This window comes from Mustela nigripes, chromosome 1 (genome assembly GCF_022355385.1).
Source record: "Mustela nigripes isolate SB6536 chromosome 1, MUSNIG.SB6536, whole genome shotgun sequence".
In the NCBI taxonomy this organism is placed as follows: domain Eukaryota; kingdom Metazoa; phylum Chordata; class Mammalia; order Carnivora; family Mustelidae; genus Mustela; species Mustela nigripes.
Window position 1 is genome coordinate 202685775 of NC_081557.1, and position 57844 is coordinate 202743618.

Here is a 57844-nt window from a genome sequence, read left to right on the forward strand (position 1 = left end):
GGGGGGGGGGGCTTCAGAGATCAGCCAGAGTCCTTCAGGCGGGACACAGACAGGCCTGTGATAACACGGAGAACCCCACCCGCCCCTCCAATGATTGGGCCCCCAGGCTGCCCCTCTTTTGCCTCAGTCCCCACTGCACCCAGGGCTCCAGCTTACCTCTCGTCTTCCCAATGACCCCTCCCCACCCCGTGTGTGTGTCTCTCTCTCCCCTTGGGTCTACCCAGCACCATCTAGGAACCACCTATAGGGCCCTGGTGTCCATTCCCCCATCTGCTCTGCTGTGGTTGAGCCAACCGGCCAGAGCTCAGACCCTCCAGGTGTGCAGATATGCACCTCCTCAGACTGTGTGCACTGTTTGTCTCCCTTGGGAACTTGTTCCTCAGTCTACCCCGCCCAAAAGCGACCTCCTATCACCTCTGCCCTTCTGTCTTCACCGCCCCCCAACAGCCTCCCCACAACAGGCTCCAGCTCCCAAGAGCTCCACCTGCGTCTTCTCCAGGGGGAAGGTGGACTGTCCTGTATGCAGCCCCTGGATCCGATGCTGGACCCTGGACAGCCCTACTACTTGTTTCCTCAGGCATCTCCAAGAACACAATATGGAAGAATGCCCCCGAGCTGGCCAGACTCGGGGAATGGAGTCTGGGCTTCCTCTGAGATCAGGCAGGCGGGGACGGAGCACCTCTTGCGCTCCTCACGCGCCTCTCCCTGCGGCTCCGGGACCTGGTCTCCCATCACAACTGCTTTCTGGTTGCAGCTCCACCTGCCTAAAATGATGCCACGGGAAAGGGTCGGGCTTTTCGGCTACAGCGCCCGCCGGCTTCTCACAGGCTGTGCGGACAGAGGGGAGCAGGACCACGGGCAGGGCGACATCCGCTACACGTGCTGGCAACAGTGAGGAAGTCAGGGGCCTCGAGCAGGGAACCGAGAGGGCACCCGGAGGAAAGGACGTACCGTGGGGTGCGGGGCAGGGAGCCGACCCATTGGTTTGGGAACCCGGGAAAGGTCGGTACCCCCAAGGAGCAGGAGCTGCAGGCGTGTCGGCGAGGGCAGGTGGGAGGCCTATCCTGCGCCAGCGGCTGGTGGGGCGGTCCCTAAGCCGGGCAGCCAAGCAGCGCGGGTGGGGCTGCAATCAGCCGAGGGTTAGAGGGTGATGACTCAGAGAAAGGAAGCGACCTTCCCTCCCCACGCGCGGATTAGCTTCGTGTCCATCCGCCTGCTCGTCGCCTCCAGAGGCTTCCGTCCTGGAGCTGCACCTGCAGCAGAAGAGCATCGGGAAAGGGCTTCCCGATCCCTCCGGAGACCCAGGCGGCCCTTCTCAGGACACACAAGGACGACGAGCGCCCGCTGCGGAGCCTCTAGCTCCAGGGACCGATTTCCATCCGGGGCAGGTGCCCGTGCCCTCCAGACAGATTCCGGGCCCCAGGCTCACCTGCCAGGACGCAGGGCGGCCCCGGAGTCTCCGGGTCACCAGGCGCTGGCGGCCGGAGCCGGAGCCCGCGCGGCCTAGTGCCGCCCCACGTGGCGGGACCCTGAACTCGGACCGCCAGCAGTTCTCCGGGCGACACCGCGTGTCCGCGCGAAGACTGGGGCGGGCGGCACAGGACAAACCGGCACTGACGCACTGCGGAGGCGAGAGAACCCAACCGAGGACGCGCTTGGGTGACACCGCTTCCACACAACCCGCTGGACAGACTGAGAGCCGGAAGGGCAGTGGCTTCTTACCGACAGGGCTGTTCCAGCATCTCACAGGCTGGGCTGGGACTGTCTCTCATTGGCTGGGCTATGACTGTCTGTCATTAGCGGGGCTGGGACTGTCATTGGCTGTGCTGAGACTGTCACTCGTTGGCTAGGCTGGGACTCTCACTGACTGGGCTACGGCAATTTCTCATAAGCTAGGTTGTGCCAGTGTCTCATTGGCTGGATTGTGACTCTCTCTCATTGGCTGGGCTGTGACAGTCTCTCATTGACTGGGCTGTTGCTGGGGGAGGAGGAAACCTTCCTTCCTCCTGCTGGGATAGTAAAGTGGTAGCTAAGGTAATAGCAGGTGTAAGGTGTATGTCTTCCTGTTGGGTGTGCGGTTGACCGGGAGTGTAGAGCGGGAGCTTCCCCGCCCACCTCCAGACTCCTTTCTAAACGCATCTTCTTACTAATGTTCACGTGGTGGCATCCCTACAGCACCCCCATCGCTGGCCTGTGGAACGAAGTCTCCGCGGGGGAGGTGAGCAAGGGGCTAGGGGAAGGGTCCGCATGGGCACTGGTCGGGCTGGGGGGGCCTCCAGGAAGGGGTCCCGGTAATGAGGTCCAGAGGTCCGTGGCTGGGGAGGGGAGCAGGGGTGACATCCGGAGGAGGCTGGTGATGGCCCAGCTGTCGTGGACGCGGATCCCGGCGAGGCACCCCCGTACAGGGAGACACGCTTCCGCTGCAGCCCCGCACCTCCTCCGCACTGTGTGGCCTGTCCCAGCGGAAGGCAGACCCCCACCCACGGCCCCTGCGGCCCTCCAAGTCCCGCCACCCTACCTGCAGACTGGCACCACCTTCATGCCGCGCCGTCCCGCACGCCAACACCTGGCACCGGGCGCTTGACAGACCCGCACCCCCAGGGCCGGCCTGACCGTCCAGGGCATGTTCCCATCCAGCAGGCAGGGGAGGGGTCCTCACCTGCCAGGAGAGCCCCTCCCGGACCTGCAGGGCTGCAGCCGGGTCAGCACAGGGAGGTGACCCCCAGCACCCTGCCCCCTGGGTGCGGGTACCCCCTACGCGGACGCACACAGGGAGCCTCCCAGACCTCCAACCAGTCAGGGGGTGTCTTCCCTCCAGCCCGAGGCAGACGGGTCTGCCGGCCGGAGCCCACTGACCAGCTCAGCTCAAACCAGTGCTGCGGCCACGGGGCTGGCCGGGCCTCCCACCAAGTGGCTTGGGGGGGACAGGTGCCCACAAGCCCAGCAAACGAGCTGGTAACAGGCGCCCAGAGACCACCCGCCGGCCGGAGCCCCTGACCCAGCTTCTAGAGAACCCATCAAGCCGTCTTCCCAGAAGGCCGTGCCGGCGACAGTCCCACCAGCGACCTGGGACAGAGCCCCGTCCTCCCAGCGTCGGGGTGTCCCTTAGCTTACCCAGGTGCTGCAGGGGGCGGGGATGTACATTCGGATCCTTGTTTGGATTTCCCTAATGCCTAAGGACACTGAATACCTTCCATTCGCTTATTTGCCATCTGTCCATTCTCTTTGCTGAAATGTCTATGTCTTTTGCCCATTTTCTGTTTGGCTAGTTTGGGTTTTTTTTCCTGTTGACTTTTGAGCATACTATATACATTCTAGATACAAGTCCTTTGTCAACTATGCAGTTTGCAAACAATGTTCTCCCAGGGGGTACGTTGTCCTTCATCCTCCTGACAGGGTCTTTACTAGAGCAAGTTTAAGGCCAGTTTTTCAAGTGTTTTCTTGTATGGATGGTGCTTCTGGTGCCATGTTTAGAACCCAGCAATACCGAGGTGCTGAGGATTGTCTCCCGTGCCTCCTTCTGAAAGGGTGGCCCTTTCACAGTTTTCGTTGAATACATGCTGTGGTCAGTTTGAGCTCAAATTTGTATAAGGAGTGAAGTTTAGGACAAGGTCTTTCTATTTGTTTTGTTTTTGTTTCTCATCCAATGGACGTCCAATGGCTCTAGTACCTTTTGTGGAGAAGTCTGTGCTTCTGATGAAGTGGATTCTTCACTTCTGTCAAAAATCAAGGAGTCGGGACGCCTGGGTGGCTCAGTTGGTTGGACGACTGCCTTCAGCTCAGGTCATGATCCCAGAGTCCCGGGATCAAGTACCGCATCAGACTCCCAGCTCTATGGGGAGTCTGCTTCTCTCTCTGACCTTCTCCTCGTTCATGCTCTCTCTCGCTGTCTCTCTCTCAAGTAAATAAATAAAAATCTTTAAAAAAAAAATCAAGGAGTCAAGGGCACCTGGGTGGCTCAGTTAGTTGAACATCAAACTCTTGGTTTCAGCTCAGGTCCTGATCTCAGGGCTGTGAGATAGAGCTCCTCGCTGGGCTCTGTGCTGGGCATAGAGTCTGCTTAAGATTCTCTCTCTCCCTCTGTCCCCCACAGCCCCTGCTCACTCTCAGGCTCTTTCTCTCTCTCAAAACAAACAAACAAACTCAGTGACTCATACTGGCATAGGTCTGCTCCAGAGTCCTCTCCTCAACTGAACCCATGTCTTTCCCTCCACCAACACTTGACGGTCTTGAGACTGAGCACAGATTCCCCCATTTTATTCCTTTTCAGAAGTGTTTTCAGAAGCTCTCCTAGTTCCTTTGGATTTCTGTACATACTTTGGAATAATCTCATCTATATGTACAAAATAAATGCTGCTGCAATGTCTTTAGGGAATATGTGAGGCCAGTACATCAATCTGGGGAGACTTGACATTGCTATGACCACGTGTCTGCCATTCATTTGGAGGTTTGAGTTCTTTCCTCACTGCTGTGTAAATTTCAGCAAACAGGTCTTGTACATGTTTTTTTAGATTTGTATCTAGCTGTTTAATGATTATAAAATTTCAAAAATTGTGCTTATGTATTTTTTAAGTTTTTGTTTCCATGTGTTCACTGCTAACATATAGAAATAAAGTTGATGTTTATCTTATATCCAGAAACTGTGCCGAACTCACATATTCATTCTAAAGCGATTTTTGGTTTGAGATCCAACAGGTAGAGGATTTGTTTGTTTTTTTTGTTAGATTTTTGTTTGTTTGTTAGATTCATTGGAATTTTCTGCATAGACAGTCGTGCTGTCTACAAATGGAGACAGTTTAATTTTCCCTTTTCAAACCATATGCCTCCCCAATTCCTTGCCTTGCCTTCCTGCACTGGCTGGAACTTGGAGCACTAGGGTTGAATAAGAGTGGTGAGGGAAGACTTCCTTGCCTTGTTCTGATCGTAGGAGAGAAGCAATAGTTTTTCACTATTCTATATTCTGTAGCTAGAGGTTTTTATTGAGGTTCTTCATCAAGATAGAGAATTCCTTCTATTTCGATGTTTTCTGAGTTTTTTACCATAAATGGGTGTTGAATTATGAATCAAAAGAAATGTTCTTTCTGCACCACCTGATGTGCTCATGTGACTTCTCTTTTTCAGCCTGTTGATAGGATGGATTAGTATTGATTGATTTGCAAGTATCGGACTGTCTCAGATGTCTGGGGAATATGCCCCATATGGTTGTGGTGTGCAATTGTTTTTATACAGGGATGAGTTCTCTTTGGTAATGTTCTGATGTGGATTTTGGCGCCTCAGTTAATGAGGGATATTAGTCTGCAGTTTTCTTTTTCTATACTATCTTTCTCAAGTTGAGTATCAGGGTAATACTGGTTTCATCAAATAAATCAGGAGGTGCTCCCTTGTTTTCTCTCAATTTCCTGGGAAATATTATGTAAAATTGATGTTAATTCTTCTTTAAATGTTTGGAAGAATTCTCCAGTGAAACAACCTAGGCCTGGAGATACCTTTTTTTGGTGCTCTCTTGAGAACTTGGTCCATTTCACCTAAGGTGTCAAATTTGTGTAGGGGGAGTATTTCCTCCTCATTCTTCCCTGTGTGCAGTGTCTGAGCTGAGGCCCCTGGTTCATTCCCGATATTGATTCTCTGTGTCTTCTCTTTTTCTTTATCAATTTTACTAGAGGTCTATCAATTTTATGGCCCACTATTTAATTGATTTTCTGTTTCTTTTTCCAATTTCATTGATTTCTGCACATTTTTATTGTTTCCTTCTGTATGTCTTGGGTTTATTTTGTTCTTTTTTCCTAGTTTCTTAAGGTATAAGTTTAGATGATTGGTTTAAGAGTTTTCCTTTTTTTTAAGATAAGCATTTAATGCTGTAAACTTTCCCCATGGTACCTCTTTAGTTATGTACCACAAATCTTAATATCTTGTATTTTATTATAACTTAATTCATCAATTTTAAATTCCCTGGAGACTTGCTTTTTGACCTGTGGATTGTCAGAAGTGTGTTGTTCTATTTCCAAGTGCTTGAAGATTTTCTTATAATCTATCATTTCTTAGTATGATTCCATTGTGGTTGGAGAACATAGTCTACATGATTTCAATTGTTTTACATTTGTTGAGATTTGTTTTGTGACCCAAGATACAGGCCATCTTGTTACATGTTCCATGGGGACGTAAAAACAACTTGAACTTTGCAGCTGTTGTGTGGAGTGTTCTATAAATGTCTATGTCAGGAACCTAAATGTGTACTTTCCCGTAATCTACTTTCTGTCTCTATGGATTTGCCTGTTTGGGGCATTTCATATAAATGGAGCCATACTGTATGTGACCTTCTGTGTCCAGCCCCTTCCACTCCACGTGTTTTCAGGGTTCATCCATGCTGTATGTCGGTCCTTAGTTCCTTCTCATGGCTGAAAAATTTCCCGTTGTAGGGATGGACCATATTTTGTTTACCCATCAGCTGATATTTGGATTGTTTCCACTTTTTGGCTATTGTCAGTAGTACTGTTTTGAACAGATGGGTAAATTTTTTTTTTTTTGTATGAACGTCTCTTTCCATTCTCTTGGGTTTATACTTAAGTGTGGAGCTGCGGGATCATACAGTAATTCTATGTTCGAAACTTTGAGGGACTTCCAGACTCTTTTCCATGACAGCTGCACCATTTTTCATTCCCACCAGCAAAGTAGGAGAGTCCCACTTTCCACTCCATCCCTAACTAACTTGTTGTTTTCTGGTTTTGAATTATTTTGTTATTTGCCCGTTGGGATTGTGGCTGTCCGAGTGGGTGTGTGAAGCGGTATCTTTTTTTTAAGATTTTTAAAAATTTATTCATTTGAGAGAGATGCAGAGACAGAGACAGAGAAAGAACAAGCAGGGGGAGAGGTGGAGGAAGAGGAAGAAGTAGGCTCCCTGCTGAGCAGGCAGCCCCCTGAGGTGATTGATCTCAGGACCTGGAGAATATGACCTGAGCGGAAGGCAGACACTTCACCATCTGAGCCCCCCACGCACTCTGTGAAGTGGTATCTTACTGTGGTTTTGATTTGCATTTCCCCCATGATAAGGTATGGGAGCTAAAACTTACCTTGACCCTCTTAGGGTTTCTGGCTAGGACTGGCATTGTGAGTCCTTGTGGAAAAAAACACCCGAAGGAGTGATGAGATCTGTTGTTCCTAGAGCAGGTGAACAAGGAAAGGTAACCAGGAAACATGACTAAAACACCCAGGGAGGGCGAAGGCAGAGGAAAGCTATTTTAACAAGCTCTGTCTGCACAAAATCACCTAGGCCTGACTCCTTGTCTCCGGTGACAAGAGCGTTACTTTCCTTTTGGTGCTGGGGGTTGGGGGGGGACTGTCTTCCACGTGGGAGGTCTAGCTTCTGTGTTCAGGAAGAAATGCTAGTGCTGGGAAGTCAGGGCCTTTCTTGCACCTGCTGTCTTTCAAGCAAGGAACAGGACAGCCTGATGGACTCCGGAGCAGCGAGTCTAGCCTGACAGACTCGAGCTACACGTCCCCAACCTCTTCGCTGGTCGTCGAGAGTCTTCCTGTGGACTTACCGGCCATTTGTGGACCTTCTTTGGGGAAATGTCTGTGCAAGTGCTTTGTCCTCATCTGAAAGGGGTTGTCTCTCCTTTTGTCATTCAGTTGTCAGAATTCTTTCTGTACCCATGTCGGATAGATGGTTTGCAAATATTCTTTCCCCTTCTGTAGGTTGTCTTTTCACTTTCTCAGTTATGTCCTTTGATGCACAAAAGTTTTTAAATTTTGATGAAGTATGATCCTTCTATTTTTTTTTCTTTTTCTTCTGTTACCCATGACTTCAGTGTCACATCTGGGAATCTGTTACCAAACTGAGGCTTGGCTCCCTGGAGTGTGGTTTGCTCTGGCCTCCCTATCCTCAGCTGTCACTGGTCTGACGCTGCACCTTGGTCTCTACGTGTTCTGCCCACATGGTGCTGTCCACACTGACGTCCAGGTCCTGTGTGTCCTGTCCCTCAGTCCTGCTTACCTTGGCCACCCCTGCACTTCTACAAACCCTGACCCTTGGCCACCTCTTGAACTCGAGTATGCACACTCACTGTGCTGTCCAACCCCAGGGAGCTGGTCGGGGTCTGCCTATGGCGGCCCAGGAGCAGGCTCCAGACTGGTCGGTGGGATTCTGAGGCTGCAAGCATAGGCAGATTCTAGAAGGGGTGAGGGTGTGTGGATGCACATGGCCCCCTTGGCCCAAAAGACCCATCTATGGGGACGAGCGTGACCAGAGACAGATCCCCAGGAAGGTCCTGCCTCCGGTACCTCCTTTTGGTGCTGCAGATGGTTGGATGCTGCACTGGAAAGCAGCACCACGCAGTTTTAATCCCCCATAAGGAAAAGGGCTCCATAAACAAAAATGTTAACCATAGATGTGTAAGTGTTCATACCACCACAGGGAGGATCCTGGGAGGCTGTCTTGTAAACCTGACTCCTTTCTTTGTTTCAGTGTATTTTCTACAAAAGACACCTGGGTGGCTCAGTTGGTTAAGCCACTGCCTTTGGCTCAGGTCACGATCCCATTGTCCTGGGATCCAGTCCCGCATCGGGCTCTCTGCTCAGCAGAAGCCTGCTTCTCTCTCTCTGCCTCTGCCTGCTTGTGCCCTTGTGTTCGCGCTCTCTCTCTCTCTCTCTCTGACAAATAAATAAATAAAAATATTTTTTAAAAATTACTACTAGTGCTCTAAATGGGTTACCTAATTAAAATTCTGCCTGTGAGCTTAAATGAATAACATACACCTGTCAAGGTGCATCACCCAATTCATATGAAAATAAAGTCAGAATTCAAGAGTGGGGACGCCTGGGCGGCTCAGTCAGTTAAGTATCCGACTCTTGATTTTGGCTTAGGTCATGGTCTCAGGGTCGTGGGATCGAGCCCCGCTTTTGGTTCTGCTTTGGTCATGTAATCAGCTCAAGATTTTCTCTCTCCCTCTCCCAGTACCCCTCCCCCTTCTCTAAAATGAAAAGAAAAAAAGAATTCAGAGAGCAGCCATGTAGAATGTGGAACATCTAGAATGAGTCATTACACTTAGAAAGCAAAGGGGCTCTCAGCTGGTGATGATGACAAGTCCACTTTTATTCTAGTAAAAGTTAGCAAATCCCAACGAGCTGGAGAATTGGCAGAATATTCTTCTTACTAAATGTGTTGGACAGGGCCAGATATGCCCTCACAGCACCCGGAAGATGAGATCGCAGTTTGGGCCACATTAGCCCATCTCTCCTGGGCACTGAAACAAACCTTCAGAGAAGACGTCTGTCTCCACATAAGGTAGACATAGTCACCCCCATCATTCTCCGCTTGCCTTTACAGGTTCCCTGTTCATTTTGAACTTCACAAGAAAGCTAAGGATGTCTGGATAAGGCAGATTCCAGAGTTGTACACCTATCCTGGGAGGGGAGAGAGCCACCTCTGCGTTCCCCTCTGTGAGTGGTGAGGAGAATTCCATGCATGGTCAGGGCAGGAATACACTGGCCAAACCTCCAGCGGACAGGCCAGGACAGCATGTGGCCGGTGTGGTGACTAGCATGGAGGGAGCATGCCCCCCCCCACAAGTGGGGTCTCACCCCTGCCTGCTCGCCCTCAGAGCTCGCTGAGTGGGTGGGCAGAGTGGAGGCCCTGGGGGCACCCTCCCAGACGTGGACCCTTGCTATGTGCCGGCAGCAGCCTGTGAAGTTGGGGACAGCACACAGGACAGAGAAGGACATCCTGACATGGAAGGCAACAGTAGACAGCTGGGCTCTCAGGCAGAGAAAGAGGTCTCCCAGGTCAGGGTCCCAGGGCCCTGCAAAGTCTCACCAGAGCTCAGATCCCAGGAAGCCAGAGCCTCCCTTTTCATCCCTCATTTATTTAAAATAGAAGCATAGTTGACACACAATGGGGCGTTAGTTTCAGGTGTACAGCATAGTGGTTGAACCACTCTCTGTTCCACTCTGCTTATGAGGGTAGCGACTGTCATTTTACAACATTGTATTCTGTGTGTTGTACCTTTCATCCCCTTGACTTATTCATTCCATAGCTGGAAGTCTGGACCTCCCACTCCCTTTCATCCATTTTGCCTGCCTCTTCTTCTCCCCCAATTTTTAAATTGTAATATATATTACAAATCACTTGAAACTTACCATCTTAACCATTTTAAAAAAGATTTTGACACAGAGAGAGAGAGAGAGAGAGAGCACAAGCAGGGGGAGCAGCAGAGAGGAGAGGGAGAAGCAGGCTCCTCACTGAGCAGGGAGCCTGACTCGGGGCTCGATCCCAGGATCCTGAGATCATGACCTGAGCTGAAGGCAAAGGCTTAACCCACTGACCCACTGAGGCATCCCCATCTTAATCATTTTTATATAGCTCAGGGGTATTTAATACATTCATAATATTCTGAAACCAGCCCCACCCTCCATCTCCAGAACTCTTTTCATCTTGTAAAACTGACACTTGGTTCCCATCAAGCACTGACTCCCCCCTCCCAGCCCCTGACACCCACTATTCTGCTCTGTTTCTGTACTCTGACTCCTCTAATGGCCTCTCATATGGGTGGAATTACACATGGTCTGTCCTGTTGTGTCTGGCTTATTTCAGTGAGCATCATGTCCTCAAGGTTCATCGATGCTGTAGCAGGTGTCAGAACTTTCTTCATTTTTAAGGCCGAATAATGTGCCATTGTATGGATGGACCACATTTTGGTAATCATTCATCTGTCCATGGACACTCAGGTTGCTTCAACTTCTTTAGCTGCTGTGACTAGTGCTGCAGTGAACATGGTTGTGCAAATATCTCTTCAAGACCCTGCCCTTGATTCTTTTGGGAACATACCTGCAGGTAGAATGGTGGGATCATATGATAATTCTATTTTAATGCTTTGAGTAACCTCCATCCTGTTTTCCCCACCAGTAGCATTCAGCACTCCAGTTCCCCCACATCCCTGTTAACAACCATCATTTACCGTTGTTGTGTCGTGGTCATCCCACTGGGTGTGAGGTGGGATCACGTTGTGGTTTTGACTTGCATTTTCCTTATGGTTAGTGATGTTAAGTATCTTTTCATGGCTTTTTGGCCCTTTGCATAACTTCTGTAGAGGAATGCCTGTTCAAGTTCTTTGCCCATTTTTGACTCGGGTTTTTTTTTGTTTTGTTTTTTTGTTCTTGAGTTTTAGAGGTTCTCTACATAGTCTGCATAATAATACCTTCTGAGACACATTTGCAAATATTTTCTCCCATCCTGTGGACTGCCTTTTTATTCTGTTGAGAGTCTTTGGATGCACAAAATTTTAAAATTTTCATGAAGTATAATTTGTCTATCTTTTCTTTTGTTTCCTCTGCTTTGCTGTCCTATCCAAGAAACCATGTCAAATGTTGTGAAGCTTTTGTTTGTGTTTTCCCCTAAAAGATTTATAGTTTTAGGTCTTTGATCCATTTTGAGTTAATTTTTTCATGTAAGGTAAGCCTCCAAAGTCATTTTTTTACTTGGGGATATCCAGTTTTCCCAGCACCATTTGTTGAAAAGAGTGCCCTTTCCCTATTGAGTGGTCTTGGCACCCTTGTTGAAAATCACTTGACCATGTTTGTGAGGGTGTGTTTCTGAGCTGTCTATTCCCTTCTATTGTTTATATGACTGTCTTTTTGCCAACACAACACTGTTTTGATTATTGTAGCTTTGTAGTAAGTTTCAAAACCAGAAACTGGGGGCGCCTGGGTGGCTCAGTGGGTTAAGCCGCTGCCTTCGGCTCAGGTCATGATCTCAGGGTCCTGGGATCGAGTCCCGCATCGGGCTCTCTGCTCAGCAGGGAGCCTGCTTCTCTCTCTCTCTCTCTCTGCCTGCCTCTCCATCTACTTGTGATTTCTCTCTGTCAAATAAATAAATAAAATCTTAAAAAAAAAAAAAACCAGAAACTGTTATTCCTCTTGTTTTGGTCTCCTTTTTCAAGATTATTTTGGCTATTCAGGGTCCCTTGAGATTTCATGTGAAATTTAGAATTGGATTTCCAGTTTCTGCCAAAAATGAAATTTGGATTTTTATAGGGATTGTACTGAAACTATAGATTACTTTGGGAACCTGGACATTTTCACAATATTGAAACTTCAAATCCACAAACACAGCATGTGTTTCCATTTATTTATGACTTCTTTAATTTTTTCAGCAACACTATGTAGTTTTCATTGTACAAGTATTTCACTTCCTTGGTTAAGTTAATCCCTAAGTACTTGATTCTTCTTTATGTTATTGTAACTGGAATTTTTTTTTTTTTTACAATTCCCTTTTAATATTGTGCATTTTTCAAGTATAGAAATGCAACTGACATTTTGTTGACTTTGTATCCTGCCACTTTGCTGAAATGATCTATTAATTCTAATGGATATTTTCTGCATTCTTTCAGGTTTTCTAATATAAGATTACATCATCTTCAAACAGAGACAGCTTTAGTTCTTCCTAAATTTTTTTTTTTAAAGATTTTATTTATTTATTTGACAGAGAGAAATTACAAGCACACTGAGAGGCAGGCAGAGAGAGAGAGAAGGAAGCAGGCTCCCTGCCGAGCAGAGAGCCCGATGCGGGACTCGATCCCAGGACCCTGAGATCATGACCCGAGCCGAAGGCAGCGGCTTAACCCACTGAGCCACCCAGGCGCCCCAGTTCTTCCTAAATTTTTTAAAAGATTTTATTTATTTATTTGACAGACAGAGATCACAAGTAGGCAGAGAGTCAGGCAGAGAGAGAGGAAGGGAAGCAGGCTCCCTGCTGAGCAGAGAGCCTGATGCAGGGCTTGATCCCAGGACCCTGGGATCATGACCTGAGCTGAAGGCAGTTTCTTAACCCACTGAGCCACCCAGGTGCCCCTGATTTTCATATGTTGAACCATTCTTGCATGCCAGAGATAAATCCCACTTGGTCATGGGGGTAGAATCCTTTTAAATATGCTGCTGAATTCTGTTTGCTTGTGTTTTGTTGAGGATTTTGGCATCAACGTTCATAAGTGATACTACTCTATAGTTTCTTTTCTTGTAGTCTTTGCCTGGCTTTTGCTCAAGGAAATGCTGACCTCATAAAAATGAATTAATAATTGTTCCCTCATTTTCAATTTTTTGAAAAAGTTTGAAAGTGATTAGTATTAGTACTTTCGATGTTGGGAGAACATTTTTGTAGTTTCCTACAGTTGTAGGTGAAACCATCAGGTCTGGGGCTTTTCTTTGTGAAGAGATTGTTTTACTTTTTTATTTTATTATGGATTTTACTTATTTATTTGACAGAGCGAGAGACACAAGCAGGTAGAGCAGTAGAGGGAGAGGGAGAAGCAGGCTCCCCACCAAGCAGGGAGCCCAATGTGGGGCTCGATCCCAGGGCCCTGGGATAATGTCCTGAACTGAAGGCAGTTGCTTAACCAACTGAGCCACCCAGGCGCCCCAGTCAAGGGATTTTTTATTATTCATTCAATTTATTTACTAGTTCTATGTCTACTAAGATTTTCTATTTCTTCATGATTTAGTCTTGGTGGGTTTTGTGTTTCTAAGAATCTGCCCATTTCATCTAGGTTACCCAATTTTTTGATGTACATTTATTCATAGTACTGTCTTATAATCCTTTTTATTTCTGTCACATTTGTTTGAACATTTCCACTTTAATTTCTAATTTTAGTAACCTGTTTTTTTTTTCCTAGCCCATCTAGCTAAAGTTTTGTCAATTACGTTGATTTATCCAAAGAACCAACTTTTGGTTTCACTGATTTCTCTGTTGTTTTTCTCTCCTCTATTTTGTTTTTGTCTGCTCTCATCTTTATTATTTTCTTCCTACTGCTAGCTTTGGGTTTAAGTCTGTTCTTGTTTCTCTGATTCCTTAAGTTATAAATTTAGGTCATTGACTTGAAATCACTCTTGTTTTTAAATGTTTATTGCTATAAATTTCCTCTAAGACCACTGTCAATTAATTCATTAGTTTTAGTAAGTTGTGCTTTCTTTTTCATTCATCTCTAATTATTTTCTAATTTTCTTCATGATTTTTAACATAGATTCATATATGATTCATTGGTTGTGTAAAAGTGTGCTGTTTGGACAACAGATTGAGCTTCTGATATTCAAAGTAGGTCCAAAGTTGTTGACCATAATTATAGTCTCTACAAACGTATAGCTTCTAAACATAAAATGAATATTGAAAATATAAACAGAAGAATTCTTTTATAAGCATTCCCTTTATTCTGGAAACACCTGTGAGAAGCAGAACAGCTTCAAGACTTAAAACAGTTGATTTTTGAGAAGAGAGAACATGGAAGAAATCACAAGCCCCCAGCAAGCTGCTCAGATGGTGATGGTCATGCTTGGTCCTCCTCAGTAAATGTGAACCTTCTAGGTCAGTACAGTAAAAGCAAAGATTAAATATTAAAGCTACATGAATATGTGAAGTGTTTTTAGCTTTCTTTGTACAGCTTCTAAAATCTGAGTTTGTATTAAAATTAAATATATATTTCAATAAAAAATAAAAGTGCATTGTTTGATTTCCACAATTTTCTCAGTTTTCTACTTTTCCTTCCATTATTGATTTCTAGCCATATCCCATTGTGATCAGAGAAGACCTTTTGTATGATATCTTTTTTTTAACTTGGCTTCATGCCTAGTGTGAGGCCCAATGAGGGGTCTGAACTTATGACCCTGAGACCAAGACCAGAGCGAAGATCAAAAGTTGGGCACCCAACTGACTGAACTATCCAGGTATCCCAATATCTATCTTTTAAAATCCCCTGAGACTTGGGGCGCCTGGGTGGCTCAGTGGGTTAAGCCGCTGCCTTCGGCTCAGGTCATGATCTCAGGGTCCTGGGATCGAGTCCCGCATTGGGCTCTCTGCTCAGCAGGGAGCCTGCTTCCCTCTCTCTCTCTCTCTCTGCCTGCCTCTCCATCTACTTGTGATTTCTCTCTGTCAAATAAATAAATAAATAAATAAATAAATAAAATCTTTAAAAAAATAAATAAAATAAAATCCCCTGAGACTTAACTAGTAGCCTCAAAGATGGTTCATCCTGGGAAATACCTGGTGTGCACTTGTGAAGAATGTGTGCATGGTTGTTGGTGGATGGGTGTTCTGTATGTCTTTTGGATCTGGTTGGTTTATTGTCTTAAGTCCTGTTTCCTTATTTATCTTTTTTTTCTAGTTCTACGTATTATTGTAAGTGAGGTAATCAAATCTCTAAATGTTATTGTAAAACTGGCTATTTCTCCCTTCAATTTTGTCAGTTTTTGCCTTATGTATTTTGATGGTCGTTGTTAACTATGTAAATGTTTATATTTCTTCTAAGTTCTTGCTGTATTAATTTAAAGTCTATTTTGTCTGATATTAGTGTAACCACCCCTATTTCTCCTTTGGTCAGTATTTTCATGGAGTATGTTTTTACATCCCTTCACTTTCAATCTGTTTGTGTTTTTGGATCTCAAGTGAGTCTCTTATAGACAACCTATGGTTAGATTACGTATTTTTCCCATTCTGCCAATCTCTGTTTTTGATTAGAGAGTTTGGTTCATTTATATTTATGATTTTGCTGAAAAGGAAATATTTAGTTCTGTCACTATACTGTTTTCTATGTGCGTTATAGTTTTTGGTCATTTGATCCTGCATTACTGTCTTTTGTGCTTAGTTGATTTTTTATAGTGAAATATTTAAATTCCTTTCCCCTTTCCTTTTGTGTATATTCCATAGCTGTTTTATTTGTGGGACTTATATTTTAAATACCAAAATTTGGGGCACCTGGATGGCTCAGTCATTGGGCATCTGCCTTTGGCTTGGGTCATGGTCCCAGGATCCTAGAATTAAGCCCTGTGTTGAGCTCCCTGTTCAGTGGCGAGTCTGCTTCTCCTTCTCCCACTCTCCCTGCTTGTGTTCCCTTTCTTTCTGTCAAATAAATAAATAAAAATCTTTAGAAAAATAATTACCAAAGATACAATAGTCTAATTTGAATTTATATAATTTATATCAGATTAACTTGAAGAACAATAAGACGTCTGTTCCTTTATAGCTCTGTCCCCTTCCCCTTCAATTATCAATGTCACAACATTATACCTTTGTACACTGTGTGCACAGAAACATAAATTAAAATTTCTTTTAAATGAATTATTCTCTTAAATTATGCAGAAAACAAGAACTGGAATTACAAATAAAGTTACAATACTAGCTTTTAAACTAATAATTTCTTAAAATGTATTAGTCTCTTAAATCGTGTAGGAAACAAAGTACAATTACAGGGCGCCTGGGTGGCTCAGTGGGTTAAGCCACTGCCTTCAGCTCAGGTCATGATCTCAGGGTCCTGGGATCGAGTCCTGCATCAGGCTCTCTGCTCAGCAGGGAGCCTGCTTCCCTCTCTCTCTCTCTCTCTGCCTGCCTCTCCATCTACTTGTGATTTCTCTCTGTCAAATAAATAAATAAAATCTTAAAAAAAAAAAAGTACAATTACAAACCAATGTTACAATACTTTTAAAATTGTTCATGTATTTACTTTTATTGGAGATTTTTTATTTCTCCATATGGCTTCAAGTTACTGTTTAGTGTCCTTTCTTTTCACCCTGCAGGACTCCCTTGAACATTTTCTTCCAGGGCAGGTCTAGGTGGCCATGAAAACTCTTAGCTTTTGTTTATCTGGGAATGTTTTGTTGGATATAGGATTCTTGATTGACAGGGTTGTTCCCCCCTCCCGCCCCACCTCTTAACACTTTGAATATGTTGACCCAATATCTCCTGGCTTCCAAAATTTCTAATGAAAAATCTGCTTATCATCTTATTCAAGAGCTGTGGTTTTTTTAAAGATTTTATTTATTTATTTGACAGACAGAAATCACAAGTAGACAGAGAGGCAGGCAGAGAGAGCAGGGGAAGCAGGCTCTCTGCTCAGCAGAGAGCCCAAAGTGGGCTTGATCCCATGACTCCGGGATCATGACCTGAGCCAAAGGCAGAGGCTTTAACCCACTGAGCCACCTGGGACCCTCAAGAGCTGTTTTATGTGATGAGTTGCTTGTCTTCTGCTGCCTTTGAGATTCTCTTTGTCTTTGTCTGCAATGCCCACAATGGGTAGCCTGATCTGCTTGCTATGTCCCATAGGTCCCTTAGGCTCTGTTGGTGTTTTTCATAAAGTTTCTGTTGATACATTTTTTTTCCCTCTAAATGGGCCATACTTTCCAGTTTCTTTGTATGCCTTGAGATTTTCATCTTTTTTTTTTAAGATTAAGATTTTATTTATTTATTTGACAGAGAGAGATCACAAGTAGGTGGAGAGGCAGGCAGAGAGAGAGAGAGAGGGAAGCAGGCTCCCCGCTGAGCAGAGAGCCTGATGTGGGACTCGATCCCAGGACCCTGAGATCATGACCTGAGCCGAAGGCAGCGGCTTAACCCACTGAGCCACCCAGGTGCCCCTGCCTTGAGATTTTCCATTGAACATTGAACCCTGAACATTTGGATTTAATAATGTGGTTTCTCTGGAAATCAAATTCTCCCCCTACCTTAAGGTTTGCTGTTTTTTGTTCTTGTTTTTATTTTGCTTTGATTGTTGTGCTGAGGATCAGTCTGAGGTATAACTTAAGGTCTTCTCAAGTCTTTTTTGAGCCCTTTCCTGGACATGCATGGCCCACTTTCTAATTTTCTCCTCACATGCAGTTGTTCTAAATATCTGGCTCCCAAAAAATGAAAAAGAAAAAGTAAAGTAGTGGGAAGAGAGCTGGCAGTGAATTCCCCTAGAAGTACGTTCAGCCAGAGGGAGAGGGTCTTACAACAATGTGGGTAGGGGCAACAAGCATGGCTGCCTATTTGTCTGAACCTGTGTTATTAGAAGGAGCAATCAGCAGTCAAAGCCCAGATCCCTACTCTTTGCAAGACAGGGTCTTTTTGCCCACACTGGCTTCTTCACACTGTTCGAGAAACAGTTGGACAATTGCCTGTGGTGTGACTGGGGCTGAAAGATGGGTATGGGTAGCTGCTACTGTGCTAAGAGCTGAAGTTGACCTAAAGTAGCTGTAATTTACCTTCCAAGTCTGGAAGTTTCATGCCTCCAAGAGACTCCTGAGTCCAAGATGGTCATTGCATCAGATTGTTTCTGTGACTGCAGCTGTGGTCCAGGTGGGGAGGCAGTTTCTCACTTACATGCACTTCCTACTCTGCTGTCTTCCCAGAATCCTCTCCTTAAAAAGTTTCTTTTTATTTGGGGCTATTTCTTTTGAAGATCCTGTATATAAAATGATGACTCCCTAAAATGTGGGATATATTACCACTTTCAGTGTGGTATTTTTGTTGTAAAGCAGTATTTCTGGAGTGCCTGGGTAGCTCAGTCAGTTTATCATCTGACTCTTGGTTTTGGCTCAAGTCATGATCTCAAGGTTCCAGGATCGAGTCCCACATCAGTCTCTGTGCTCAGCAGAGAGTCTGCTTCTCCCTCTGATAGTGCTCTCTCTCTCTAATAAATAAAAAAACACAATAACTTTAATAACACAGTTTAGTCACACAGTTAACATGGAACATAGATAATCGATAGCTTTAACTCAGAAGGTAGATGGAGCGCATCTGAATTTTAATGCTTTCAGTTTCAGTATTTGGTAGCTTCCAGCACTGCCCTAAGACATGTAACTGATTTAACTGTTTGTTTCTTTACCAAAGAAGACACTAGTTGGAACATTTAGATCAAAGAAAATCCATAACAGAAAAAATGTCACTCTTTTTTCTCCAGGCCTTTTAGGAACCAAATCAAATTATAAATCATTCAAAATTCCTATTAAGCAGTGGTGGTTTTTCTGTGTGTAATTGTTTAGAAAACAAACCAAAGAAGAATTCCTTATTACTATGAGAGCATTAACTTGGTACACTTCTATTAGAAATCGGGAGCCTTGAATAGCATTTTGGAGTTCTCTTATACACCCCTGTTTGCCCTGTCTTTTGCCAGCTATTATGGCAAGTGCATTTGGGGGGCCATGCTTGACAACTGAGGCTTAAAGACCCCTTTTAAGAGAGCTCTCTAGCTGAGTAGAGATCCTTCTGTAAAGCTGTCTGTAACTTGAAGCTATACTACAAAGTTATAGTAATTTTTAAAAGTGTATTACTGACATAAAAACAGACACATCGATCAATGGAACATATATGGTTCACATATATGGTCAACTAATATTTGATAAAGGAGCCAAGAACATCTAGCAGGGAAAGGATAGTCTCTTCAACAGGTGGTGCTGGGAAAACAAGATAAACACACACAGAAGAATGAAATTGGACCCCCTTCTCACCACTCACAAAAATTAACTCAAAATGCATCAGTCTTAAGCTTAAAACTGAAACCCTAAAGTTCCTAAAAGGACACAGGGAAGAAACTGCTCCATATTGGTCTTGGCAATGATTTTTTTTTATGACACCAAGAGAACAAACAACAAAAGAAAAAAATCAACAAGTGAGACTACATCAATCTTAAAAGCTTCTGCACAGCAAAATAAGCCATCAACAAAATGAAGACAATCTACAAAATGGAAAAAAAAATTGTAAACCAAATATTTGTGGTTAATATCTAAAATCTGTCAAGAACTCATAAACTCAACAAGAACAACAGCAAAACCCTCGAACTATCCAGCTTAAAAATGGGCAGAGAACCTAAATAGACCAGAACTGAATTTTTCCAAAGAAGACACCCAAATAACCAACAGGTCCATGAGTGGGTGCTCAATATCACTAATCACCAGGGAAATGCAAATCAAAAGCATGATGAGATATTGCCTTACACCTGTAAGAATTGCTAAGTATCAGAAAGACAAGAGATGGGGTCCCTGCGTGGCTCAGTGGGTTAAAGCCTCTGTCTTTAGCTCAGTTCATGATCTCAGGGTCCTGGGATCGAGCCCCACATTGGGCTCTCTGCTCAGCACGGATCCTGCTTCCCCCTCTCTCTCTGCCTGCCTCTCTGCCTACTTGCGATCTCTGCCTGTCAAATAAATAAGTAAAATATTTAAAAAGAAAAAAGACAAGAGATAACAAGTGTTGGTGAGGATGTGGGAAAAGGGTGCCCTTTTGCACAGTTGGTGGGATTGTAAACTGGTTCAACCACCACTGAGAACAATATGGAGGTTCCTCAAAAAGTTAAAAGTAGAACTACTATATGATTCAGCAGTCCCACTTGTGGATATGTATCCAAAAGAAATGAAAACAGGATACCAATGAAGCATATATACTCCTGTGTTTAAGGCAGCATTATTCACGATAGTCAAGTTTTGAAATAACCTGTGTCTATCAATGGATAGATAAAGAAGATGTGGTGTGTATATACACATATACACAATGGATAACTATTCAGCAATGAGAAAAGAGGAAATTCTGCCATTTGCAACAATGGATGGACCTTGAGGACATTAAGCTGAGTAATGTAAGTCAGACAAAGAGAAATACTTCATGATTCATATTTCTTGCATGTGGAATCTAAATGAGCTGAAATCATAAGTGGCAAGTAAAATGATGGTTACCAGGGCTTGCAGGGTGGGAGAATGGGAGAGATATAGTTTATTTATTTATTTTTTTTAAAGATTTTATTTATTTATTTGACACAGAGAGATCACAAGTAGGCAGAGAGGCAGGCAGAGAGAGAGAGGAGGAAGCAGGCTCCCTGCTGAGCAGAGAGCCCGATGCAGGACTCGATCCCAGGACCCTGAGATCATGACCTGAGCCAAAGGCAGAGGCTTAACCCACTGAGCCACCCAGGCACCCAAGAGATATAGTTTAAAGGTACTTACTGGAACTAGTAAGCCACTTAGTCCCAGAGACCTAGTACACAGTACAGCAATTATAAACAACAAAAATGTATTGAGCATTAAACTTGCTCAGTGATCAGAACTGAATTGTTCTCAACACTAGAAGAAGTGACAGTTTGTGATCCATGGCTGCATGCCCAACTCTATGACAGCAATTATGTTGTAATGTAAATGTATCAAATCAATACATTGTATACCTTAAATTTACACATAGTGTTGTTTGTGGAATATATCTCAATTTTTTAAAAACTTGGTGGGTTCTGTTACCCTAGAGAAGACTTACTGTCTCTTGGAATGATCAAATGGCATTTCCTTTTGGGAAAGAACATAGAGATAATGATTTATCAACAACTTAGAAGGCAATGTATTAACCTTAAAAATAGAACAATTTTGGAGTGCCTGGGTGGCTCAGTGGGTAGAAGCCTCTGCCTTCGGCTCAGGTCATTGCTGGGTCCATGGTGAAAGGAGCAAGACTGATAGAAAGTGAAGGTCAAGCAAAGCTTTATTTCACGCCAAAAGATTAAAACTGACCAGCCAGGGCCATCTCTTGCAGAGAGGGCAACCCCTCCCTGCCTTACAGACTAACATTTATAGAGCAAAGGCCATGTGTTTGGGCCTGGCCACACACACAGGTGGCCAATGAGATTGTAACACACAGAGAAAGCTGCATAGTCATGCTAGGTTCCACACAGGTGGCCAATTGAATTACAATTCACCCCATAGTAGCTATTTGAACTAGCCTATCACCTTAGTCAGAATTGGGGCCCAAAAGGCCGGGCCCCCACTTCTTGGTAGCTAGGGAGACATTATGCGTGCTTTACTGATTGGATGTCTCCACCTGACCCAACTCATCCCTGCATTCAGGCTGTTATCTCCACCTGACCTGACCCGCCCTTGTAGTTGGGCTTTGTTACCTGGGACTGGTTTTCTGGACTTCCTTTTAAGTAAGTTCCTCAGGGGCGGGGGGGGGGGGGGGGGGGGGGGGGGGGGGCAATTTAAGTTTTATTGCATAAACAACAAAATGGCGGTTCAACCGGGTGGGGCCACTCTGGCTGAATAGGCCCTTATAGTCATGATCCCAGAGTGCTGGGATGGAGCCCTGTGTTGGGCTTCCTGCTCAGCAGGGAGCCTGCTCCCCCACCCCTTGCCTGGCTCTCTGCCTACCTTGATCTCTGTCTGTCAAATAAATAGATAAAAATCTTTTTTTTTCCAAAAAGGACAATTTTTCTTGCTATTTTCCCTATAAAACTGGGTTTTCTCAGGAATAGCAGAGAACTGCAGTGCAGAGCCAACAACCCACGGCAAAACCATAAGCAAGTCAAGACAATAAGGCAGAGGAGGTCCATTTACAGAAGAAAGAGGAGCTGGGAGGGCTGTTGTAAACAGTAAGTCCACTGGGGTATACAGGGAGTTTAAGGGTAGTGGCAGTCTCTCATTGGCTGGGCTGTGACTCTCTCTCCTTGGCTGGACTGTGTAGTCCCTCATTGGCTGGGCTGTCACTGGGGGAGGAGGAAATCTTCCTTCCTCCTGCTGGGATAGTAAAGTGGTAGCTAACGGCGGGTGTAAGGTGCATGTCTTCCTGTTGGGTCCCTGATTGACTTGGAGTGTAGGGCAGGAGTTTCCCCTGCCCGCCTCCAGACTCCGTTCTAAACCACACTTGGTTTCGATTTCCACAGTACTTTAGTTTTTAAACTCCTGCAAATTGAAAACAAGACAATCTAGGTTAAATAATACAGTTCTCCAAAGCTGCATGTGCTCTTTTCAAGTTCAGTTTTTCTCCTTGAAATACAGAAACAATTTGCTAAACTAGACAGGACTACCGCTATTCTGATGAACTGTGATTAGATTTGGGATTAATCATAGTTGGTAGCATCCCTTTTTATTCTTGCTAAGGGTTTAAAAAATGCTAAGATGGTGCACTTTTATTTTCTTTTTTGCTTCAAATTACTGCCTTTGTATTTCCCAATAAGCTCACTACTGTTTAGTATTTTCTGAAGTCTTTTTAAAAATTTGATTTTAGGGGCGCCTGGGTGGCTCAGTGGGTTAAGCCGCTGCCTTCGGCTCAGGTCATGATCTCAGGGTCCTGGGATCGAGTCCCGCATCGGGCTCTCTGCTCAGCGGAGAGCCTGCTTCCCTCTCTCTCTCTCTGCCTGCCTCTCCATCTACATGTGATTTCTCTCTGTCAAATAAATAAATAAAATCTTTAAAAAAAATTTTGATTTTATTTTAATCCAATTAATTAACATATAGTGTATTACTAGTGTCAAAGGTAGAGTTCAGTGATTCATCAGTTGCATGTAACACCCAGTGCTCATTATATCACGTGCCCTCTTTAATGTGCATCACTCTGTCACCTCATTTCCCTAGCCCCCTCCCCTCCAGCAACCCTCAGTTTGTTCTCTATGATTAAGAGTCTCTTATGGTTCTCCCTCTTTGATTTCATCATTTCATTTTTGCCTCTCTTCTCCATCCACCTCTGTTTTGTTTCTTAAATTCCACATATGAATGAAATCATGTGATAATTGTCTTATATCACTTAGCATAATACTCTCTAGTTCCATCCATGTCATTGCAAATGGCAAGATTTCATTTTTGATGGCTGAGTCATATTCCATTGTCTTTATGTATATTTATATACCACATCTTTTTATCTGTTCATCTGTCAGTGGACATCTGGGCACTTTCCATAGTTTGGCTATTGTGGATATTGCTGCTATAAACATTTGTTTTTTTTTGGGTGCACGTGCCCCTTCAGATCACTACATTTGTATCTTTGGGGCAAATACCCAGTAGTGCGATTGCTGGGTCATAGGATACCTCTATTTTTAACTTTTTAAGGAACCTCCACACTATTTTCAGAGTGGCTGTATCAGTTTGCATTCCCACCAGCACTGTAAGAGGGTTCCCCTTTCTCCACATCTTTGCCAACATTTGTTATTTCTTGACTTATTAATTTAGCCATTCTGACTGGTGTGAAGTGTGCTCACTGTGCTTTTGATTTGTATCTCCCTGATGCCAATCGATGTTGAGCATATTTTCATGTGTCTATTGGCCATTTCTGTGTCTTCTTTGGAGAAATGTTTGTTTATGTCTTCTGCCCATTTCTTAACTGGATTATTTGTTCTTTGGTGTTGAGTTTGATAAGTTCTTTATAGATTTTGGATACTAGCCCTTTATCTGATAAGACATTTGCAAATATCTTCTCCCACAGAATACTGCATTTTTCTAGTCTTACACAAATTTTTTTTTAAAGGATTTATTTCAGAGAGAGAGTGTGTGTGCACTTTTGTGCAAGTTGGGGCAGAGGCAGAGGGAGAAAGAAAATCCCATTAAAACTCCCTGATTGAGCCTTAGGCGGAGCTCCATCTAACAATCCTGAGATCACGACCTGAGCGCAAAACCTAGAGTACCACATTTAAGGGACTGAGCCAGCCAGGCGCCCCTAGTCTTACATCAATTTCATTCCCAATGTCTCCTTAGAGGCATACACCCCACACAGGAATCTGTCTTCCTCCTTCTCACTTTCACACTTCATAGGGGTGGACCTGTCGCATCTATTCACCCACTGGGAGAAAGCGTGATTAGTACTGAGCTGTAAGCACTTTCTGATGATCCTGATGAATTCACCCATGCTGTTGCAACCAGTACAAGGACTTCGGCCGGATCCAGGACAGGAAGCTGCCTCTCACCCCGATGTGCTTCTCTCCTCACCTGCATGGCATATGGGCTGGGCAGAGGCGGGGGCAGAGGGTCGTGGCGGTTCCCCCTCCCACAATAGCGGTCCCGCCTTGTATAGTCTTAGTTGTTTCATACTAAGCTTCAGTTTTAAGTAATTGTTTCGGGAATGAGTGAAAAAGATGAGAAACGGTTTAACTTGAAAGTCTTCTAATTGATATGAAACCTAATTTCATTTCTGCTTTAAAAGGGGGTTGTAAGAGGGTTATTTGGAAAGGCTGGATCGTGAAGTGGTTGGCAAGGAACTGGAGCGCCGCGGTGGATACCGGGCCACGTGCCCCTGGTGGGGAGGGCACACTTGGGGCGCTTTCCGGTCATTCAGTTATACCAAGTCCGCCTTTCCTTCCCGGCGGGACAGGGCCACCCCGTCCGTGAGAGGGGAAATCCATGCGGCCCGTAGCTCCGTGCCTCTCCGTGCTCAGCCTCCCCAGGCCGGCGGATGCTCGGAACCTTCCGCACATAAACGCCGGAACTGGCCGGAGCAGCCCGGCGCAGGGCCGGTCCTTCCCCGGCCGCTGGTTCCAGGGGGAGCCGCCGAGCCGGGCTTCCCGCTGATTGGCTGAACAAGAGGACGGCCAGAAATGATTGGTCCTTCCGGATGCCTCTCCGCGCACACGCCGCGGCCGCGCCTTCTTCCGCCGCCACTGTTTGGTGGGCAGACGCTATTGGGGCAGACGCGTCCGCCCGCCCCAGCCCGCCCCGCCCCGCCGGAGGGCGCTACGTCACTACCCGGCGAGCCGCGCGCGGCGCTTCCCCCACCCGCTAATGTTTTGGCCGATTCAAGATGGCGGTGCAGGAGTCAGCTGCTCAGCTCTCCATGACCCTGAAGGTGCAGGAGTACCCGACCCTCAAGGTGGGGTCTGCGGTCCGGGCTAGCGACCGCGCTTGGCTGGTGCCCGCGGACCGCGGGGGGGTCGGAGGGGAAGGTGGAGGGGCAGGGTGGGGGCCGGGGCGCGGCCTGGGGCACCGGGCGGGGTCGGGGGGGGGGTTTCTGCGGGGCCGAGCTTCCGGGATCCGGGGGGCTCTGTGCAGCGGGCTCCCGGGTGCCCTGGGGTCTGGGAGTCGGGAGGCCCGCGAGGCCCGCGAGGTCCGCGCTTCCCAGGGTCCGGGGGTCTACAGCGCCGGGTTCTCCGAGATCTGGGGGTGTGTAGGGCCGGCCTCCCCGGGGCCTGGGGGTCTGCGAGGCCGATCCCCTGGGCTTCCCGGCGGCGGCGGGGTCTGGGGGCCAGGCTTTCCGGGATTTGGGGTCCTTCAGGCCGGGCGAGTCGTGGTGTGGGGCCGTCCATTGCCGGCTCTACCTTCGACTTCGTGGCAGGGCGTGGAGCGCGTCTGTCTGGCGCCCCGTTTCGCCCTCCGGAGCCCGATTGTGGCCCCTTCGTCCAAAAGAAAAGAAAAAAAAAAAAGGGAAAAAACAAACGTGAACTGCCCCAGTGACATTTTGCGGTAGGCAGGCTTGTGGTACTGGGGGCTGGGATGGAGACCGGGGTCTGCAGGGTGTGGGGTCGCGGGCGCCCGGCAAGAGTGCCTGACGGTTGGTATTCAGCTGTCCTGATATCAGGAGGTGTTGGTGTATTGACTTCCAGTCTCTAATTAGGGAACCTGTAAAGAGAGACCTATCGACCTAATGGGAACCCATCTTGTGGGGCGTCATCAAACCTGAAATACAGCCCTTGCCACTAGGTTCCCAGTTGGGTGACCTTGGATGGCCATTTACCCAAGTCGCCTTCCCTGAGCATGAAGTCTGTGTCTCTAGTAGGAGGGGCCACACTTGCTGCCTACCTAGTTAGCAGAGTATTTGATGGCGATGAGAACAAAGCACCTGGAAACGAATTTCTTAGGAGATCAAGGTCATAACATTCCAGGAGAACCGTGGTTGGGCATCTGTGATTCTGGACTCGTTCCCTGAGAGGCCAGGTAGCTTTTCTCTCCTCCTGGGAGACGCCCGCGTCGCCATCCACCTCAGCGGTGGCAGGTGGTGGTGGGTGCGCTGTGGCGGGTTTGAATACTGCCCCACTGTGTTCATCACTGTCGGGGAGACCCCAGGTAGGGGACGCACCTGCTCTGAGTTTGCTGACTCCTATCACACGTAGGTAATGATGGCACCAGAGCCACCCCAGGTGAATCAGGGGACTCTGCTGCCAGTCGTCATTAGGAAAGTCAGACTGCCGTATGCAGTCCTCGCTGGAAAGCAGAAGTGAGGCTTTGTTGCTTTTCATTGACTAGTGGTGGAGCAGTGCTGTTTGTCTGCACCTTGTTTGATCAGGAAGCACAGGGGAACTTTGGCTACTGCACAAGACGCCTGTTGTCTAGGCCCTTTCAGAATTAGGTGGTAGGTGTTCTTGTATTCAACTCCTTAAAAACCCTGTGGCTCGGAGAAGCCATGACATCTGCCACCCAAGGCCCCCAAGCAGACATCATTTGGGTTGATTTCCCCCCACACACATACACCACATGAATAAATGAGGCTTTTGTGGGAGCCACTCATTTCTGGCCTATTGTCTCATTCAGCCTACCCCCAGGCCTGGCACTGGAACTGACAGAACTGTGGCAGTTTGGGACTAGCTGGTGAGTGTAGGCAACACCAGACAGGAAGGGATTTCCCCTCCAAGTTCTCTCCCGTGGTTTCATAATCCTGACTGTGGTTGATTTCTAGAGTTATTAAATAGACTTTGATTAAAAATAATCCTGCAGTTACTTATACAGGTAAAAGAGATACTACAGTGTCAAGTGAGCTTGTGTGGTTAAAAGGAGTTTTACTTCTGCTTTAGAATGATTTAAATGAATTTTTGAAATCGGGGAAGCTACTTCCACCATTTTCCCTCATAGTTTGTCTGGATCACCTGTAATCATCATTGTTGAGAGTTGACATTTTTTTCTAGATATTTTCAGGAGTGATTTCTAGTGGATAAGGAGGAAGTTTCCCTGGGAAACAAGGGTCCCTTGATATAGGAGCATAAGTTAATACGGAATCCCCAGGACACTTGGGAGCTATGCCGGTCACAGTCTTGAGCGCGGTCCAGATACATGAGCCTCGGCGTGGAGCTCTGTGCAGACAGCATAAAGAGGGGAGTGAGGGCCGAGGGCTGGAGTTCTACAGGGTGTGTACTATGCTTCTGGGCTTCAAGGGCACGCTCTCCTGCAGGGTAATGGGAGCCAAGTTCTCATTGCTTTCCTGACAGGCAGTGCCTCCTTGGACACGATGGAGGCAAATCCAGGCAGGTTCCTCATAGCCCCAGGGCTGGTGGCAGGCTCCTGGGTGCCTGTGGCACGGGTCTTACCTCCTGGCACAGTGGGAAGAGAATGGCACCGTCGTGACATAACCGCCCTGCCTGGGTTGAGCTGGATGCCTTCTGTTCACTGAGCCCACAGTCTTGGGGTGGGATGGGCTGGTGTGGGCTTTTGGGCCACATGAGTCTTTGTAGTGGGGGATGTGCATTGTAGGATGTGTAGCAGCACCCTTGGTTTCTGCCCATCCACAGAGTGTCTCCAGACGTTGCCACATGTCCCCTGGAGGACAGAATCGCCCTGATAAGAACCACTGGACTGGATTTTGCTTTGGGGAACTTGTTTTTTATGTTTTTAGAACAGCAGGGAGAATGGGATTTCTGGAAAACACGTTTGTGTTTTGGGCCTAGCTGTGAGTCTTTACCTGTGAGCACCTGGAACTGGAGGCCCTCTTTTAATTAGCTTTTAAAAGTGTTCTCTGGGTGCGCCTGGGTGGCTCAGTTGATGAAGCATCTGCCTTCAGTGATCTGGGGGTCCTAGGATCGAGCCCCATGTTGGGCTCCCTGCTCCCAGAAGCAGACTCTGGGAGTCTGCTTTTCCCTCTCCTGCTCCCCTCTCGTGTTCTCTCACTCTCTCTCTTTCTCAAATAAATAAATAGAATCTTAAAAAAAAGTATCTTATCAAAGTAACATGTTTATTTTTCAAATTATTTTGCTAACCATCCTGTTTATATTTTGGAGTCTTGACTTCTGTTTTTTCCCTCTCAGAGAGTTGAAGTAAAATAGTATCTTAGAGACCTTCTTTGCCAGCGCCCAAATCAGGTGGGGGTCTTCACAGCCCAGGAGAGAGGGTCTGGCGTTGGTCCCTGGGAGACCTGGCTCTGGACCTTCCCTCCCACAACTCCTCACCTTGAGTCTCACCTGTGCCTCTCTCCGTGCTCTCCCGGGGCCTCTTCTTCTTGGTCCTCCCAGCCTGACCCAGCTATGTAGCCCTCCCAGCTGCCCTCTCTTCACACGTGACAGGCTGGGGGAGGGGGAGCGTGGGGCGTTGTTCCCAGCAGTGTCTGTGGGTGAATTCTCCTGTGTCTCTCAATTCTCTACTGGACTGTTGAAATCTTCTGCTTTTAATTTGGTGAAGTCTTTTTGACCAAATACTGGTCTGCAGTTTCAAAGCCGGGGTTTGTGCCTGTTGTAGAAAGTCTGGGTGCCAATTATATGCCTAAAGTTACAGCTTTTCCAGCTTGGTCTTGGCTGGATGTAGGGGATCATATGTTCTCAAGTTTGAGAAACAGTGGTAAGCATGAGCATGTGGTCTGAGGGGACAAAATCCTAAATATGCTGAGTCCAGGAGGGAGGCAGTAGTCTAGGTCCTGATTCTTTTTTACTTTAGATCTTGTGGTTTACAGAGTGAGCTGTTCCCTCTCAGAGGTGGTTGTATTCCGTGAATGACACCACTTTTCTCTCTGGCTCCAGGCTTCTGAGTGTGATGCCCTTCCTCTTCTCAGGCTCCAACTTTGTCAGACCTCCAGAGCTCAGTCTGCTCCTACCCCGAGGGACCTCAGACTGCCTTTGTCTTCCAGGACCCTACCAAAGCCAGAGCACAGTTGAAATGCTTTCCTCTTCCCCTTTGCATTCTCCTGACCTTCTACTCTTGTCTCTTGTGCTGCTGCTCAGATCCTGGGCCACAGACAAGCCGTTGGGGTGGGTGGGCCTTTGGGGACAGGGGCTGCTCCATGTCAGGGTGGGTGCCCGAGTGAGTGCAGGCTGTTTGTGGTAGTCTAAACAAGCTTCACGCCAGGAAAGGAAGGGCTTCCAGCGCCCCACTCTCTGTAGCAGTGGGGTAGGCTGGAGCCAGTTTGAGCCCTCGCCCAGGCAAGCAGCTTCAGCATTGGCCAAGGGACAGCCATGCGACAGATGCTAGCGTGAAGTCTGCAGGTGGGGCTCGCTGGTTCTTCTCCCTCCCAGAGCCACTGCGAGGCACCCCAGAGCTGAGGTTCCAGACTCCAAAGGCCTCATGCTCCTTTGGCTTGTGCTCCTTGCTTGAAGAACCTCTGTGTGCTCAGTGGGCACAGCAGGGGACACTGGGGTGTCACAGAGAAAAAGATAGGGCTTGGCAAGGGGGAGGCATTAAACAAGTAATCTCAAACATCTCCAACCTTGAACAGGTGGAGTCAGGCCTGTGTGGGGCGGGGGCGGTGGGGGCCCCTAGGGGTTTGGGGGGGTGGTTTTCAGTGGGCCGCCAGGGCACTTGCGCTTTGGGGCTGTGTCAAGGTCTTGGCTGACCCTAGCACCACTGGCACACAGACCTGTCAGAGCCGTAGGGTTCCGGTGTTCCGGGAGCCGCACACAGGTCTTGACAGTGGGGCCTTGAGGGCCAGGGGTGGGAGGGGCAAGCTGGGAGGAGGCCGGCCACTGTGTGCGTGCGTGCGTGTGCCCTGCTTGGTGCGGACCAAGACACAGCAGAGCTCAGAGCGCCTCTGGTCTTTCTAGGTGTATGTTGTTTTAGAATCTGTATCCCTGGGGGCTATTTGTTTGAAAGCTTTCTGAAAAAAGATTTATTCACTGTTTCAGTAATAACTAAGTGATAGAAAAGAGGTATTATTAGTTTAGCAACCCAGCTATTGAGCTGAATGTGGCTGGAGAAAACCCTCCAGCTGTGCTAATGGCCTCACTGACCCATCCTCCCCCACCCCCATCTATGAACAAGAGTATTGCACAGCTCTGCTTCCTGCTCCTCCTAGCCCACATGGCCCCAGCCTGGCCTCCTCACCCACTTTCCACTCGTGACCGCTGCTGCCCTCCTTGGGTCTGCCCTCCCTTGTGGGGGGCTGCCCCTGCAGTGGTCAGCTGTGCCTGGAGCCTGCCCCTTCTTGCCTGTGGCTCCAGCACACGTATCTCTTCCCTCCCAACTCAGTTTCCCCCTTTCAATGGGTTCCATCAGTACCTGGCTCTGATGGCCCCAGGTCCTTCTCCAGCCACTGTCTCCTATTCCTGCCCCCTCCCGTGTGTCTCCCTGGTTCAAGTCAGAAGTCTGGCCCCTGACATTCCTTGAAAATGTGTTTGTCAAGGTCACAGTCCATTTGACGCTCCTAAGTGGCCAGTTGCCAGGCGGTTGCCTTCTTCACTAGGCCCCCCTGCTGCCATTCTCTTGCTTCTCCCGGCTAGTCTTCTGCCTTCAGGTTACCTCCAGCCTGGGGTTCTTGAGTCTCCGTGGCAGCAACCAGCCCTGGAGAGGTCTCAAGTCCTGCCTCCAGGCAGGCCTGACCCTGAACTCCCGCCTGGATGGTGGGCCACCTGCCAGGCCCCCTTACACGACTAAGCAAGGCTCCCTGCCCCAGAATTCGTGCTTCTTGGCACCCAGCCAGCCCATCTTATGTGAAGACTGTCCTCCTGCCCTTTGTGCAGGGTTTGTTCAAAGGCCCTGGGGTGTTCCTGAGGCCTGTGTTTCCTGCAATCTTTCTGTGATCCGTGATCCTCTTGGTCTCCATGGGCTGCAGGGCTCCAGTCTGCTTGTGGGTGGCAGGCAGGAGGGAGGGGAAGGGGGAAGGTGCCTGCTCCTTCCCGGGGGCCTCCCGGAAATGCCATTCATCATTTTGCTTCTGCTCAGAGGCCAGAGCTTATGATTGGCTCTACCCAGCTTTGGGGGGACCTTAGGAAAGCCTGGTGGGGGGCTTATTGCTGCCCTGGCCCTGAGTGCAGCTGGGGTTTGTGGCCCCTGCTGTGCTCTGTCCCTTCCTCTACTTTATGTTCTTTACAGCTTTAGTCAAAGTCTGATGAAATTGTTCCCAGTCTCTCTCCTTGCTTTTCTGTCAGAGCCCTCATTACATACAACTCCCGCTTCTCGGGGCAAGAAGCTGCGTTCTGCTTCCTCACTCCCAGGCTCTGGCCAGGTTCCCAGTGATCCTCACGGTGTCTGGCAGTGAGCACCCACTTACAGCCCCTCCTCCTTGCAACAGGGCCCTGTTTGGCTCCCAGGTTTGTCCCCGGCTCACAGCCGCCCTCCCCCAGTGTGACCGCGTGCCGTGTTTGTAATCTTGTGCGGTCTCATGAGTCTGAGGACTCTCTGTGCAAACTGGTGACTCCCAGATGGTTAGCTCCCCAGTCCCAGGGCCTAGGATCCAGTAGCCTCGTTGGAATCTCTGCAAGGTCGCTCGGCACATACAGGTCTGAAATCCCTACCTTACATGCCTCCTCCCCAGACCACCTCCCCATCTTCCTTCCTTCCCCATCAGTTTAGAGCCTTGAGCTGTCTGTCCTCACAGCTTACATCCGTGTGTCTTTCCGCTCTAGCTCCAGCATGTGTTCAGAATTGGACTGGCTTACCTTCCTTCTTCCTGCTGCTGTGGTGCTGGCAGTGGGGGTGGGGGAGTTCAGAGCCTTTGCACATCTTTCCTTCTCCCGGAATTCTCTTCCTTCAGGTGTTCCTCTTATTCCATTACCTTCTTGGATCTTGGCTCTGCTGTAACCTCAGTGAGGTCACTTTGTTTCAACTGGGAGCCCTACCATCTCCCTCCTCTCACTCTTTCCTCTTAGCTGTTACTGTCATACTGCATTTTGCTTCTTTGGTTCTAACCCCTGAGATTGTAGGCTTTGTGGAGGGCAGAGAAATATTTCTTCAGTTAAGGAATGAACTGTTAGTTAAATATTACTTTGGCAATTTTGTCCGAACAAGTAAAAGTTGAAACAGAATTAAATGTAGCTTCAAATGGATGAGACATATTAAATATGTCTGTGTATCCAGAGAACAAAAACAAATTGGAAAATTACTAGACTTAATGAGAAAGTTCAACACGATAACTGGGCACATAAAAAATATACAAAAATCGGTCACTTTTCTGGGTCAGCAACAACCAGCTAAAGCACCTCATGGGAAAATACCTGTTCACAATAACCTAACAGCATCAGAAAATACCAAGGGAAGCTTTAGCAGCTAATATGATGGGCACTGTGGGAGATACACAGGGGGTCTCAGGAAAGGCCTAGAGGAGGACCAGCACCAGCAGGGAGTGTTGTGTCTAAACATACTGATGGCTGAAGATGCCATCTGACTTGCTTGTGCTGGAGCCCAGACTTCTTATGTGTAATCAGGGAAACACAGGGAAGGGCGGGGCCATGCCAAGGCCAGTGGCTGGCGTCCCCCTTGCCGACAGCTGCCACTTCCCGTCACTTGCTGCTCAGCAGTGAGGAAGCCTGCTCTGCTGGTGTTACGTACAGAGGTCGACCCTGGTGCCCATCTGTGGGTTGCTGTGTCGTGTTTGGTCAGTGAGCCCATCCCGAGGGTGGACGGCACTTGACCACGGGGAGGCACGGCTGTGGTGCTCCCCCCACATGGAGGTCCACCGCCCATGTGACGCTGTACTGTGTGCGTGCTGGCTGTTGCTTTGCTCAGACCTTCCTTTCTAAGATGGACCAGTGGCATGGACAGATGTCTGCAGGTAGCCAGCAGACCATCCTGCGCTGAGGGAGGAGGGCATGGAGGTGCTGCTGGTGCTATTCCCGCGGCGAGCTCTGTCTGCTGCCCTGTGCTGTGAATGGGCTGTGTCATCCTTGCACCTTGAAGCTGGCCAGAAATGTCACTGTTTTGAGAAGCCATTTGAAACTTCATGAGCCTCCCTTGGGGTGTGTGCTGTGCTTGGGAGATAGGTTCCAGGAAGGAGGACGCCTTTGTGATTTGGGAAACTGTCCCATGCCACACATCCGAACACGAGGGGGACTCTTCAGGATGTAGATGTCTGCTGCCGCTCAGGGCTCAATCTAACACTTTACTTTTTGATAAAGATCTTATTTATGTGACAGACACACAGCAAGAGAGGGAACACAGGCAGAGGCAGAGGGAGAAGCAGGCTTCCCATGGAGCAGAGAGCCTGATGTGGAGCTCGACCCCAGGACCCTGGAATCCTGACCTGAGCCAAAGGCAGATACTTAACCAACTGACCAACCCACACGCCCCTTCAGTCTTACACTTTAGAAGATGTTCTTAGCTTTGTGAGAAATAGAAACCTCTTCTGAGGTTTCTTCATTGTGAAAGAAAAAGTCCCATGTCATTGGGGAAATCCTTCCTGTGCTGGTAAAAATGGCTGAAAACATTGTGATGACAAACTAAAATGCATTTCTTTGTCTGCAAATACTGTCAGAAAACCCACAGCAAACATTGGAGAAGGTTTGAAGAAACACATACTAAAGCAAATGACACAGTGTAGGAGGATTGCTATAGCGCTGGTGAAAGTACAGATGTTTCATAGAAATCTTACGGTGTTTGCCAGATTCTGTTTCAATTATGAAAACAGGAAGGATTACTTTTTGTGAGTCACTGAAGGGGAAAAATGTACTGAAGGAAATATAATTTAACATCAGCAAACTAAACAGAAATCCCAAGATCTTAAAAGCTACAGTGCAACAAATTACCAAGGAAAAATTAAGTGGATTTAATTAATACAAATTTAAAAGGTTTTTTTTTTTAAGATTTTATTTATTTATTTGACAGAGAGAGATCACAAGTAGGCAGAGAGGCAGGCAGAGAGAGAGAGAGGAGGAAGCAGACTCCCTGCTGAGCAGAGAGCCCGATGAGGATGCGGGACTGGATCCCAGGACCCTGAGATCATGACCTGAGCCGAAGGCAGCGGCTTAACCCACTGAGCCACCCAGGCGCCCTAATTAATACAAATTTAAATCTCTGGTATACTCAAATAAAATAGAGCCAGAATTTAAAACAAATAACGATTTTAAAAATTCACCAAATGTGACCCATAAAGAGCTGATTCACATTGATGAGAAAGATCCAAGACCTCTTTTCCTCCTTGAGTGTTAGACAGGGAACACAAAGGGAAAATATGTTGGATTGAACCATGTAAAATTGCTGTTTTGTGGATTAAAAGACAATAGCTGAATAGGCTTATAACACGTAAAGAGATTTTTAAAAAAGAAAAGAAAACTTTCCATTAAGAAAAGCCCAGGATCAAGTGGCTTCACTAGTGTATTCTGGTAAATGTTTAAAGAAGAATTAACACTGATTCTTAACAAACTCTTCCCCCAAATAGAAAGGAACATTTCCCAGCTTACTCTGTGATCAGTATTACCCTGATACCAAAACCAGACACAGATATCCAAGAAGACTATAGACCAGTATTTCCCAAGAGTGAATATCGGTGTTAAAATCCTCAACAACATACTAGCAAATTGTGTTTGACAACATAGGAAAAGAATTATGTGCCATGAGTAAATGGGATATGCCCCAGAAATGCAAGGTTGGTTCAAGGTGGAAAAAGCAGTGTAACACACACCACAACAGTATAAAGGACAAAACCCACATGAGCATTTCCATAGACAGAGAAAAAAAAGCACTTGACAGAATCCAACACTTTTTCTCATGATAAAAACACTCAACAAGGGGCACCTGGGTGGCTCAGTGGGTTAAAGCCTCTGTCTTTGTCTCAGGTCATGATCCCAGGGTCCTGGGATCGAGCCCCCACATTGGGCTCTGCTCAGTAGGGTTCCCGCTTCCCCCTCTCTCTCTGCCTGCCTCTCTGCCTACTTGTGATCTCTGTCTGTCAAATAAATAAATAAAATCTTAAAAAAAAAAAAAAAAAGCTAAAGATAGATCAGTGAGCTAGAACTTAAGATTCCAGATATAAGCCCATACATAGTAACTCTCAGTAAGGGTGCCAGGACAGTTAATAGGGAAGGGAGAGGCTTTTCATCAAATGGTTCCAAGACAACTGGCTATCCACATGGAAAAGAAAGAAGTTGAATCCTTCGCTCACACCGTATACAAGCATTAAGTCAAAATGGATCAAAGAGTTAAATGTAAGAGCTAAGATTCTTAGATATCACACCTAAAGCACAGGAAACCAAAACAAAGTTATAGGTTGGACTTCAAAAGTAAAAAGCCTGTGCTTCCAAGGACAGAATGGAGCAAAATGTTTGCATGTCACACCTGGTAGGAATCTAGTAGTATCCAGAATTTAAGGGAAGAGTTCCTAAGGTTCAATAATGTAAAGACAACCCAATTTTCAAATGAACAAATGATTCAAATCGACTTTTCCAGAGAAGATATAAAATGGCTAATAAGCATTGAGAAGATTCTCAACAATATTACTCATTTATGAGATTCAGGTTGAAAACCACAATGAGATACCACTTTCTGCCCCCTAGAGCCATGAATCAGAAAGATGGCTGGTAGCAGGTGTTGGGAGAGGGTATGGAGGAAGCAAAGCTTTCCTGCAGTGCAGGGCATGTAAAATGGCAAAGACACTATGCAGAGCAGTCTGGTGTTTCTCAAAAAAGCTCAACATAGAGTGGCCTGCCATTTCATTCCTCAGTAGAGCTCCCAAAGAAGCGAAAGGTGTCCACATGAAAACCATGCAGGAGTCTCTGTAGCCTTATTACCCATAATAGCCCAAAATTTGGAAACAGTCAAAATGTCCATCAACATATGAATACGTAAACAAATGCAGTATGTTTGTGTGATGGAATGCCATTCTTCAGCAGTAAAAAGGCATGAAATACACGTTACATTATGGCTGAACTGTGAAAACATTACACTGAAGCCAGCCCAAAGGCCCAAAGGCTATCTGCATCCAAGTGTGTGAAGTGTCTGCGATGAGCAGACCCAGACAGGTTGTGGATGGTTGTCTGCCTGTGGGGAGCTTTATGGCATCTGAATTATATCTTAATTAAAATTGGTAAAATAATGATGGCCTGTCAGCATTTTTGTACGCTTCAACGTAATAGAGTTACAGAGCACTCATGTAGGGGTGCCTTGGTGGCTCAGTTGATTGAGTGTCTGATTCTTGATGTCAGCTCAGGTCTTGATCTCAGGGTCATGAGTTCAAGCCCCGCGTGGAAACTACAGAAATTTAAAAAAAAAAAAAAAAACATCCTGCATGGTGCTGGCCAACCTTGGGAGGGTATCCATGACCTGCTACTCTGCACACGTGAGTTAACTTTAAGATTGATCCACAGAATTCCAGTAGGCAGGTCAGAGATGAGACACAGTTTTGATAACTGCTGTCAAATTCCCCTCCCTTCCCCATGCTCCCTGCCAGCCATGTATGGGGTCCAAGTTACCCCCAAACTTCACCATAGGTTTTCTGTAGCTGCACAGCAGCCCCAAGCCCCGTGTGACTATTGAGTGCTTGAAATGTTGTTCGTCCAAATATGTGTTCAACGTGTAAAACAAAATGTGTACTGGCTTTTAAAGATTTAACACAAAGAGAAAAAATAATGCAACATGTCTAATAAATGCAATATTTGGGGTGTATTGTGTATATAAAATACACTAAAATCAGCTTCATTGCATTCTCTTTAATGTGGTGGAGAGAAAATATTTGAAATGGTGTGCACACACAGCTCACCATTCATTCCACAGACAATCCTGCTGTGGCTTTATCCTTTCCGTTTCTCTTGTCCATTTATGCTCTAGTTCTCTTTCCGTAGCCATCCAGATTTGTAGTGAGTACCAATATTGTGGACTTTCCCTCCCCATATTTGTTCTCTGTCTCCTGTGCTTTTTTTGTGTCTTTTTTCCTTTCCTTCTTGGTAGATTGATAAGGTTTTCTTTGTTCCATTTAATTTCCTCTTGGTTTGACAAGCTCACAGCCACACCCGGGTTGTGACAGATCTGAAAGGTCTCCCTAGTGGCAAACCACTCCTCCCCCTGGTGTGCTGGTGTTGGAATGTCACATAAAGGGACCTCACAGCTGCACTGTATGTCTCGCTTTTCCCCTGCCCGTGACTGAACTTCAGTGGTGGCACCCACATCAGTGGGCAGTTTACCATCCCCATGGATGCATGTTTGAGATGGTTCCCATCTTGGGCTTACAAATAAAACCACTACAAGCATTTGTGTACAAGTCTCTCTGTGGTTTCTCTATTTGTTTCTCTTGGAATTGGAATTGCTGAGTGATGTGTTACATGTATGTTTACCACCATAAGCAGCCAGATTCTGTTCCTGAGGGTCATACACACCACTGCCCGCAGTAGCATCCAGGTGTCCTCAGCCTGACCGGCAGGTGCTGGGGAAGTTCTGCTAGCATGCCCTAGTGTCCTGTCTTGGCTCTCCAGAGACACAGAATCATCTTGTACGGGTGGAAAACAGAGAGGGAAGGAGGAGGGGGAGAGAGGTGGAGACTGACTACGCAGAATTGGTTTATGGGATTATAGGGGCTGAAAAGATCTGCAGTGGGCAAGCTGGAGCCCCAGGAGAGCTGACAGAAGTCTGCTTTACCCAACCCAGTGTGCAAACGCGTTTCTCCAGACATACCCAGAGCCACCTCTCACCCTGTGTCTATACCTTGTGGCCTGGTCAGCTTGACAACACATACCACTAACTCTCACATGTCCCCTTGTGGCTTGAACTTGGATATTTCTGACTAATGATGTTATGTGTCTTTATTATTAGCCCTTTGTATATCTGCTTTTGGGACTTTTTGTTAAAACCTTTTGCCTATTTTTAAAATGGGATTGTCTTCTTGGTCTTGAGTTGTAAGAGATTTTTGTGGTTTGTTTTTATTTTTTTGACCTACAGAGATCACAAGTAGGCAGAGAGGCAGGCAGAGAGAGAGGAGGAAGCAGGCTCCCCTGCTGAGCAGAGAGCCCGATGCGGGGCTCGATCTCAGGACCCTGAGATCATGACCTGAGCCACCCAGGCGCCCTGAGTTGTAAGAGTTTTAAATATGTTCTAGATGTAAGTCCTTTGTCAGATTTACATACACTGAATGTTTTCTCCTACTCTTTGCCTTGCCTTTAATAATTTCTTTCAAAGAAAAGTTTTAGTTTAATTAATCTTTCTCTTATAGCTAGTACCTTCTATATCCCTGTGAGAAATCTTTGCTTCTCTTAAGATTGTGAAGGTTTTCTCCTGTGTTCCGTCTAGAATTCTGTAGTTTTAGCTTTGATATTTGGATCCATGGTCATTTAAGAATTTTTGCAGCCCACATGAAGTCCAGGTTGCTGTCCTCCCTCTCCCATGTGGCTGTCTAGTTATGCTCCGCTGTTGCAGAGCGGGTCCTCTCTGCCCCGAGTCGCTGGGCCCCTTGTTGGGATCCTGATCTGGGTTCTCCACCCTCCTCCAGTCCTGGTGTGTTCATTGTAACTTCATGGGAGTTGTGGAAATCAGATACCATTGCTGTGTGTTATTAGCACCATAGGAATATTTTTTATCATGGTAAAGCATAGCATGAACTAGTCATCTCCATTTTTTTTAAAGATTTTATTAATATGGGACGCCTGGGTGGCTCAGTGGGTTAAGCCGCTGCCTTCGGCTCAGGTCATGATCCCAGGGTCCTGGGATCGAGTCCCGCATCGGGCTCCTTGCTTGGCAGGGAGCCTGCCTCTCTGTCTGCTTGTGTGCTTTCTCTCTCTCTCTCTCTTTCTGACAAATAAATAAAATCTTAAAAAAAAAAGATTTTATTAATTTATTTGACAGCTTACAAGTAGGCAGAGAGGCAGGCAGAGAGAGAAAGGAGGAAGCAGGCTCCCTGCTGAGCAGAGAGCCAGATGTGGGACTCGATCCCAGGACCCTGGGATCATAACCTGAGCGGAAGGCAGAGGCTTTAACCCACTGAGCCACCCAGGCGCCCCTAGTCGTCTCCATTTTCAAGCGTGCAGCAGTATTAGCCATATGCATATAAGGTCTCTTGAGCTTTTTCGCTTGCACAACTGAAACTTTGTACCTGTTTTTCTTGATCAATTCAAAATGCGGTTGACTGGGTGCTTGTAAACTACAGAAAGTTCTCCCGGGTCCTGGAGGCTGGAAGTCCAAGACGAGAGTGCCAGGATGGTCTGGTTCTGATGAGGCCTCTTCCATGTTGCTGACGGCTGCCTTCTCCTGTGTCACATGTGGTGAAGACAGTGGGCAGTTCATTCAGAAGGATGCTGATCCCAGTCATGAGGGCCGCACTTTGTAACCCAGTCCCCTCCCAAAGCTCCAAACCATACCATTTGGTTGGGGGTAGGTGGGTGCATTATGGGGATGGGGACACATCCGTCTGTTGCACCATTAAATCCCTCTCCTTTTCCCCAGCCCCCCGCAGCCGCCCTCCTTTATTCTGTTTCTGATCATTTGGCTACTCTCGGTGTCTCCTGGGAAAAGAGCCCTACCCTTCAGTGTTTGGTGACTGGCCATTTCACTTGGCGTGATGTCCTGCAGCTCCTCCATGGTGCGGCATGTGGGAGGGTTTCCTTCTTTCTGAGGCTGAATCATATTCCATTGGGTATATACACGCCATTTTGATAGTCGGTCCCTCCGTCTGTCCATCCGCCCGCAGACACTTGGGTGCCTCCCTATCTCAGCTGCAGGGCCTACTGCTGCCATGATCATGGGTGTGCCAGCGTCTCATGGAGACCCTGCTCTCCGTTCCCCAGGGAACATGCCCAGACATGGAACACTGGGCCATGAGCTCATCCTGGATCCTCCACACTGTTTTCCACAGTGGCCGCAGCCCACAGTGCACGGGGCTCCCGTCGGTCCATGGCCTTGCCATGGTTCATCGGTGTCTGCTTCTCTGAGAGCCACCGTCCTGCGGGCTGTGACGTGGGGTCACCCGTGGTTCTGACCCACATTTCCCTGATCCCTGGTGACACTCGGGCCTGTCCTGTGTGGCTCGGCCACTGCACAGGTCCTCTGGAGAGCTGTCCTCTCAGCTCCTCTGCCCACCTTGGGGTTGGCAGGGGTTGGGGGTTCGTGCCTTTCCTCTGGAGCTGGAGCTCTCCACCTGCCCCGGGTGCAGACCCTTTTCAGCCTCGCACTCTGCCTGGGTGCCCTCCTCTTCTGGGGTTACGGCCTCACTATAGATCACTTCCTTTGCTTCGCACGAGTTTTAAATTTGGCTAATCCCATTTGTCTGCTTTTAGTTTTGCCTGTTGCCTGTGCATTTAAGACTATGTTTCTCTTGGACTTAGAGTCACCTTGTCCACTTTCCTTAGGCTATGGATTGGTTTCTTTCCTTCTCATTCGACTCTGTTATTTGCTGGTTTCTTTCCTCGCTGCTTTTTGCTGTATCTTGTTTCCTTTCATTGATTTTGTTGTTTGTCTCACTGAGGGCTCTCTGAGTAATTTTCCTCTCAGAAAAGGGATGTGGGCGCTAAACTTGGCAGTGCCGCATATCTAGAAGTATCTTAATCTTGCCCTTCTGGAATGATAGTTTGGCTGCTTTCAGTATCTTCAGCATTTCAGAAATTCCATTCCTTCATTTGGCCAAAGCCCTTCTTGAAGGAGGCTGTGAAGGAACTGTTGGTGACTGAGCAGCAGGGGACATTTGGGGAAAGGCAGGGGAGGCCCGGACCCCAGGCTGGGTGCCCTGTGGGCAGAACGCTGAGCAGCTTTCCAGGGCCAGCTGCCCGGTGTCCTCAGGACAGAAGCTGGCACGGGAGACTGCTCAGTGCTCCTGGGACATAAATTCTGAGAGCTCCTGGTGGGGGATGGGCCAGACCGGTGAGGGGCACAGGACACATCAGGGTGTGGGCAGCAGAAGATGAGGTCCTGAGAGCTCAGCCCTGTGGAGCTTGTGACCAGATGTGGGGCGGGAGCACCAGGGACAGCTCAGGGGTTCTTGGGTGGAAGGAGTGGCCCCGGAAAGCTCCTGTCCAGGCCATTTGGAGGTCAGACTCAGCAGTGGAGGCTGAGGGGCTTACTCAGGCCCAGGGAAGATGCAGGCCACATGGTGGGAGAGCAAAGTGGGGCTCACAGCCCCCCAGAAGTGTACGAAGTCCTGACTTAGTTTCTTTTATCGAAAGATAGAAGAATTAATGTTGACTATAACCTTATAAGTTGGGCCAAAGTATCGATGATGGACTAAAGATGAGTGTTAGAGTGTTGTCTGCTTCTTTTTGAATAAAAGTTAAAAATGGAGATCCAGGCCTGTAGCGCCTCCTTCAGAGTCTCCTTTTCTCCCCTTGGCTCTGAGGGATGAGCATCATGCCAGGTGCCGTGAGCAGAAGGCAGGACCTGAGACTCCTGGGATTCCCGTGCTGGTGTCCCCTGAGCTTGGGTACGTTGACCACAGGGAGACCTGCTGGATCTTAGGGGCACAGCAGTGTCTAGCCGGTGTGACGGCGCTTACCGGCTGCTCCCATGGCTTTTCAGTTGCCTGGAGCTGGAGGTGTTCCCGTCCCCTGGCTTGTGCTTGGGCCAACAGTGTGTGCAGGTGTATGGCTTTTTCTCTTTTCCTGTGTTGTGATTGTTTTGTTTGTATTTATTGAAACATAGTTTTAACATTTGAATTTAGAATAAAACTTTGAAGCTTTTGTTATCGGGCATCACGGGATTTGTTTCAGTTCACTTTTCAGTAATTCTCTTGATTGTGTTTTATGGAAATATCAGCCAGGTCATATTGGAAACACACAACCCGTCTGGCACGGTTTGCAGGCCCTGGGGTGGGTGGGGCTCTGAGAACAGTCCAAGATTCTGAAAGGAAGGATGCATGCATCAGCATCCCACAGTCCGCCAGCCTCGGGGCCTCCGCCAAGAGCTGCTCTGCTCTTGGTGAGGAGGGTCAAGCACATGCACGCACCTGGGTCTCTGTGCTGTGCTATTAGGAGGGACCTTTGCCTAAACTGAGACTCAAGGCAGGGAGCCCTTCCCTTTGGACATGGAAGACGGGACCTGTGTCTGCGCCTGGCACCTGCTCATGGCTTTACTTTTGTCCATGCACCACAGTGGAAGGCTCTTCAGGGACTGAAATCAGAACAGGCCTGGTTAGGTTGGGGACCTCAGTGCAGGTGATGGTGCATGGGTGTTGCGGGCACTCTGCACCACTCCATGTTAGGGACGGTCCTTTTACTTTGTCTAGAGACTCTCCTGTCTTGCTTGTGTGAGACCATGGCGCAGTTGCAGAAAAGCCTGCTAGACCCAGCTGCTGGGGATGAGCCCTCCTCAAGTGGTGGACGTGGTTTGTCTAACAGCATTTTGCCTCTTGAGCCGGGAAGACCCAAGGTGTGGTGGACAGGAATGTTTACCCACTGCCACTGTGTCTGCAGGGCAGCTTGGGGGGTGGCAGCTGGGGCAAGGGCAGTACTGGACCCCTGGCCAGGTCTTGGGGAGGTCCTGCTGCTGGGGCCCCTGGTGTCTAGGTTAGTGTCTAGGTCCCTTAGGTGTCCCTGCTCCTGTCAATCCCAGGTTCCTCCCTGCCATGCATGGCGCCTGGCACCTGGTGGAGTGGCAGTGCAGACTTCTGTGGTGAACTGCTGACTGCCAGGGCGTCCATGCCACATGAGCTGCATTTGACGAGTGAGAAGTACTGGACCTGGAGCCCGAGAAGGTCTGGGAGCAGTGTTGGCAGCCACTGTCTCTCAGTGACACGCCATCCTTCCTGGGTCTTTTGTTGGCTGTTCTATAGGGAGAGGTGGTTTTGTCCCTGGGGGCTGAATAAATGTGGTCTGACTGAGATGACTTCGATGCATACCTGTGGCGACATGCTGACACCCCGACCGTCTGTGCGCTTCCACCTTGTCCTGCGTGGCCTTCCCGGTGTCCCGAGTCTGCGGCACCTGCCGGCCCCATCACAGGCCACTGCGGGTTTTCCATCTGATGGATCTCGTGGTGGTCATCTCCTTCAGCTGTTTGGCCTCCTGGATGAACTTTGGGATTATTTTGTTAGTGTGCCTTTAACAGTTTTCTGGAAAGAAAGGAGCTGCCTCTGGATTTGTGGGGCGGGGAGGGTATGCGTCTTCTCATTAGTGTCCTCATCCAGGAACACAAATGAGCCTCCGTTCACACAGGCTTTTTGTGGGCCTCGGTCAGGGTTAGAGTAGATGTGTCTGTAGAGTGCAAGTAGCCTAGGACTTGTGCCTGCCAAAACACTGTGAAGGGGGTCTGGGCGTCGCACATGTAGGACTGTCACACATCAATTACCGTTCTTCCCCAGGTGCCCTACGAAACACTAAATAAACGCTTTCGGGCTGCTCAGAAAAACATTGATCGAGAAACGAGCCACGTCACCATGGTGGTGGCCGAGCTGGAGAAGACTTTGAGCAGCTGCCCTGCCGTGGACTCTGTGGTCAGCCTTCTGGATGGTGTGGTGGAGAAGCTCAGTGTCCTCAAGAGGAAGGTCAGTGCGGCTTCTGGACCATCCTGCCCACCTGCCTACGTGTGAGCTATAGTGTAGGTCCTACAGCCCAGCATTCTGATGGACCCAGGCTGTCCCCAAAAGGGCTGTCCTCTGCGGGAGCCAGGATGCAGCAGAAACCAGACAGCCGTGCCTTGGGGAGGTAGGCTCTCACAGCCAGAGTGTGAGAGAGGCGAGCCCCTCCATGCTCTCTGTGCTCTGCAGCCTCTTCGGGGCTGGCGTCCGGCTTCTAGTCCTGTGTTCCTGCTCCTGTGTCGCTGGGTTGTCCCAGCTCAGGAGTGTCTCAAGCACAGACAGGAGGCAGATGATTTATTATTTTTAGGCTTTCCCCTCAAAGCTTCATATGGGGTTTCTCATTTCTGGGAGAGGGAGGTAGGGTACACTACCGTGCCTGGGGAACCACCCAAAGAACACAGCAAGATGCTTCATAACATCCTACTGAACATGTCAAAGGGCTCATGGGACAGAAAGGTGATCACCAGAATTGGAGGGCAGGGGCCAAGAGGAGAGAAGGGCAGGACCCATGGCTGCCTTGCTGGCCAGTGTCTGGGGCCAGCTTGGGGGTGGGGGGAGGCCAGGGCTGGTAGTGAGATCTGGTGGCCGTGTATGTCAGGTGGGGGTGCCCCAAGGATGGCCTCCTATGGCAGAGCATCACAGCCTGTTTCAGAACACTAGGGGAGCCAGGACCCTTCTCTTCAGCCTGAGGTAAGGGGTCCCAGCTGATGGAGCCTCCAGGCACTAGGCACTCTAAATGCATTTCCCAGGGGCAGGACACTGTCCGCCAGAGCATCAGGGGTCACAGAGGACCACAAGGTGCATGGGAAGCTGTGGTTGAGGTTTGTTAAAGTGTGGCACGAACAGGAGACTTCACTCAGATTTCAGATGTAGAGATTATCAGGGACCAAACTTGACTATAGCCAAAGATGAAACAGCTGAGGATATTTGCAAGGGCATATAAAGCATAATTGAGAGTTTAAAATAAACCAAATAAAACGTAAATTAAAAGTATAACTGAAATGAAAAACTCAAGTGTTTGCTTATAACACACTTTTTAACATTTAACAGTCAGACAAAGCTAGAGAGGATTTGTGAGCTGGAAGGTAGGTGTGAGGAAATTACCGAGAAATTCTAGCAGCACACAGAACCAAAAACACAGAGCTGTGTAAGAGGGTGGGAAGCCACAGAGAGTAGATTGGAGACCATGTTTGACCAAAGTCCAAGAGAGGGCACAGGAAGAGTAGCCACGATTCTCAGAATTGATGGAAGTTACCAGTTCAGAGTCCTAAATGGATAAAAAAAGATAAACCTAGAATTTCGCATCATGAAACTGAAAAGAGAGAAAAATCTTAAAAGCAGCTGAAGGAAGAAAACCACTTCCAAAGAAGCAGCAAGTATTCTGGCAGCAGGGGGCTGCTGGAGAGCATGGCAAGCGCTTGAGGGAAACGCAGGCCGACTGGGGCCCTGGGTGCATTTGTGTGTCTGGCTCCTTGGTGGCCCTGATCATGTGTCACCTACTTGGCGGTCAGCTGCCCTCCCAGCCAGAGCTGATAGGGAACGTGTCTGCGGAGCTGTATTCATTCTGAACAGACTTGACGTTGAGGAGAAAAGTATTAGCAAGGATAGAAAGCCGCAAAATGCTAACAGATGGCTGAGGTAGTCAGGAAGTGGCAACAAACGTGCAGTCAGGCTTTGGTGGCAGCTCAGCCCCAGACCACAGAGGGCAAGAAGGTGCGGCTCTGAGGGGCAGGTGTTGACTTGCCTCTGGGTGGTGACGGGACAGGGAGGTGCTCCCCTTTGCTGCTTCTGTCCCCCAGCCCCAGGGACACCCCCCGCTCCCCTCTGATGTCTGCCCTATGGTGGCAAGGGCCCTGTGCTGACGTGCCTTCTGCCCACGGCACAGGCAGTGGAGTCTATCCAGGCAGAGGACGAGAGCGCCAAGCTGTGCAAACGGCGGATCGAGCACCTCAAGGAGCACAGCAGCGACCAGCCAGCGGCTGCCAGCATGTGGAAGAGGAAGCGCATGGACCGCATGATGGTGGAGCACCTGCTGCGCTGCGGCTACTACAACACCGCCGTGAAGCTGGCACGCCAGAGCGGCATTGAGGTGGGCATGCACGGGCCCCCGCCATCCCAGTCTGGGCACCAGGGCCAGTGTGTTGCACGCTCCGGCAGCAGCCTGCGGCAGGGGGTCATCCCCACTCTGTACCCGTCCTTTGGTACTGTTCGCGGCGTCCCACCCACCTGTCTGCAGCGGTTTCCACAGTTCAGGCATAGAGACAGGCGATGCTCTGGCTGTCAGTGCCCATGCAGGCCAGGCTCTGTGGAGCTTCGGGAGCAAGGCTGCTCAGCAGTGGCAAAGGCGTCCAGTGCCCTCACCCCATGCCAGCACTTCTCAGACTCCTGTGCACCTCTGTCTGTTGTCTAGCCTGTGTGCTGCCCTTCTGTCATCGGGCCATTGCATCTCCCTGGCCCACCGGTCTCCACTCTGCACCCAGTAGTCCCTTGGTCCTGCTCCTCCTACCCTCTTCCTTCCCTGCCCAGCATGGCCATTGTATACCTGATGGACGGGCTCTGTGGTCCTTGTGTTTGTCTGGCACCACCGGTGCCTCTGCATGGTCACATGGGTGCTCGCAGATAGCCTGCACTCCTTTCCCTGCCCCTGTGGGCAGAGCGTGGCCAGGTGCTCCTAGCCTCAGGAACATGGGCTTTGAAGGGGAGAGAGGCAGGTGGTCCAACAGGATTGTTTACAGGGGTGCACAGGGCAAAGGGGCAGGATGGCTGGTGATTTTCAGAAGGCTGGTTGGGGTCGACTTGCAGAGATGAAGGGAGGGTCCTGGGACAGGCCTGGGAGCTTTCCGGTACTGGAGTGTGGGGGGTCTGAGCACATGCAGAACTCGTAGAGTGAGGCTTCCCCTCAACTGAGATGGGTGTGGGTTGGGGGTGTTGAGTTGGAAGCACTGCTCTAATAGGCTCTCTCTGGTTCCTCTGTGAGTCACAATGATGGCGGTGGTACGACCTTGGACATTCGCTAAAGGATCCCTGTGAGATTTACATGTGGAATGCCCAGCTCCACAGCTGTAGGTAGAATTAAGGTTGCTTCCAGAAGCAAGCTTAGGCCCTTGGGGTGGGGGGAGGTCTTTTGACAAGATGGGGTGCTGTCACCAACCAAGAGGTTGATGTACCAGGGTTCATTCACATTTAAAACTTCTGTTTGTCAAAAGATGCCATGGAGGGAGAGCTTATCAGGTCAGCCCAGATAGGGGCTGTGTGTCGCACACAGAGCCGTGGTCTTAGAAGAGAGTCCTACCCTGCTGGTGTCCTGGTGTGTCTGTCTGCATTTGAAATCAGTGGTGGCACCTCATGGGGGCGACCCTGATTGTCTGGCATGATTTCTAGCTTGCCTCCAGTCACCCGGTTTAACACTTCTGGTGTGGGTCCCACACCCCAGGGTCCATGGACATCCAGGACAGCCATCAGCAGAAGAGAAAGATGGCAAAGACCCAAACCCTGAGGCCGTGTGGACCAAAGACACAGGTGGACCCTGAGGTGCGGGCAGGAGAGGCCATCTCTCAGAATTTAGAGGAAAACTGAAAACCAGAGATGGGAAATAGGAAAGATGACCCTCATGTAGGTGGCCCAGTGTTTTCCTGCAGGGAGGCTTTAGAAAAGAGAAGAAAATGCCAGAGAGATGGCCAAAGCAGTGGTTCATGAGAACAGCTGAGCTCTGAGATGATGTGAGGCTGCGGTGCTCAGTGCTTATTGTCAGAGCTCATGTCAGGAGGGTTAGGGGTCAGGGGGCAAGGAAGCAGGGCAGAGCAGTGGCAGTGTCTCTCTGGATCTGCCCCTGTCTGACCTTGCTGCCTCGACAGGCCTGCAGTCAGGGTGTGGGGCCTGAGGCCAAGTGAGGCTGGGGATCCATCTGTTGGTTCCGGAAGACTTGGGCGACCTGGCCCAGACTGCCCACGGCTGGGCTGCTGTACTGAGCTGGCGAGCCCCTAGGTCATCTGCAGGGCGCTGACCCTGACAGCGGCACACCGCTTGCCCTTCAGGTTGGGGGCTCTTCTGCCCTGGACTGGCTATGTCTTTTCCCCAGCGAGATGCCCGGGCAGTGCCTGTGCTGGCCCTGACGCCACCCACCGGCCCTCGGCCCTCACTGCTCCTTCTCAGAATCTCAAATACATCTTCAGAGGGAAAAAACAAAACAAGATGAGGGTATGGGTTGCCAGGGTTCCCAGGGCTGATTGTGAAGGTGTGTAACAGGGTCAGGCTGCTGCTAGGGTCGGGGGCGAGGTTGTGGATTGGGCCTTTGGTTTGGGAGACTGTATCCAAATGATTTGCGGGCCTGCCCCTCATCCTGGCCCAGGGAAGCTGGAGAAGCTGGCTGAGCTGGCCGGTGGGCTGTGCTTGGGCACAGGGTGGGAGCTCAGGAGCTGGCTGGGTGGGGTGTGCTGGGGGATGGGGGAGCATCTGCAGACTTGGGCCTGGGGTCCTGACGTCCGGTGTTCTGAGTGCGCACTGCTTCCTTCCCCTAAGGACTTAGTGAACATCGAGATGTTCCTGACGGCCAAAGAAGTGGAAGAGTCCCTGGAGAGGCGGGAGACGGCCACCTGTCTGGCCTGGTGTCACGACAACAAATCCCGGCTGCGCAAGATGAAGGTGTGCAAGAGCCTGGGTGCGGCTGTGGGAGGGACCACTCAGGATGGGGCTGGGGGCATGGCACGGGGGCGGGGCAGACACCTGCCTGCAGCCCACTGGCCTGCACCTGTTGACTCAGAGTTCTGTGCTTCTGGTTTGGGGGGGTGGTTTGTGGGGTTTGGTGTAGCTTTGGGGTTATTTTTGGTTGTGATGTTTGGGTTTTAGGTAAAATCCCTAAAAAGTGTACCCCGTTCTGCATTATGGTTTGGACAAGTGTTCTGAGCATGGGGTTCTGAAGGAGCAAGGTGCCGCCTGCCTGCGTGTGCTCAGCTTGTTAGCGGCTGCAGGTCCTTCCCACCCCCGACCCCTTAGTCACCGAGGCAGGAAAGCCCGGTCCGCCTGCAGGGGTGCAGCGTTCCAGGCTGGGCTCCTCTCTGGTACAGCTTTTCTTGAGACCCACAAGCAGCTTCCAGAGTGGACCCTTAATCATAACTTAGAGACCCAAAACATGCTTACTGACAGGTGTTGTCCCCGGAGCTTGCAGAAATGTTTAACTTCTATTAACCTTCCCCTGCCTCCGTTAGAAAAACTGTTTGTTTTCTGTTTTCTAAACTGAGCGCCTTTAACCTCTCCCCGGTTGAGCTTGTCATGTGCACATAGTCACCAGCCAAGGGTGACGCTCTCTGCCACTCAGGGCCGCCAAAGCGAGCACGACGCGAAGACGGGACGGAAAAGTAGAGTGGCCAGTGGTCCCCCTAAAGAGAGTGAGGATCTTGGTATGGAAACCATAAAAGGAAAGCCAGAATTGGTATGTAACACTTGCCCTGCTCTCCTGCTCCAGCCCCCAAGCTGTGCCGCACGGTGGGAACCAGGTCCGAAGGGACGTAGCTCCCCATCCTGACAGGTGGTTTCTGCAAGCCCTGCTACGTCCAGTCAACGCTGCTGCTTGGCGAGGGCACCGCCGCATAGCCGGGTCCCAGCGGGGAGGGCGGGCGGCCGTATCCGCGACGGCGGGCTCCCGTCACTGGAACATTTAACTGCAGAGAGCGTAAACAGCCGTTCCCAAGTGCTCCGGGAAGACCAGCTAATGACCCGAAAACAGGCTTCTTCTGCAGTGTCAGCTGAGCAGAGTAGGCCCAGACAGTGTGCGCATGTGTGTGTACACGTGTGAGCGCACACGCAGGCGGGGGAGGGGACAGATGCGTGGGGGGGGGCCATGCCTGACGACCATGGATCCCTCACATCAGTTGTGAGACTCTAGGCAAGAAAAGGAACTTTGAGACCCAAGTTTCACATAGCTGGAAAATACTTCTAAAGTGGTGGGCGCCTGTCTGTTGAGTTGACTCCCATCTCCAGACACCTAAGGACAGCGGAAGCCACAACATGGGTGCTGCGTCTAGGAAGCCGACGGAGTCATAAATGTGCATGTGCCAGGCCCTCCTGGCTCGCACGGGAAGGACCTGTTCAGCCCCCCGTGCTTGGTGTGATGACCTGGAATCGTGGTATTTCACATTCGAGTCTGAGCACCTGGGTTTCGGTACACATGTGTTTGTCCGTTAGCGGACTGTTTGGAAGGTGACCTACCAGAAAAGAGCTGTACGGTAGTAGAACATGTTTAAACGTGTGAGTCGCAGGGAGTTGACCATGACCTTGTCTGTCTGGGATGCCCACCTGGTGGCCCCCTCCTGCCGGTAGAGCTGCTGGCATCCTCGAGCACAGCAGTGGTAACTGTCAGGTGCCCTGTGGAGGCAGGCAGGGCCCCTCTCGTTGTCTTCACCCCTCGGCCTCTGCTGGTCATAGCTGGGGCTGGTTTGTGCTGCCACCCAGCACATAGCATCGGCTCCATCCAGTTGGGGGTCAGGACAGATTGCCACGTTGGTGCAGAGGGCAGGAGAGGAGGGGGCCAGGGAACACACTCAGGCCCCAAGCTCCTGTAGTGTGGATGTGTTGGGCACCACGTAGGTAGCTCTCTGCACCTTTGCCTCTGACGGCCTGGTGGGCCCCCAAGGAAGTCACACCAGCCAGTGCTCCACCCTGGTGTCCGTGGAACTGGGGTGGGGGCTTGGAGGACTCCATCCCTGGGGCCTGGCTAAGAGGCTTCATCAGAATGCCAGAGCGCATGCTTGGAGGCTCGGGTGGGAGCAGTCCACATGATTGGTAAACTTGGTAAGCGCTGGACATTTGGGGTTGACTGACGGACTTTCCTCATAGACCATCCATGTCATCTCATGACCCAGGTGCCGTGGAAGGCAAAATGGTAAATGAGCGGAGAACGCAGAGATTTTTCTCTTGTTCTGTTAATTCCATGTATTTTGCTTCTGGTTGGAAATACTGAGTGTTTTCCTAAAACCATATTGAAGATATGTGAGTTTAAATTAGCATCTTTGTTAAATAATCCAGTTTTTCATCTTAGGTTATAAAAGTTAATTTCTCCTGCCTTCCCCCGACCCCAGCCAACCGGAGGGACATTGCAGAGTTAGCCCTCGGGCTTCTGCTGGTGGTGCCCCCTGGTAGCGTCCCCTCAGAACCACACGTGCTATGTTTGTACTGACGCCTATCAGACACACAACTGAGGGGCGTGGCAGTGCTGCTTCTAGCAGTTGACGTCCCAGACTTCGTGCCCTCTGCAAACCCTGCACCTTCCATCTTTTGCTCTGACAGCCCCCACCAGCCCTGTGCTCCTCCTGGTCCCACCTGCCCTCCCCAGGGCCTTTGGACTGGCTCTTCCTCTGCCTAGAAGGTTCCTCCCAGGCGTCCCTACAGACTGTCCCCACCTCAGCCTGGTGTCCCTGCTCTGGGACCGGGCTTCTCTCACTGGCTCTGTGCACATTGCTTTGCTCTCTTCTGTGAGGCGCCACCTCCCAGTCTCTCCTCCTCTTCTCCCACCAGGCATCAGAGCCTCTGAACCGGAACTGGCCTCCCTCTCCCAGAGCAGGTCAGGGTGGACAATGCCACACAGGGTTCTGGGGGCACGTCCCCATGCTTTTACTTTATCACCGCGAGACCAAATCCATACAGCTGCTTTGTCCTTGGAAAGGGGGTGGAAACTTGTGTTCTAGGGCTCACGTGCTTCCCACTGGAAGTCCTGTCTCACACCCTCCGAACTGCTGAGGGTCTGTGGCCTCCTCACAGGGACGTGGGGTGAAGCCTGGCAGCCTGCCTGCACCTGTGCCTGCCTGTCCTGTTGTCCCGAAGCCTGGCCAGTGGGTAACCACTCAGGGCCAGCGGTCCGTGCGTTCAGTGCTGCTCGCACTGTGCCAGGAACGCTGGGCCCACGTGCTGTCAGAGCCAGGAAAGTTTCAACAGCAGGCAGAAATTACAGTCTTGGTACCAGACCCACCTCCCCGGGGGCTTTGAGCTTGCTTGGCGGGGTGTGCAGTGTCCAGCAGGTCTGGCAGGGTCAGCCTGTGAGTGTGGCTCTGTGGCAACCCTCCCCAAGCCTGGTCTTGTCTTTACTCCCAGAGTTGCCTGGAGTTCAGCCTAAGGATTCAGGAGTTCATTGAGCTCATCCGGCAGAATAAGAGACTCGACGCCGTGAGGTATGTAGAGAGGGGCCTCCTGGGCTCTGGGGAATGAAGTGTGGAGGGTCAGGTCTGCCCTGACCGGCTGGGCCCTGCCTGTGAACAGTAGGGTGCTAATGACTGGCACCCAGGCTCTGTTCTGTCCAGGCAGCATGAGGCCGACTTAGCACGTGGGCTCAGGGCCCTTGGTTCTGAGGCTGTTTCCACCCGCCCCAGAATAGTGCTGGCCATTGGGTGGGCACAAGGGAGCCTTTGGGCAGGAGGCTGGTCTGCAGGTATGGGAGCCTGGGCTCCACCAGGGGCAGGCAGTGCAGGGAGGCCTGGGTCAAGCCCAATCTGTGCAGCCCGGGCAGGGAGGGGCTGTTCCTTTGGGGTGGCAGGTGGGCTCTCAGAGTCAGAAGGGGAGTTGTTGAGGCACTGCGAGAGCTGGGATGCCTCTGGGTCCTCCCAGGATTGTGTCGTCAGGGTTTGGGTTCACGTACACCAGGGTCACTTGGAAGGGCTTGGGTCACTGCCTCTTGGTGTTTTCTGAATGGGATTCTGTGCTTGGTACCTCAAGCCTCATCCCCCTCCCTGTCCACTTCAGGAGAGGGACCCTCGCCTCACCTCGCTGTGGCAGACCCTGGCCCAGGTCACATGAGGTGGGGCTTACTTGGTACTGAGGCTCTGGCAGATGGGGAGCTCTGATTCTTTAAGATAGAAAGGCAAACTCAGACAAATCTGGAATGTTTCATAGACACGCTAGGAAGCACTTCAGTCAGGCCGAAGGGAGCCAGCTTGACGAGGTCCGCCAGGTGATGGGCATGCTGGCCTTCCCCCCAGACACACACATCTCACCCTACAAGGTAAGCCGTGCCTGTGGGCTCTCCTGGTTGGGGAGGGCCTGGGCATGGGACCGCACACCACACGCACTTTCCCCCTCTCGCTCCTGCCTTGCCAGTGGGAGGCTTGGGTCAGAACCACACATGAGGGGTCTCAGCCTGGAGATGTTTCACGTCTGGGTGCCTTACCTGTCGCCTTCCCCATTTGCCCCGTGTTCTGCCTCATCTCCATTGTCTTTCCACTGCTCCTCTTGGCCTTGGAGGTCCACGTGGGGTCTGGGCCGGTGTGGTCACATAGCATTACTAGCCAGCTTGCTCAGCATTGCAAGGGTAGCGTGTCTGGCCTCTTGAAACCAGGTGATGCCCATCTGGAACCCTCAGGACAGCCCTGGGAATCTCTGATCTGCCTTTAGGGTCCTCTTGTCTTGAGAGATGTTACGTGTTTGCAGCTGAACTGCTCACAGTGGTGTCCTGGAGAACCTAGGAATTCAGACAGCCTTCCCACTTTCCTTCTGGCTCCTCCCCATGCTGGCCCCTTGGCCATCAGCCCTTGGTCACACCCCCATGGGTGTCCTTAGGCTTGCTTGGATATGCCCTTTGTGTTCTCTCTGGAGCAGCTTTCTCATTTTTTGCAACATGGATGGAAGTTTCCAAATCATCAAGTTCTGATTTCTTTAGATGAGTTTATCCCTGTGTCAGTTTTCTGTTCACACGTTTTAAAGGTAAATGTTTCCAGAGAAGCCAGGCTCCCCGCAACCCCGTTGGCTCCCCACCCCCCTCCCCTGACCCTGCACTTTGCTTGGAGGCGTGGCCATCACGTTCCCAGGTCCCTTGCACACAAGCACTGCCTTCCCTAGAAGCCACTGTGCTCTCTGCCACCTGTGCCAGCCCTGCTTGGGACCCTGTTGCTGCTGCCCATGGAGACCGGGGCTCTCCCAGCTGTGCCCACATGTATAGGTGTTTGTTGCTCAGTTCCTCCCACAGTTTTCTGTCTTCGTCTGTCTGGGCTCCGTGACAGAATTCCAGAGTCTCGGGTCGGAAAGCCTGAGATCAGGGTACTGGCCTGATTGGGGGGTGGCTCTTCCTCCTGTATGTTCTTAGAAGGAAACTAGTTTCTGAATATGCCTCCCTCAGCACTCTGTGGGCCTGGAAGTCCACCTGCCGACACCCTCAGCAGACGCTCAGCCATGTGCTGTCCCCCGACTGCCAGCCTGTTCCTGGGGAATGAAATAAACTGCCTTCCCTGTGGGCTGGACCAGGCTTGTTCCCTGAGCCCTGATGATGGGCTCTTTCCAAGGCCCTGGCTGCCCCATGCAGTTTCATGGGCAGACAGCCCCCGGTGGCTGGAGTGCTCGGCCATCCACAAGGCAGTGGCAGCATCTCCCCCACGACTGGACTCACGTGGCTCGGAGGTATGGGGAGTGTCCCATAATCAAGCCTCAGGTCACGGGTTCTGCAGGAATGAGACTGAGCTTTAACTTACAGTCTCTTCTGTCTCTCTCCCCTGCCCTGGAGAAGCTTTGAGAGAAGGCAGAGAGGGCCTGCCCTGGAGGGTGAGATGTCCACTCTGGGAGCATGAGGCAGGTGCCATACCCGCCTGCGGGCTGGAGGGCTGACCCTCAGGGAGGCATCAGGGCAGTGTGAAGAGAAGCCACACAATCGCTGCAGAGTCCAGGCCGGCGGGGGACAGGCAGACACAGCCCACTGATGCATGGCCTCGTAACTGGACACGGACGGCATGCCTGAGGAAGACCAGCGTGCACACAGAGGGGATGGCCTGGGGGGCACGGGACTCCAGAGGGCAGTGCTGGGGCAGGGCCATGCCCTGCCATGCTGAGGGCACAGAGGCCTTGCCCCCTGTGGCAGGCAGTCACAGGTGTGTCTCGGGTTCCCACGAGGAGCAGGGCGATGTGCTCTAGTTAGGGAGAGGTGGCCACACCAGAGGCCCAAGGCCAAGGGTCTCGGGGTGGGGGTTGCAGAGCCTCTGGACTATGACCTTGGTCCACTGTGGACTTTGTTACAATAATAATGACATTAAAGACGTGTTTTTATAACATTGGAGTTGAGCGTACTGTCTGCCCGTAGAGCCCCTGCTGAATGGGTGCCCGCATCTCCTCCCTCATCGTGGGGCCTGACCCCTGTGCATGACATGCAGGGTTTCAGTCTTGCTGGCATATGCCCTCCCTTGCTGTTCTTGGTGACTCAGAACCTGGGAAGCTCTGGGGACACACATTAACCAGGCTTCCTGTTCTGTTGTATGACTCCATCTGTGACATGGGGGTGACTCCTGGCCCAAGAAGTTTCTTTCTGGAGTGAGATTTTGCCCCTGAGACCTCAGTGCTGTCCTTCGGCCCACTGTATCCCCTTCCTGCCACGAGGCCACAGCCCCCCCCCTTATCATTCGTGTCCATGCAGACTTGGGAGTCCAAGCTGGCGGGCGCGGGTTGATAAGGGCAGGCCAGGAAGGCTTTGTCACTCGCTGTTGGGGTTGATGGCCCTGTGCCGTCCCCAGCGCGGCTCTGCCCCATCTCTTGCAGGACCTGCTGGACCCGGCCCGGTGGCGCATGCTGATCCAGCAGTTCCGCTACGACAACTACCGGCTGCACCAGCTGGGCAACAACTCTGTGTTCACCCTGACGCTGCAGGCCGGCCTCTCGGCCATAAAGACACCGTATCCTTCTGGCGGGCGAGGGCACCCGCAGGCTTGGCCCTCCTTAGCCTGGGCTCCACATCTGGGGCCTTCTGTCCTCCAGTGAGCAGGCAGGCACCACGCCCTTCCCAACATGAGGCCTTTGCTTGTTGTTTGTGTGGTGGGTGCTTGGTCCCGGGCGGTCAGGGGTGGTGGTCATGGGGCAACTCTGCCCCCAGCCTCTTCAGTGTTCACTCATTCCCAGACACCATCCGGCGCTGCTCACAGGCTGCAAGGCTGGTGTTGGTGTACCTTCTGGCAGCTGGGTCTGGCTGCCATTCTGAAGGCTCCCGTGTGATTCCTGAGAATCTCCTCGAGCTTCTCTTGGTCTGAGCCCTGGCCATCCCTGGCCCAGTGTCTTGTTTGAAAACATGTTTGGCATAGCGGTCATTCCCCTGCCACCAGAGAGCAGTGGGATTGTGACCCCAGTGCCCAAGTGTCCCTCTCGAATGTGGCATGTGGGCCCCTTGGGACCCGGGGCTGTTGGCTTTTGTGGCCATCTGTGTGATGGGACCACAGTGAGTGTTGTGGGCACTGGCCACGGGCTCTGGTGCCTGAGAAGGGGCAGGTGCACAGGGGTGTGGGGCAGTAGGGTTCTTGGGCTGGGCTGGTGCAGCCTTAGTGAGGCCATTTTCCTGCTTGATGCAGTGTTTGCTCTGTCTTGAGAGCTCCAGGCTTGATTCCTGCCTGGCAGCTGGGGTGGCCTCAGCATGCCCAGTGCCCCCCACCCCACGACCCTTCCTTAACCATTGCGCAGACAGTGCTACAAGGAGGACGGCAGCTCCAAGAGCCCCGACTGCCCCGTGTGCAGCCGTTCCCTGAACAAGCTGGCACAGCCCCTGCCCATGGCCCATTGCGCCAACTCCCGCCTGGTCTGCAAGATCTCTGGTGACGTGATGAATGAGAACAACCCACCCATGATGCTGCCCAATGGCTATGTCTACGGCTACAACGTGAGGGGCAACAACATGCAGGGACAGCGGAGCGGGGCGGGACATACGGGGGCGGTGGTGGATCTGGCAGACCTAACGGTCTCTGCCAGCTGCCTGCTGTCTGCGCTGGGTGCAGTCCCTGGGTATGGGTCCCCGTGTGCAGGCGGCTTGGCCCCACGCTGCCCCTGGAGAGCCAGACTGGTGGTCAAGAAGCTGCAGGATCAGGGTTCACAGACAGGCAGGCCTCCCGGAGGCAGCGTGCGGAGAGAAGCCGAGCCCTCCTGTAGCGGTGGGCGGGTGGGTGGGTGCCCTGGAGAGGTTTGGCCTTTATGTCCGCACGTTCATGTGCCCCCTGCCCCTGTTGTGTTTCAGTCTCTGCTGTCCATCCGTCAAGATGACAAAGTCGTTTGTCCGAGGACCAAAGAAGTGTTCCACTTCTCCCAAGCCGAGAAGGTGTACATCATGTAGGCCGGGCTCCCCGTGCGCCCCCGCCCACCTGCGTTTCTGTTTCTTGCGACCAAAGATCAGTGAGCGAAGCTGGGCACTCCTAGAAGGGTGGATTTGGGTCCGCACATCCGTGCTGGGGGACAGCCTTCTGCTGGTAGGACTCCGGAGTGCACCTGAGGCACCTGATGCCCTCCCCTTTCAGAGAGACCTACCCGCCGCCTTCGGCCGCTTGGGAAACAGGAGTCGGTTCTCCCGCGCCCCCGCCCCCGCCCCTCCCGCCACCCTGCCCCCACGGCCATCCTCGGCAAGGGGGCCCAAGGGGCTGCACCTGTGCTGCCGTGGGGGCAGTCTTACGGTGTGCTAGGTTCAATGTCACGTCATTCGTGCCGCCTTATTTCCTGCTTGAGAATGTATTCACGTGGAAATCCACTGGACCGAGTTCTGCAGAGGCCTTGCTGATGGCTCCGTAACTGTAGATCTAATGCTGTTGTTACAGAAACTAGCAGTCAGTCCGAGTAACCACCGATGACTTTTCAAATCAAACGACCCATTGTAGTTTACACGAAACCACACTGTAGAGGGTTGTATTTAGCGCTTATTTTTGCATGTCAATGTTGATTAGCTAATAAACTGTAAATGTAAAACCTGTTAATAAAAGGGTTTTCTATTTCTTATGTCTGTGTGAGGTGGAAGCTGCTGTGCGTTCTGACACCCTCGCTTGTGTCTGCTTGCCCCAGGCCTCCCCTTGTCTGCAGCCACGCAACAGGGTGGCTCCTGGGGTCCCCACACGGGCCCCATCCCAGAGTCCTGCTGCAGCTGCTGGAGGATGCTGTGCTCTGCTTTGGTGGAAGTGAGTGCAGCTGGACCCTCTGAGTGGGGTTTTCCCAACTCGCCAGCGCCTGTTGGCCTCTTGCTGCCCATGGGCACCTGGTGCACCTGTGGCTGAGCCCCCAAGCAGAGCACAGGGTGGATGCAGGGAAGCAGCAGCTCCTTCCCACCATGCCCTCCAGCCCTGCCGCCCTGGCCCCCTGGCCTCC

At 50.0% G+C, this 57844-nt stretch overlaps 1 protein-coding gene across 2 annotated transcripts; it reads left to right on the forward strand.

Annotated features, from left to right (window-relative positions):
- Nucleotides 1–25218: 25218 nt before the first annotated feature.
- Nucleotides 25219–57481, forward strand: MAEA (macrophage erythroblast attacher, E3 ubiquitin ligase). Of its 2 annotated transcripts, XM_059379129.1 has the most exons (10): nucleotides 25219–25327; nucleotides 43562–43744; nucleotides 45663–45866; nucleotides 48296–48418; nucleotides 49092–49205; nucleotides 51860–51936; nucleotides 52655–52763; nucleotides 55277–55410; nucleotides 56186–56381; nucleotides 56733–57481. In XM_059379129.1, exons 1-10 carry the CDS (start codon nucleotides 25259–25261, stop codon nucleotides 56826–56828), a joined length of 1305 nt encoding a protein of 434 aa, XP_059235112.1. In that variant the 5' UTR covers nucleotides 25219–25258; the 3' UTR covers nucleotides 56829–57481. The 2 variants fall into 2 exon arrangements, with proteins under 2 accessions (XP_059235112.1, XP_059235122.1); XM_059379139.1 differs by lacking the exon at nucleotides 49092–49205.
- The last annotated feature ends 363 nt before the right edge of the window (nucleotides 57482–57844 follow it).

Bases quoted from the DNA above. Each gene is read 5' to 3' on its own strand.
- MAEA (XM_059379129.1), top strand. From the start codon at position 25,259: ATGGCGGTGCAGGAGTCAGCTGCTCAGCTCTCCATGACCCTGAAGGTG. The intron at 45,867-48,295 runs GTGGGCATGCAC...CCTTCCCCTAAG, and splicing joins CACGCCAGAGCGGCATTGAG to GACTTAGTGAACATCGAGAT. The intron at 48,419-49,091 runs GTGTGCAAGAGC...TCTGCCACTCAG, and splicing joins CCCGGCTGCGCAAGATGAAG to GGCCGCCAAAGCGAGCACGA.